Below are 72,089 nucleotides of genomic sequence, written 5' to 3'. Positions count from 1 at the left end.
GATTCCATTTTCAATGGTTCAATAAATTCGAAAGCAAAAGAGAAAAGTACAAATGAATGGGGTAGAATAAAAACTACTTCTCGAAAAATGTTTAAACACGAAACCTAAAAAAAACTTTCAATGAAAAGTGAATCAATTTTTTTTTGTCCAATTGAAGTGAACCAAAAAAAAATTGTTCAATAAAAGTGAACCCAAAAAAAAAATTCATTTTAGTGTATTTTACACTGAAAAAACCGAGTGAAATTTTTTTTTTGGTTCACTTTTATTGAACAAAATTTTCTTGATTCACTTCAATTGGACAAAAAAAAATTGATTCACTTTTTATTGAAATTTTTTTTAGGTTTCGTTTTAAAATAGCAATTTTTCGAGAAGTAGTTTTTATTCTACCCCATTCAAATAAGTGTAATCTACAGATAGTTTATGTTTTGCGGTTCACAGCGAATGATTTAATGGTCACCGATCATTTTGAGTTCAAAGTAAAAAGTCTTTTGATGTTCAATTCGAATTCAACTGAGTGAAAGAGCAAAAAGACGGAGAGAGGGGGAAGAGAAAAAACATTCGGAAATTGAGTTCAGTCAAATCGGTTTTTCGCGTGGGTTCAATGTGTTTGGTTCGTCGCCCTTTTTACATGTTTTCCAATTAATTCGAGTCCTTTTGACGACAACCTCAGCTGAGCCCGCGCAAACAACCACTACCTTTCCACATACATAAATAGACGATGGCATTACTTTAAAGAAAGATCTAAGTTGGGTGTAACTTCTGAAAGTATTACTCTCAGTGGTTTGCACCTTGAATAAATTGGATAAATTAAAATGATACTTAATAGTTAATACCGAAGAAAATTTATGTGTGGTCTTTTTGAAATATATATACCCTGGAAAACTGCAACCAAAGAAGTTTGTAATTTCTTTGCAACTCATCCTTTCGTCACTAGAATTGACCAGGAGTAAACGATTGATTCGAACAAAGCTTTTGCATTTACAAGAACATCAGTTTGAATAGTTTGAATACGGCAGTAGCAAATTCTCTGGTCCGTGAATAGAATTCAAATTCATTTCGAAATTAGCTCTTTTGTTCTAAGCTTCAAACTGTGCATCAATGTAGAATGGCCTAAAAGTAAAAGTAATATATTTCGAGTGCATAGAATTGTTATTTATGATGATTCATTGTGAACTGGTTTGATTTACAAGCGTTGAATAAAGACCTCGGTTCCTAAAAAAGTAATAGTTTAGTCAGTTTTTTTTTGTCTTCTTCTTATTCGGCTGTTATTTTATTCCGTGTTTTATGTTCACATTCATCACGGACCACATATGTTTCATACGAATTGAATGAAGCCATTTTCCATTTCCACTGTTTCATGCATACACATTCATATTTCTGGGCTGACTGCTCAGCAACAGTCCAACTAATGACAACTCATAAAAAATAAGTCTCAACCATGTCGTTTCCGTGCAACGGATATTGTATAAAGCGAATAATAAAACTATTTGTATTTTGTTCTCCCGTTTCTCTCTGTATGTGTCTTTTTTTCTATTACTTTCTGTTGTTTGTGCCAAAATGACATGTGCTGTGTGCCTTTGTTGGTTTTGTTTAGATTGAATGAACCACAAAGAGATTACTCATTGGCTTGTAAGTTGGATGCGCTTCTGCAATAAATGTGGAAAACCTGATGTGAACACATAATAAAGGATGAGAAAAAAAAACGACAGCGTACCGATATAATAGATTTGACCAAATACAATACATCTTGTTTTGCAGCTGATACATACATGTGCAGGTGAAATGCCTAGATTCTATCTAAAAATAAACAACAACAAAATCCTTTAACGTATTTCAGGATTTATATTCTTTTGTGCAATTTATTACAAAAGGAAATGACAGCAAAGGGAAAAAAGGAGAATATAATAATAGGCCATCTGAAAGATTGAAATATTTTATTTCTAAAAATGAGTAGTGCACAAAATAAATCCAAATGAATTTTTAGGCAGTTTCCCCATTCATAGTTACTATGCCATTTGGAATGTTGGCATGGCACCGTACCGCTCATTGTTTTTGTTCGGTGCGGTTCGGTGCATATATATTGCAATATTCATCAAAATGTATATTCCATTCGGGCATTCCATATTTTTTAATCAAACATCATAAAAGTTTCTAGTACAAAATTAGTTTCAAATTGGATGTGTATGAATTCTCCAGCGAAAATTTCTCTCAACCTCTATATCCAACATTTATTACGTGATAGTTTCACAAAAGCGTGCTGAAAAAAAAAAGTTTGCTCGGCTCACAGGACGCAATGTCGTCACAAAATTACAGTTTGTGACAACGTTGTGCGAACAATGAGTTCCTCGTCATCAACATTGTACGGCGCGCACAAAATGGGCTTTCGACAAAAGCGTTGCTAATTTTACATTTCACAAGTCATTAAGCTCGAGTTCATATTTCTTCTAACCGTTTCGTTTTTTCATCGTCTTTCAGTATTCTTCATTCGAAGAGTCGTCATACTTACGTTTAACCTTTAAATGGCGACTTGCCATTCAGAAGTGCTCTTTTTTTGTGTGCGTAGCAAAGACACGGGATGTTAGGAAAAGGAAATGTCATTAGATTTTTCTCTGTTCGCTTCGGCGACAAAGAAAAAAAGAAGAAGAAAAAATGTACGAACAACAACCTCCTAATAGATTCGCCATGCATAAATTCAGCAAATGGCGTTCTTTAGCCGCTTTCCTGCTATATCCTTTTCACTCTCGTACATGGTCGTCGTGACCTTAATCGTAATCAGTTTGTCGCATATAATCTCTCATTTGGGTTTGGTGCGTGTAACCCTCTTATGATTTGTTCGGAACCGACACCCAAGTATTCAAATAAGAAAAAAAAAGAGAATATCAGAATGAAGAAAAAAGAATAAAGGATAGCGTTAGCGCATCGTATATAAGTTTTAAAATTCATTTTACGTATGTATAGTTTATCAAAGGCAATCATCATTAAAGCGGAACTTTTGTCGTTTTCATTGTTGCGAACAACACAGTGCAAAGAAATTGCTATTGAGTTGTCGCTCTCTAGCTCAATTCTTTTCACGTGACGCACAAAAGCCGAATACAATTACATTCATTTCAGCAGTCCCAAGCATGGGAAATGTGATTGCAACACACTTTTAAGCTATTTTACATGCTAATAGTATGCGAGATATGTGAGATGGGTGCGGGAGGTCAAATGAGAATAAGCGCATGCATGGGCAAATGGATGAGGCTGGTACAAACCATTGGAACGAGAGCAAAATGAAGAGAGACAGGGAAAGAGAAGAGAGAGCACATTAACGTTAAGCACCTTCACATATTGCGTGTACACGATCAATTTTAACTATTTTTCTCCATCTTTTGCGATGATTGCATTGGGACAAATGTGAAGAAACTTGCCTTTTTGCCTGATGTTCTGGCTCATGGGATGGTTGGGATTATATAGTACACTGTCGCATTAAAATGCGGCAGTCAATCTGTAGAACACACTATAATCTGTGGGAAATAGAAGAATAAAAGGAAACCCCTTTTTGCTGAAAAAATGTCTATATTCGAATTCGGCCGGCAATACAATGTGTTTATTTTAATGGATTTTTGGTGCATATCATTCTGGAATAGTAAAAGGCAAGACGAAACTATTACAATGAATATTTTTTCGCTGTTTATTTGGAAAGTTTCACGTCTTGCGACATTCCAAAATGGATCGAATCCAATTCTTATTCAATGAAAAAAAAATTAGTCGTGATGTTGATGCTGTAGCCAAACGGTAAATCACGAGACAGTTTTAGCCTGAAGTGAAGTAGAAGACGAAGTGACATTTAATTTTCGTAACATTTTCTTAGCAAACGAACAGAAAAAAAAGATTCCATCACCTCTGGCGCAACAGACAAAACACAAATTGTTTTTTGACTGCACAAATGCTTTACTTGAAACGATACAACGATTTAAAATAACATTAGATGAACTTCATGGCGAAAACATCTGTCATTTTTATATCTTTACATTAAAGCGTATTTTGCGTTATACTTTCTGTATCTTTCCGCATTTCTCTCTCTCTCTCTCTCCCTTTCTCAGTTTCAGTTAAATGTATACCTTGGGATTATGCTAAAATAGTCACATGTACTGACATGATGGGAAAAAAGGTGAAAGTTTATGTACAAAATGACATTGTATAAAATGGAGGAAGTGCTGTCGTAAATATTTACGGATTTGATATCAAAGCGGCTGCATGGTACAAAATAAAAATAAACTCGCCAAACAATAAGGAAAAATGCGATGAACCGTTCAAAAAAGTGGTCAATATAAAATACGTGTGTCAGGTGTATGGATGTGTGCGTATTTGAAAATTTCCAAAGCACAACGGTAAAAACGGACACATGATAAGGCTGATGTGGAAAAAAGAACCCGATATTTTTCATTCATTTTAACTCTCAAACGTATTTTATTTTCTTTAGCTTCCATTTTTTTTGTACGAATATCATCGTCTTCTTCCCATTTTATTGCTGCCATTCATTCTTATTTTTCTTTATTTGGTTGCACAAAATGAGAACGAAACTATATTTGGCTGGTGTGCACAGTGTGCATCAATAAAAGCCAAAGGATACTTTTCATGTATCAATACTAATGCATCGATTTACATAGACACGTTTATATTCTCGTAATAAAAATCGATTAGGAAACATTCATGTTCAATAAGTGTGTCTATCTTTTCTTCGTCTCTCACAATATTTTCCATTGCTTCAAAAGTGTTTTCATTTGGCCCATAAAAATGGCAACGCATTTAACATTCAAATGCGATGATATTACGCATAAAAATAAATTACGGTTGAATTCATTGATTTCATTTGGGTCTTAATCTTTTTCACATTGATGCGAATTTCCTGCCTCATCGAACCGAATGGCCATTTTATTCAAATGAATACGATATATCGTATAAATACATACACATACATATGATGATAACCCTAGGGGATAACCGTGAATTGCAGATCGAATAATTTATAATAATAAACGCTATTTCTCTCTATTTTTCACTAATTCTGCTAGTATTTCTACTAGTTTGTTCTAATACTGCTATTTTTTGCTAATTTCTCTAGTACGTCAAAAATATTGCATACGTCAGATTGACAGCATGATCGAATAACTGAAATGTGTTTACGTAAATGTTTCAAGTTGACACTTTCAACGTGTATATTTGAAGCAGGCACTAGCCTATACGTTTTCAGTAAGAAATCTGTCATCAAATCTACATTTCCGATTGCAATTCGTAAATTGTAGTTAATACAGATGAAACGTGCTTGGTTACGTGCCATTGAATATATTTTTATTTAAAAATGAGAAAAAGCGTATTAAACTACATATTTTGATACATTTTAGTTCAATACTATTCAATTCGTTTGTTTTGTGAATTTTATTTTAATTAATTATTTCAATATATTCAAGAATAAATGCTTACTAAAGTATATACGTGTACAGTGCTAATTCTGCTATTTATTGCTAATTTTGCTATTTTCTTCATGTAAATTTCCCTATTTTTTGCTAATGTGCTAATTCTAATTCGCATGGATATCCCCTAGTGATAACCGGCATTTTAAATGCGTTTTGTTTTATAACCATATTTCGATTCATTTGATTGTCTTGCAAACCAAAGAGTTGAACGAGCTTTTGTATTCGCATTGGTTTCGATCCGATCGAATCGCTCAATATTACCTGCCATTTATTATATGTAGCATCATCTTGGAATCGATTTAGTAATCTCATTTGAATAAAATACTCTATCTTCATTCAGAACAATGGCGATAAAACCTACTTTATATCAGTACATAGGAACTAAAGACGATCTAAAGCTATAACGTTACAAATAGTATTATATGAATGGTTAGAATTTCCTTTTTACATTGATTTAGACATATTTGCTATATGTGGCATACTTGCAATGAAGAAATACACATACTAAACATGATTCAATTAGAAACTAATCAATTAATTCAAAACGACGACAATCAATTTTTCAATCTTTCGAGTTGCATATTATAAATTTGGCCCAGTTTTCGACTTTGCCTACGCGCTTATGCATCTATCGCTTCAAATTATCTTGCAATATATTCCATGTTTATTGTGTCGAAACTAGTTTCGATACGAATAATTCTCACTGTGTTCCAAGTTCCAGTTGTTGTTTTGTTCTCACATTAGATTTTATGTATGCTATGCATCGTTGCCTTCACACATGCCAAAACTAATATTTCCCATACTCTAACTCTATACTCCATCTGTCTCTTTTCATACAGCATTATCATCTTAAGTACACATAAAACATATTGATATTGTCTATAGTTTCGCATAAATATTTAAGTTACATCATTTAAAATGCAAAGTATATTAATTTCCGTATGCAAATTTTCGATTGTATCGCTTGAGACTTTGGGCGTTGAATGATTTTACCGTATATTATGCTTAACACACTTTGGATCTGATTATGATGTATCAACAGTGGTGATGTTGCTTCTCATTTCTTCACAAATAGCACATAAACTCCCCAAGTCTCAACATGTCAAATCTCAAAATTATGATTTTCATTGAGAGTTCAGCATTTTGTGTGGGTTGTACGGTTTCTGTTGATCATACGATAGCGTAGCTCGGTTGTCAAAACTTTGAAAAACATGTTTTACGTGTCGAAGATATGTAGTATAGAAGCTGAATGTTTGTTTTCAACTAACAAAAAGCCATACTAGTATTTATAACGCCAACCCGAATAATCCACATCCTTTCGCTTTGTTATTGGATGCATTTTGATAAAATGACAATGAATTTATTTACATTGATGATCTCAATGTATCGAACTACTGCATTTTCGAAATTATGATCATATTAACGATGACATATTTGTATTACCTATCAATTTAAAGTTTTCTTGCTTCTTACTGGTTTTGATTCGATAAAAACTTTGTCTATACGAATTTAAATTCGATCATTATTAATTGTTCGCATCACTGCATCTCGTGCAGTGATTCACAAGTTTGTGTTCCAATAGACTAAGGATTTTAATTTAATGCGGAAAATAGTATATGCAAAATTGAAAGCCAATTCCATGCTGTGTTAAAGAGTTGTACCCGAATTAGGTATGCGATATGACCAGATTTTATCATTAACAATAGAAAGTTATTTCAAATAAAATTTCATTTGATCGTTTTCGAATTGCATTGCACTAATTTGTATTTTCTTGCATTTGTGGCCTGCATTCAATTCGAGGAAAATTCTTTGTAAAATGTGTCATCACAACTAGGGGCAGAGCAGTACTAGAATAATAATTTTTGTTTAAAGTAATTTTAGGTTGTGAGTAGTAATCCATATTAATCCGCAGTAATACACACTTCTGTAAATTCTAACAGCAGTGCAATGACGTTTCATGTATACGTTGTGTATTACATTTGTTAGGAATAAAGCGATCGTCGTATATTGCGGATTGAAACAATTTATTCGATATTTATTAAATTAAATTCGATATTTTCCATTTTTTAACAATAAAATGTTTCATCCGAAATATACGGCGATCGCTTTATGCCTAACAAATGTAATACACAACGTACACATGAAACGTCTTTGCTCTGCTGTTAGAATTTACGTAAGTGTGTATTACTATGGATTAATATGGATTACTACTCACAACATAGAATTACTTTAAACAAAAATTATTATTCTAGTACTGCTCTGCCCCTAGCATCACAATCAAGAGAGAATTTTAAAAATGATTCAATGTGTTCATGACTATGAAATGGACCTGCAGGCAAGAAAAAAATAATTTGAATTTTCGCAAAACTAGTCGATGGTCTTGCAATGCAGCCACAATGTGTGTAATACGTTGTGCAAATATGTGTGAATTGATATGCAGAATTGCCGTCATTTCATCAAAATTGTTATCACTAGCTTACTGAGAACAATGTATTCTTCAATTAATTCACTTTGACTTCTCGAAAATGCGAATTTGGTTCATGGATCCAAGCAATATCAAGAACAAATTGAATATTTCAAGCAATTATTATCATTTGAAAAGTGATTTTCATTGTTCGCCATACTGTATGATAGCCACAAATGAATACATACATTTTGAATTCTGTAAATCCATTGAAGTTGATTTTTTAATTTCCATCTGCCAAATGGATAAATCCGTTGTGGTAACATTACATAATGGAATCTACCTCAGGGGGATGGTTTTATACATATTACAATAGAAAACCTAGATTTCGAACTTATATTATCATTATATTATTCGAACAACCTTGAAAATCATTTGTGATATCATGCTATTGCTTTCAAAATGGTTTTTGTTATCTAAAATGAATATCTCAATTGAATTACGGTGTCATTGAACAAAATGGTATCATCATCAATGGGGTGACAAGCAAAATGAAAATATTTTTCTATTATTATCAAATTGAATCCAAAGCTTGCGTTTTGGCAAAAATCCATCCATAATGAACGGATTGAGAATGAGAGAGAGAGAGAGAGATAAAGAGAGCACGCATTGAATGATATTGTGAATGAAAGTGATTCCAAAATCTCATATAATCCAGCCAATGAATTCCATCTATTTTCCATACCAATCTCCATATCTCTTTATCTATCGCTCACCTAAGCCGCTTTAATTAGTCATTTATGCAAAGCACAAACACACCCGATTATCAAATTAATTTTGGCTATAGCATAGATTTTGACCGAACACCGAAATGTATATATATGTAGCTTCAAACTATTTTTGATTTTCAACTGGGACTTTCTGAACTTCGACATAATCCTGTTATTTTATAGAATATACCATGAGAACCTATAAGTTTGTCACAACAAACTGAATATAAATCTTGTTGCAATGATGTTGTAAATGACAGACAATTTTTGTTAGTTTGACTGCGGTAAGCAGGTGTTTTGAAAGTAACCATTCAAGTATTTTATCGATTATTTTACGAACGAAGTGGCTCGTTAAGCGATAAATATCGCTTAAACGACTATATTTAAAAACCGATGTGTTTAAACACACCATTCTAGTTTTCACAATTAAAAAACTTTGTGCCGAACATTTTATGGTAAATTGAAAAAGCCGTGGTTTCTTATTCGGTTCGAATCACGGTAGAAAATGTAGTAGCACTTAAATGAAAAGATAAATCGTTTTTAATTAATGCAAATGACATGTTGATGACTTTTTGTTTCACTTTGAATTCCATAATGAGCGAAAAACCCTCAAGCCCATTCTCTCTTTCATCAGATAATTATTGTAAAAGTCATAAATGGATAATGCGCTAACCAAAGTCGCTAAAAGACAATTTTAAATGAGGTTCTAACCATTTCATTGAACATTTTTGCATGTCAACTCATTTAACTGAGCACATGTTTTAGCCAATGTGACAAACAAGAGAGACAGAGACAGAGACAGAGATAGAATGTTCGGTTTTGGTATACTAAATAATTGGGTCATAAATTTGGATCTCTGTAATTCGCTGTAAATCTATCTCGGTGGAATCATTAACGCAACCGAAGCGAGTAATGAATTTTCGTTTTGTGAGTGCAGACTGCAGAATGCACTGTTAAATTCAATATTATTTAATTGAAGTAAAAAGGGGGGTGAATTGAGGGAAAAAAGCTAAAAATATTTCAATGTTGATGGAGATGAATACAATTCCAATCAGATCACATTATTATCGTTTATAATACTCTTACTCACTCTCGCTGTCGCTCTTTCACACACATATATATACCCATTGCACAAATTAATAAGATATTCAACCAAATGGATCTGTTGAAAATTGAACAATAGCTATGGATTCCAGATTGACCACAACATGGAACAGTTCACACATAAAATCGATTTTACGCTGGCGACTAAAATGCCACATTAGCAACAATTAAACGTTATTAGAGCAGACGTTGCACTTCATTGCTCGTTATTCTCCGGCCAAAAATGAATGTGCATGTGTGTTTGTTTACAATTACAATTGCTGCAGTCATTGAACGCCAGAATCCAAATTTATGGTTCGCTGCGAAATCGTTATCGTATAGAGAATTTATCGATAACAGAAACTCTATCTCCCCCTTTTTCGCTTTTTTGCTTCATCTCTCTCACACACAAACTATCGCTATCTATCTCCCTCTCGAATACCGCCTCTCTATCTTTGTATATGCTTCAGCACTCAATACATATTTAAATCTGTTCGATGCATATGCATCAACAATGTGGTTTCCATAATAATATGCTTTGTTCGATAAGCAGATAAATCATTCGAACCAGAAACTAACGTTCAACATACATTAGCTTGATTAACTTTTATTCCGGGAATTTTCAACTCGTTTTTAAAGCATATTTCATTTTATTCGTATATTTGACCCGGCAGCCTTGAAATATTGATTAGTTTTTCGCGGAAAATGAATGATTTTCATAGAACTATATCAAATGATTGTGTTGTTGAAACTGATTTCTGAAGAATACCACGATATTACCGATATGTAGGTCAAATTGATTGTCATTGTTTTCGATAGGTTTATTTTAAAGAAATGCTTTCAACGACAAAGAAATAATGTTTACGTGTGAGTGATGATTCGTAATTTTTGCGGTGAATCATAAATAATAACAGGTATAATAAGTATTCAGGAATCGTAACCAATTTTCTTTTATGGTCATAATCTTCATTTGCATGCCAAATAGATGCAGATATCTTTTGGGTAAATGGGTAAACGCAAAGGTTTATATTAACATTAAATGGGGGAGGTGGTGGATTGGATGCTGTACAGAATGATGTCCAGAATGCTGTGCGGCAATGGAAAACTTAACGGTCGGCATCGTTGGTGCAAAGACAAGAAAGAGAAAGTTATGGGCGCGGACGAGAGGTAGAAAGCAGAAGGCGAACGAGCCCATATATTTCAGCGGTGCCCGTATCTTACATATTTCAATGTGAATGGTATCATAAAGTATGATCGGCCCGTTTGGGTAAGTGTTTTTACTGACTCTCTTTCACTTACTCTATATATTTTAGTAGTGTATGTATCATGATGAGAGCACATTATTCAAGTAAACTTTGTATGGGAAATTGAAGCAATTTTTAATGAAGCAACTTTTATGTGTACACCGAGCTGCGTTTAATGTAAAGCTCGTTCAAATCCACACACTCTTACATGCACACAAACTCCCCTGATATGACATTGTGTCTGTTATTAAGCTAGAAAACTTTGCCATTTTACTGTTGCTTACGGCTTATGCAAACGGCCAAGACGAATATGATATTATGTGATATTGGTTTGTGCCATCGAGCACATCGGTTTTTCATTATGCTTTATTGTTGAAATTTTGTGAATACAAGGCATTATTCATTTCATGTACTGGACACTCTGACACTAGCAATACACGATTTTCCAAATTTTCAACCATTCATCTTTCTATACACAATTTATTTGCACAAACCTTTATGCATTGAAATTTGGATCATCTTGCTACATTTCCTGAATTATGTGTGAGTGCACCCTACGACACTACACTGTTATTATTACGAGGGTTGCTCCATAATTTTTTTTAAAAACATATATAACACAGTTGTTTTTTGTCGAAAATGGTTTTATTGTTTTTCAAAATATTCCCCGAGATGATCGATACACTTTTGCATTCGATGAAACCATTTGTCATAGCATTCGTGCCACTCCGAAACTGATATCTCCAAAACGTGTGTTTTGAACGCTTCAACTGCTTCTTCTGGTGTCGAAAATCGTTGACCACGTAGTTTTTTCTTCACGCTTGGGAACAAAAAAAAGTCATTGGGTGCCAGGTCAGGACTGTACGGTGGATGACCCATCAGTTCGATGTTTTGACCGGTCAAAAATCGAGTAGTTTGAAAAGATGTGTGAGAGCTCGCATTATCGTGATGAAGAATTATTTTGCGACGGTGGTTGTTTTTTCTTATTTCACCAAACACTTCGGGCAAACAAATGGTGGTATACCAATCAGAATTGACGGTCTTACGATCCTCTAGTGGAACGGTTGCCACATGACCACTTCTCCCGAAAAAACAGGCGACCATTCGCTTCGAAGTGCTTCTTGCTCGAACAACTTTCGTTGGGTTATCTTCATTTTGGAAGACCCATACAGTCGACTGCTGTTTCGTTTCGGGCTCATAGGCATATATCCACGATTCGTCACCAGTGACGATTTTATTAACGTCTTTTGAACAGTGACCGGTTCGCGCATATTTCTATGCCTGATAGCTATGCTAAGCATAGCGGAGACGTAAGCCGCAACGCACCCGTCGCCATTCGATTCGAGCTATATTGTATGCGCACGGTCGTCTGCATAAACGAACATGTGTATTGTTCATATAGAGTGAACGGCGATGCGTCGGTTGCGTTTGCGGCTATGCTTGGCATATCTATGCTACCTAGCGTATTTAGGCAAGCATAGAAATATGCGCGAACCGGTCACTGCTTTTGAAGCACCACGATTGAATTTCTTGAGCATTTCTTTACACCAACTCACACGAGCCATTTTTTGTTCATCGGTCAATTTATGTGAGATCCAACGAGAGCAAATCTTTTTTACGGCTAAATGTTCATGCAAAATTGTATGTATGCTGTGGGATGAAATGCCCAAAGATGCCTCAATCTCACGGTAGGTCACATGACGATCTTCCATAATCAGTTTTCTGACAGCATCGATGTTTTGTGGCACAACAGCCGATTTTGGACGACCTGTATGAAACTCGTCTTTGAGCGAACTACGACCGCAACGGAATTCTCGGTACCAGTTATAAATTGTCTGAAGGGTTGGTGCTTCATTGCCAAAGGCCAAATGAAGTCGATCGAAACACTGTTGTTGAGATAATTTACTTCGAAAATCGTAGTAAATCATTTTACGAAAATCTTCACGTGTAAAATTCATTTTTTTGTTGAGTCGCAGTTTACCAGTCACTGTAAACAATACAAATAGCGTTCGTACGACAAAAGGTTCAGGGCACGAATACATACCAAAACATCAAACTTTACGAATATGACAATGGTTTACATCGGGCAACACTATAAGTACCATTTTAAAAAAAAATATGGAGCAACCTACGTATTATTTTCATTTTAACTTTTCGGATTGAAGCTCAAAAATCTGCAATTCAATCAATAAAGTGGTCTTCGCATACAAAATAGCCATATTTTAACGTTGCACTCACTGAATGCTTATGCCAATCAGTTTAGTTGTTTGTGGCAAGTGCATAAACACAATGTAAAAGGTTTATTAGGCAATCTTTTTGATTATAAACACATACATGTTGCCGTTGCTCTCTCTCTCTAGCGCAGCCAGTTTGGACCGGTCTCAAAAATCATGTTCACATACAGGCGTACACACGATGTGAACGTGCGCTTATGTTTGAGTTCATAAAAACGGCTCATTATTGGATTACGACTCAATTTGCTCGAACAATCGCTTTATTAACACAAATTGTAAAGGTCCAGGCGATATATATACATTTAGTTTACAATTAGGTCGAACTAATCAGAGTGTTCAGTGCCATGCCAAAGCACTTCAACTAGCATTTCGGTCAGTAGGTATTGATTATTATGTGTTTGGCAAATGCTACATTCTCGTAATAATGATATGCTTTTGCTTAAGCGAGAACTATAGTGTAAACACTTGAAAAGGAACAATTACAATTAGGATGCCCATCACAAATGGCATTGTACAAACTATAAATGGAATGGACTTGAATGACATTTAACATGGATTTGGTTTGGTTATCTGGTTCGGATATTGATTACCAATTCTCATGTTGTCTCCACCGAGAACAAAAACAAAACCGAATGTGATGCCAATATCGTCTATTGAGAATTGTAAACTGAAGCGTTCAAGTTTATTTCTACTATTTAAATGAAACAGAGATAACACCATAAACATAGTTTAACACTTTCATTCATTCCTTTTTCCAATCTGGATGAAAATAAATAAACAATTACTCTACTCCATTTTACAATGTGACAATCATTTGTGAGAAACATTTTACTTATATCCTTTGCTGTCGCTGTTTGAAATGCGCATTAAAGAAACCGCTTGACAATAAAAATACGCGCACAAAAAAGGTGGCACACATTCGTGTATTGACACACAAGAAGAAAAAGATAAACAGAAATGAAACGGGAAAGAGCGAGGGGAAGAAGGGAGAGAGCAAGTGTATAGCACTGGCATATGAGCATATTCGTGTACTTAAATGGCTTTGGCAATGCGAAAATGAGCTTTTGTTGAATTACAGTGAAGAAGAATTTCGACATCATACTAGGTTGTGGAATGTGTGTTTGTGAGTGCGTGTGACTGACTCTCTCTCTCTCTGTGTGTGTGTGTGTGTGTGTCTCTCTCCCAATCCATATCTATCTCTTTCTGTGTTTATGTTTGTGATTCACATTAACACCATTGTCACTTTTCTAATTACAATGAGTGAGAGAAGCATTCTAAGTGTGTTGAGATACGTTTGTATAACGTCTTGAGCAATGAATAAATGGCAAACGATGCTCAAAATGCTTTACATATATCCAGTAGTTTTCATGTTAGATGCGTAAATGTGACATTAAAGCAGATTATCTCCATCTCTGTGTCTCTTACCCGGTGAAAATTACTTTGCTTGGTCGTGCGTTTTGAGATTCAGGTTTTTGTTGTCTGTAATATATCTCGAATGCTGTAATTAAATTTAACACTCAACGTATACTATAACAAATACGTATATCACAAAAACCCTCTCGTAAAACTACTTCAATCGTTCTCGCGTTTCTCATCCGCTTTTAGCGCTGTCATTTCATTTTAAAGCTTCCGTGAGACAATTTACACCAAAACGTCAACAATCAATTTCATTCACGCACTCATTGCACTTTTCACTTGCCTGAACCGTAATAAAACCTCCTCCACCCTAACGATACAGTCTTTTTTGCGCTTCCTAGAAGTTGCCATTGTATCGGTATGGAAAAGCAAATAAATGTTTATGTGTGTGTGTGCGGTATTTTACCGCCGTTGAAATTTCCATTCAATTTTTTTTGGCATTTATTATTATATCATTAAAATGAAGCGTCATTATCATTATTTGTGCCTGCATTTCACTGTCATTTTCACATTTTCACTGTATGCATGCAAAACATCTAAAGTTAAATTTATCAAATAAAGTACTAATTTTCTACTTAGCAATTTAAACATTGTACACAATATTTCGTTATGGGTCTCAGCAGAGTCGTGCACAGACACTTTCATGTGTTCTCAGATTCGTAATACACTTTACTTTATTTTGTCGTGCAGACGAAATGCCACATAATGGTTCTCCGAGAAAGAGAGAGAGAGAGAGAGAGAGAGAGAGAGAAAGAGAGAGAGAGAGAAACAAGCTGATGCAAGTAATGCCAGGAGAGATCGGAATGATGTAAGAAACAGAACGAGAGAGTGACTGAGAGTTGAAACAAGAGAGCGAATGAAATGAAAGAATGACAGCGACGGAGACTGCATTTTGCAAGAAACCACAACAGAAACACACTGAAAGGCAGTTAGAACATTGAAACAATTTGCTGTACATTTTGGGGGTGCTTTTTGTTAAAACACAACCGAATTTATAGAGAGAAAAGGGAGCTATATTTTGAAGTGAAAACATTTAAAATGTAGTTTTTGCTTGCATTGCTATTAATTTGATAATGTAATATGCTCTGTTGATATTTGAATTTTTTACAAAACGACAATGAAGACGAGTTGTTTTGCTCATGCCATGGTACTCTTGCTAATGTTAAACAAACACGAAATTTTTCATTCAACATTCCCTTTTTGTGTGCTTGTAATTTGTTTACCCAGTGTTTTGGCTTTAAAGTAATAAAATTAAATATTTGCTTTTTATAAATTTATCTTTTTTTGCAATTTCAATAAATTAGTCAATGATTTTACTGATAAAAACATATCCACTCAGTAATTCACAGAGGAACCTTTATTAGGGCAAACTGTTATCAAAATTACCACATCGTTTTTTTTTTTTGCATTTTAACGATTTTTTTTGTCTCGAAAATTCATTCTGATTACTTTTATCATATTTATTAATTAAATGAAATTTTTGAAATCTCTTTTAATGCAATCAATTGTATTGAAATACATAGCATTGTATTGTTTGTACTAATAGCGTGTTATTAATACGCAAAATATTAAATAAATTGCCAATATAGATGCAGGTCAATAATAATCTCCTTATTCAACAACAAATTTGTGATGAAAATATAAAATTAAGTCAATCGGTAGCTCGAAGCCTAAAAAAACGGTGCAAAATTGATTTATTATTGTGACGAATGCAATTGTCGCCCAAAACTCTATCACGTATGCTGTCATATTTATACAGCCAAAAATGCATTTTACTGTCATTGAATTAACCATATTTTGAGTTTAAACAGCTATCATTATTAATTAGCAGCAAAATATCACACAAACATTTGTACACAAACTATCGAATGAATAGACCTAGGGGGTAGACACGTGGAATAGGATTAGACTTTTTAGTGTAAAAATTCGAGAAATTAAAGTGGAATAGAGAATTCAGTAGCTGGATTTACATGGATTCACTAATCCCGTGTATGGAATAGCGAAAATGGGTCAATTCAAAGTTTTTGTAATCGATAGTACAGAATTTGATAAAAGCATTGAACTTGTTTTGAGATAGTAATTTGTTCTTTTTTGAAATATATTTTTTAGTTCAAAAGTCGATTACAAATTTACAAAACAATAAATACACTTTCTCAAAATTTTATTGATGAAATAAATAATTTTAATTATCAATAACAAAATGTCATACTCCAGTATCGATAAATAAGTTTTCAACAAAGTGAATAGCGGCGAAATGTGACATCACATTTGACAATGAAATGACGGATTGGTGGAATAGTAGGATTAGTGTTTTTATATTGGAATCATGGTTTAATCGTTTGTGTCTCCCCCCTAGGAATAGACACAAATTCGTGTGTTGATATATGTCAAAAAATGGTTGCCCACATAAAATATTACGTATTTTCGTATTTGCATTTCAAATGTACTAATGTATACTGTCTATTTTTATGCATGACATCTATACACATTTTCATATATTTATACCGATGCTGCTATTCGATGCGTCAAAAAAAATGTTTTGTTGCATTTAAATTGCAATGTGATCGCGCTGTGTGAATTGAAATGAGTTGAATGCAATTTGTGTCGAATGTAGTTTCAAATTCTCGAATGAGTTCTTTTGTTTTCATTGGCGCATTCAAAACAAATTCGTTGAATTATTCGCATTTGATTGCAACAGCAACGTGCCAACTCATGCGAACTTATTGCAACCCAACTGATGAGCCATCGGCGTTTTATTAACAAAATATGCCGCTTCATATATATATTATATGACACATTTCTAGTCTTTCGGTGTTTCAGTGATTGTGGGGTGCGCACCATGCGCACATCCGTTGCAAGAAACCACAAATCTATCGGTGTGACGAAAAAGAGAGTGTGTTCTCTGTCAACTCTGTCTTAACCGAAAATTTTGAGTGCGAAATTATGCACAACTCTTTTTAGTAGCTTCATCATTTTTATATTTTTTACAAGTCAAATGACTGCAAATTCAAAATTTTCGACTGAACAATAGACAAAATGAACATACTTTCCTTTACATTCTATCCATTGAAATAAATTATCCATTCAAAATTACGAAATATAAAAGTGACCAAACCAAACACTGGGATTTCATGTCCATTCGTTAAATTGAAGTGTATCATCATCACCATCTACATTTCGTATGCATTATACAATCAAATGCAGTCAACCAAATGAATGCGACGAATGTGTGTGTATGTGAGTATGCGGCTTCAACAAAACAAAACTCGGCAGCTAAACGTGATGAAAATCCAATTGCAAAATATTCCTCACACAAAATGACACACACAGTCACGCGTACACACAATTCAAATGAAAAATTAAAATGATGTGAAAACAGCAAAGATGCACTGTACATACAAACACTAGCATATACACATTCACATCGACAATGAAATTAAAGCGACAACAAACATGAAATCGTCGACATTGCGGAATTCGCGTGAGATTTTTATACGGCTGATATTGCTGATGCAGGCACGGCCAGAATTTGAACGAGTTGACGAGGTATCGAGAAAAAAAAGATTGGATCTACACAACTTCATAAAAATTGTTCTACACAGTGGGTATAATTGCATTTCCCCGATTCCCATTACAAAAATGCTGGATTATACACAGAATACAAAACTAGTTTTGATGGGAAGAGTGCAAAAAAATGCACAAAATGACATTCATATTTTTCGAATTACTTCTTTCCCAAGACGGTTAGGCTCATCTCCTGAGTTTGAAAAGTAAGCGAATTTGTGATTTGTTTGGAAAAACACATTTCCTGGTGATGACAACATATTATTATTACTTTAATTGAAATTAAATGTTAAACACACATATCAGACGAGTAATGTATTCAACGCAACACAATTTCCATCCGAATTTACAATTTCTGTGTTCGTCATTCCGTCAACTCATCATATGTGCACCCGTAAACAGCACCAGATTAAATGAAAATTCAGTAATGTATATAGTAAGAGTTCAAATGCAAAGCGTGAGAAACACCAAGATAGAAATATGCAAACTGACGCATTCTCTCTCACATGCTCTCATTCATTCACGCTCCTCTTCTGTCATATCACGAGTAAGTGAACTCGCTCAATGGAAAAGTTTACCGAATAATTTCGTAATCCAAATTATAAACACAAATATGATGGTTACTAAGTGTGTCGGTGCATAATTTATAAGCGTTGTTATTATTCACTTGTATTTCATGTATACTTTTTAAATGTATGGTGAAAAGCAGTGAAAAGTCAACAGGATTCTCATTATGCTCGGCCATTTTCTTTGTGACGCTGCAAATGATTGCTTAAGCATTGCACAAAGCTGAAAAAAGAGCTAGAAAAATCAGTCACTTGTGAAAATCAGCATACATTTGCTTAATTTGTGGAAAGAATTTTTGCTACCCGGAAGCTAGACAATTTTCCCTTTTCATCTCGCAAACAATGTGCGTCGAGGTTTCACACATCACCATGAACACAACAGCATATATACCATGTGCCAAAGTTTTGAGTTTATTGTTTTTAGCTTTTTTGTTGATTGCTTCTTCAAACAAGAAAACATCAGTTGACCATACTAATATCGTTTGGCCTCCCTCCATAATCATCTTCTACACGGATGTTGCGTAAAATGTATTTTTTTAAATAGTTGCCAAATCTGTTGGAAATTTAAAATAGCTTGAAACTTTCAAAGCTGATGAGCCAACAAATGTTCGCAAATCGTTTGGATGATAAGCGTGTAATGAAGTAATCTTGATAAGGCTGGCTATACCATTCAAAATTTTACATGAAAAATACCCTTTATTTATTATATAGATTTTCCTATCTTTATCGACAATTTTTTCGATGTTTTTTCAACCATCACAAGTTCGTTTTTTCCACTACATACATTACTATTTGGCGAATAGGCGGGTGTTCAAAAACCCCAGCGTGCCATAGATAGGTACAAATAGATTCGCATTTAGATTCACAATAGATTAAGAACGATTTTCGGCGCGCACAAATATTTCATTATATTACATATATATTTTTTTATTTATGGAAATTTTCAAAAGAATATCAAAATGTAGAAAAACACAATGTGCGCTCAGTAAATGGTCTTTTTCGTTGCGGCAAATCTCAGTCATCCAGCAAAACCACAATCCAAATTATTATGTGCACAATGCTTCTTCTTTTTCAACTTTTGCTTTTTTTTTCAGTAGAAATCGGGGCGTACAATAAAATAATGTGATATTCGGCATGGTATGTGGAATATGCTGCTGAAAAACCAACACGCTGCTCAACGATGACGACGGCAGTGGCGGCAACAGCACAAAAAAGCACAGAGCCACAGATAAATACATATTTTTATGGAAAAAGAAAATACGACTCGTATTTTTTTTGCTTGGTGTCTTGCTCCGACCCCGTCTCTAATCGTTTTATGCCAAGTTCAAAGGCAAAATCTTCATGCATGCATGCACACTTAGTTGGAGGTGGTTATCAAGGGAAACATGTTTAGAAGAAAAAGAAAGAAAAATGTTTGTGTAATTTTACATTTTTTCGTATGGTTTTTCCAAACAATGCAAGAAAGCTTCTTTGTAAGTCATGTTTGGAACTTAAAAAAATAATATTATGAATCAGTCGCCGTATATGCCCTTCGTTCTTTTTCAGTCGATTGTTATCCATACCATGACACACTCACACGACTTTTCGATGATATTGAGAATTTCCTTTTTCATTCTTGAAATTTACCGAGGTTTTTTTCGTCTTCAAATCCGTGACGCTTTTTATGCGTTGAACGTGCGTTCGACCTCCTCGAAAAAAAAAACAGCATTCATATTTTACATAAATTTTTGTACTTACGAAATTCGCCACAATACACAATGCTTGTTTTTGTAACGACGACATCTTTAACCAGCCGAACGAACGAAGGAACAAAAAAAAATTACACAAATAAATAAATGTACACGCCAAAATTCGACAGGAAAGTATACATGAAATTCGCTAAATGATGAATGCTTATGAAAATATCCATTTCGACGAACGAAACTCGTTCGCTAAGTTCAATTTTGTGATTGCAATGTGCACAATGTGTTGTACATACAGCAAGAGTTGATGCACGTTTCGCTTCTTTTCCGACACAAAAGCTCACCCAAAATGCAAATATTAATGTTTGTTTATCGTTTCATTCTATAACGACTTGGTTCAATGATTTTTTTTCTCTCTCTAGAAATTTCATTCTAAATAGATGACACACAAAAAATCTACGGATTCCTCTGTGCAATTATGCAATTATTTATTTCCAGGGAATTTGATATTTTTCTCTCTCTTTTAGAATGTGTTTCCTACTCAAATTTATTTTTTGACAGAAAAACTTACCTTTTCACATGAGAAAAGCTTATTAGGAAGCGAATTTTCATGTTAACATCGTGATTTTACTTACATTTTTATGAGTACACTGCCACATATTTTCTTTAAATACAAAATTGGATTACATTTATTTAACTCACAACTATTCCATCTTCCATATTAATATTACATCTCGCATGTCATTTTTCTAATATTCTTTTCACCGAAATCAACATGTCCTTTTGCTGTTTGACATCTTCTGAAATTGGCGAAAAAGCGTACCGCACGCTGCGTGCATTCATATGTGTTATCTCGAGTTTTTATTTCAATTTCACTAAGACATTCCTTAATCCTTATAGAAGTCAAATGTTTAAGGTTGCAAAAAAAAATAATATGCGTTCCGCATTTAGTTCAGAATATGATTTTTCTATTGGTAAATCCCATGAATCAAGTAAATTTACTACATATTATGAAGTAAATCAACTATCATTGATTTGATATGTATGGTGGAGTGTAATTAAAAGCTAGTTTGCTTGTAGAGTTGTTCAACTCTCCAATCGGTTAAAGCTCGTGACAACTGAACTCATTTATATACAATGGTTATGTGTATCAATGGGAATACTTGATTTATGCTTCAAGAAATCCCAATGGTGCCTTGATTGCATCCATCGTATGCATACAGAGTAAAGAGGATATAGTGTATCAAACCACGATGCAGCATAAAAGTGCACGAAACGTATTTTCAGTTTCTTCATCTAGTGCATGCATCGATATTCTGAATCGAACCATTGCTACTTGAAAACCCAACGAGTTAATACACTTCAACTCAAGTGCACATTAAGTTTTCAACATTTGATTTGTTGTAAATGTTTGTGATTGAATGGCAATAAAATGTGAAAGTGGACAGAGCAAAAAAGGTTTCTAACGTTTTTTTGTTGTTGTTGTTCAATTGTCCCTGGCAGGAATCAAAAACTCCAACCAATACATGTACACACTTATGTCCTCCCAGTCCAGTCAAATAAAATCAACATACAGACATATAATGAAACGTTGAATGGAAAGAGTAAAAAAAGGAATTGATAAGAGTGCATAAAATATATATCAATACATTGTCCATCATCGTTGTATGAGGCATCCACTCACCGTGTCCGGATTTCGTTCAAATAAAGTATATTTTGTTGTTTTTTGATTACATAATTGAAAAATGTGGGGAAAAAAGCGCAAACAAAAAAAAGTATCTTTTTAACAAAATGGAAATCTGCAGGATGGATAAAATCTTTTGAAAACACATCATGATGATGATAAATATTTTCGCCCCATTTACAGTCTCATTAAATAAAGAGGAAGTTTCGTCATTAAATTTATGAATATTGTTTGATTTTTTCTCTTCTCGTTTTTTCTTCTTCAACGGTATGTCACTGTATGTGAGGTAATTTGGATTCGCGGCACGAATTTTCGAAATGGAAAAAAAAACTCCATTCATTTATTATGACATTCATTTTGGCTTATTACATTCGTTTGTATGTGTATGTGGAAAATTCGTGCTTCCCAGAAGACGAAGAATGGCAATGTTTGACAAAAACTTTTTTCCCTTCGATTCCAAGTTTAGCGATAATTGTAGAAGAGGATCAGGTCAACTTTTCATATTAAGACTTATTTCGTATGCAACGTTTATTTCTTCGGTTTTTTTAAACTTTAATGAGCCAGATCAAAGTCACTCGTTCAACGGTTTGAGTGGCATATCTGTCACACAAAACTACGGAAATTAATTATTCCATTTTCTCATTATAAAACTGAAGTGTTTGCACAAAAATGTATTGTTTGATGAATGGGAGGACAAAATCAAAAGTCAAATTATCTCATTAAGAGTTTCGCGTGGCACATTTTTTCTCTCTTTCTCTCTGTGTGCCGAGTTGCTTTTATTTTAGACCCAATTTACCCCAGTTTTAATACCATTGCAATGTGCATTTCATTCCCATTCAGAGAAAAGAGCAAAAATAAATGATAAATCAAATCACAATTAATGCTTAATTAATTAATTAAATTATTCATGCCGACATGGGAACACCATTTTTGGATGCATATAATTATTAGTGGAAACAATTTTTTGAAATTAAGTCATATCCATGAATTTTGTTCGTCGTGAATCATTGTATGTACATTCATTATTAAAGTTATACAGCACATGTGTGAGAAATGTGTGTGAGTGTGGTTCACCGCTGAAATGAAAAAAGCAACAACTGCCGCACAAGCACAACATTTATATATTCAAACTGATGTAAAATTTTGAAATACGGAGCTATTTTGTGCCCAGTTTTGCGACGCTTTCGCGGTAGTTTAATGCTGTAACACACGGAGCAAGATGATTAATATTGGAGAAATTTCACAGCAAGCATGCCTGCAAACAGAGAGATAGAAACTTTTTAGATGGTGACACAGTTCATGGCCATACTTTGTGCTGTTGCACATCATCTAGTTTCATTTGATTATTAAAACGCGGTTCGGTGTTGCAAACGTCAAATGAAAATAAAACATTTTCACGTATTAATTCTGAAAAGGACCATTAATCTTCCAAATTCTAATAGAATCATTTATTTATTATCTAAGTGTAATGTATTCAAGTTTTTTTTCTCCTCTGAGTTTGTTGGGCGCTGTTGCTTTAATGTTTCTCGCTTTTTTGCCACACACCATTATTTTACATCCTTCATTCGTGTCGATTAAACCGTTATTTGCACATCGGCCGTTCGTCCGTGTGTTTTGAGGGCAACAGCAAAGATCCAGATAATCTTCAAATCAAGCCGAAATAAAATAAGACAAAAGAACTTAATTGTCTTTTCCTTAATAATTGACATTCATCACAGCCCACACAATGAATTCGCCTTCGTCCTCTTCACGCTCTTCTTCGTCCAAGTACAAAAAAACCGTTTCCATTCGAAATGCGTTTTTTTCCCACTCGATCGTTATTCATATCATTTGCTTTCGGAAGAGAGAATCTGGCTCCACTGACGCGTGCCGTTTTGCAGTACATTTGTACAGGGGATTGTTATATAACAAGCCAGAAAATCCATTGCCAATGTACACAATTGTAACTTTTTTCCATTCTTTTTCGTAGCGTATATAATTAGCGTGTGATGTGAATTTTTTATTTGTTGCAACTTTTTTTCTCTCGGCCCATTTGTTTCTCTTTTTTGCTGTGTATACATAGGTGTATGTGTTTGCAATCATGACGCATTTCATTGGATAACATTTATTTGAGTCATTATAAAGCATGCCAAATCCAATCACACGGAAAATACATTTAAAATTCATTTGAATTTTCAGTCGGTTTGTGTGTGTATGTGTGTTTGCAATGAAAATTACCTTATTATTGCCCCTCATACAAATACAAACTCGTTCAGTTTTTCTAAACAGTTTTTTCTTTCATTTTTAACTGTAAACATTTGAGTTTTTTCCTTATATTAATTTACTCAAATTGACATAATCAACTTGTTTTGCCTGTTATTGAATAAGCAACAATGTATTTTTTGCAGAAAGCATGGCAAAAAGAATGAAAATTGATGTTCATTCAACATGATGAAATGCCAACATCATACATTTTCTATGTTATTTTCACATAAATTGCACATTTCAGGCTTTCGTGCAAATAGAATGACGATTCAATTAGAGCACATACTTGCATCTAATTTATGACGATTTGAACATTTTAAACGTGTTTATTAAAAGACTGTTTAAACTGAAGAGCGAGAAAAATAACAATTTTTTTAAATTATCTTTAATTTAAAAGCGATAAAAAAAACATAATATTTCTGTGCCCTTTCTTGTTCGGTTGCATCTATATGTGAATTTATTATTTTTTCAAAATAGGCAATAATTTTATCGCTTCTTTGAGGTAATTTTACTGCAACTAGAGAAAGTCATTTTCGAAAGAATAAATCTTTGCAATGTCGAAACCTTTTAGTTTTTATTGGTACTTTTAAAGTTAAGCAAGTTTCAGTGCTTCATTTGGTACCTTTCGACTCAATTATAGTTCTCTAATATTATAAAAAATACTTTATGAAGAATACGTAGAAGACGAAGAAGTTTTAAGCAATTTCGAATTAATGCTTTACCAATGACATATTTCAAAGTTTTATAAAACTTCAACTCAAAATCCATTAAAATTCTATTTTTGACCGAGACATTCTGATGTTATTTCAATATTTGAGCATTAATTGTGTGCAATCTAAAACATCAGCCATTCGAAAACGTTCTATGTTAACAAATTTAAAATAATCAAAGTCGATGCAAATCGAATTCTAAATGTTGCAAAATGTTTTAGTTCGATAGAGTTCATTTTTCATTCCATATTCAATTAAATTCAATTTATATGCACATTTTAGGTCTTTCATTTGGAAGACAAACATAGTTTTGTATACATTTTACTATTTTGATATATGAATATTAAATGCCAATGGTAAAATTTTACGTATGACTGAATTATCATGCATTTCCTCTATTGACTTGACTTTCTCTCTTTTAAATCGAATTTATTTTATATACTATGCAAGCCTTGCAAGGGTATGACCACAAAACTAGTTTTTGTAGTGCGTGAAGTTGTTTCTATTGGTAGTTTTACGTACAATTTGTACCCAAATTAGTGTAAAGTTGGCTTTTATGTGCTAGTTTTTTCTACTGTTTTTCTAGTTTTCTATTTTGGTGGATAACCCCTTGATAAATAATAAATATACTTGGCCAAATGGAGATTGAATGCATACTTACGTTGTGAACATTTGTTTGAATGCAAATCGACCTGAAACATAGTAGTATAGATACTCTCCTGTCATTCAATTCAATTGTCAGTGTTGAAATAAAACACATTAAATTTCTACTACATTCGACTATTCTTGTAACTTCATCTTTTTTATTATTCGTTCAATTATATTAAATATCTATGTGTTACAACTTACGTTAAATATATATTTGTCATCATCATCAATAATATAATTAATTGGTTCAATGGAAAATAGTATAATATGTAAATAAACTAAAACCAAACAAAAACTATTAAAAAATAATCCAGCCAACATCTTTTTAAGTTAAAAACAAGAGACCCACTTGGTACATGGCCAACCCAAATCAAGTCAATTTAAAATTCAATTGGAATTGTGAATGGGTTTCAATACAGAAATTGAATTTATTGCCATGTCAATAAAAAACTGAATCAATTCATCATTCAGATTTGCGATCGAAACAAATTGTGCTTCTCCATTACTGGTTTTTATTCGAGAAAAAAAAGAGAAGAGGAAACCCGACCATCTTCTGTCGACTACAAAATTGACATAACACAAAATCCACATCGAATATAGTGTATATGTGCTTATCGAAGTATATGTGTTGAGCTTTTTATGGGTTTGTTTGCTGTACTATTCATGAACATACATTGATTTGAGAGATATGATTTATGTGAATGCGAAAGTGTGTGTGTTCGCTGTGTAACGAGTTATTTACATAGATGTTTGTTTTCGTATAAATGTCATTTGCCATATTTATTTTATTTTTCATATCATTCCTTTTCAATTACTCGCTTAAATTCCTAATAAAAACGTTTTCCCGTTTCTTTGTTTTTTTTTTTGCTGTCTTTTTATTATTTTTATTTTTTAAATCACAAAATCCGAGAAAAAGAGTAAATGTATGTGTGTTTGAGTGAATGAATGTGTGGGTGTGCTGAGGATTTATTTTATCTTAAATTCAATGCTGGGCTTTTTGCTGAATGCATCAGAGCATGAATATGGACGAAATCCAAGTGAATTTCGGATGTGTCGTCGTTGATGTTGGGGTTTCGATGCGGTGAAATCACATGTAACACTATAAATGTACTCAGTATCCGGTTCAAATATTGAATTAAAAGTGATAGTGATAAAATGTACAATAAAATAGATAAATTGATGTTGTTGTTTGCGCATCCTCGTTGCATAGCAGCCGGATGTTCACCTAAAAAAACGCACACCGTTGCGCGCGCACACACGCAGAACATGTGAAAAATAGAAAAACAACCATAAATAACGCAGAGAAAAAATTAAAAAAAGAAAAGTAGATAGAGAAAGAATGAGCCAGTGCTTGAAATCCGCAGTGACACAGTGATCTAGTAATTACTACAGTCTAAAAAAACCATGCATTTCAAAATCATTCGTATAGTGTGTGGAGTGGCATGAGTGAAAAAAGTGGCAGAGAAAACACAAACCGAATGGAACAAATCCGAATTGTGAACATTTTTTCTCGCTCGTTTCATTTTGGATGATACATTTCGAGAGCAAAAGATAACATGGTACAAATTAAAAATGAACGCATGTGGAAAGAAAAATGGATTTTATTGTAGCTGAAAATGTACGATGACAACGGGGACGAGAAATAGAGGGAGAGAAAGAGAGAGAGCAATAGGAGAAAAGTGAGAGAATTAGACAGCCATATCAAACCGCTGTGAAAACTACCAAACTACACTGTAAATGAAATTTATCTGGAAATAAAAAGACATTTTCGCACAAATCACAAAACTAAAATAAATTATGGGAGTCTTTTGCGCGGACAAGACACACTAGCTGCAATGCAGTGGATGCCTTTTTCTCCTATTGCCCTTATTCTCTTATTTCCACGCTCGTGTTCATCTCACACATAATTTTATGTGTCGTGCAACTTTTGTTCGGTGTGTATATATTTTGATTGTTTGCAGAAATGTTCTGTTTATGTATCGACTTGTTTTTTTTTCATTTTGTTTGTGTATCTTGGTCCTGTTCACTCACACCAGCCGTGATTTTGAGCGAGTAACTATGAAATTGCTTTAAAACATGATGTCCACACCCCATCCATTAGATAAACAAAATGGAAGAAAAAAAACCAACACTCAAAACTCGAAAAAAAAAATGCTGCGCAATTTTATGATTTTCAAAATAAAATTGAAACGAGTTACTAATGAAACATGTACACGCATCACCGCACCACTGAGTGCAAAAAAGTGCGCGCGGCATACAACACGAAAACTAAAAGCCAAAAGTCCAACGGAAAATTGTTCAGAGTGTATGAATGCTATTTTGGCCGTTTTGCCAGCATACGCGCAAAAATAACAACAACAAAATGAAACAAATGATAAAAGCAATAATAACACTGCATTTGAATGAAATCAAATGGACGGGAGAACAGGACAAAAGGTAAGAGAGAAAAATACAAAAAACGCATGTTCACTCACCATTTATAACGTGGACGATCGCACTGGTGCCTTCTGCATTGGTCGGCATACAAGAATAATTACTCGAATCAGTTAACCGGGCTTTAGATATTGTTAATCTTCACACGCCAGCCGATAACGAGAACAAGCGACGCAGTAGTAAACACATGTGGAAAAAATGCAACGATTCAGAGTCAGATTTTTGTAATAAAACAGAAAATGAAAAGAGAAAAAAACGCAAACGAGTAGTAAAAGCAGTATTGTGAAAATATTTAGTGGATCTAATGTTTGCAACCTAGTTTTTGTTCGACACTGTGATATTCCAACATACACATTCTATTTTTACAGCAAACAAACGTATTCCATCTGGCTTTGTAATGAAAACAAAAGGAAAAACATACTAACACACATAGACTGACCACAATGGCACACTACAGAATTAGAACTTCGCTCGATGTAGCAAATAAAATAGTGGAATGGAATGAGAGAGAGAGAAAGAGATTTTTGAGGGTTTCAAAGTTAAACGAAAAGTTTTTGAAAGTTTACATGTTTTCTGGTCGGATTGTTTCGAATACCATCAAAGTTGAGGAATAGAAAAGTAATGGTTTTCTTTGAAGGTATTTGTAATTCCATGTATTTTCTCTATAACATAAATCTTCCTTGGCTTTATTTTTTACTTTACTTTAATAAACATTTTGTTCACCGAAAATCGGGTTATGTGGTCAGTCTATTTTCAAACATTTAGTAGTTTGTTGTATATAAATCCTTTTATCTTATCTATATGCTTTGATAAATAACAAGCCCATATTTTTGTTGCATTAATATGTTTGCACGACAACGCATAAATCCTGAAAACTTAATGAAATAGTTATTACCTGGACTGAAGAACGTCAGCCGATTCCGTGGAAATGGTTATACGATCCGGATATTCGAAAACGTCATTTAAATGATAGCTGGTTTTTGTGTCGATCATGTGTTTGCCTGAAATCAAATACCAACCCACACATACAGTTAGTTAATGCGATTTATGCAAGAAATATCCGGAAATGCTATTTGACACGCGACTGATAAGGTTTGACCGAATTATTTAGTTGGTATGATAAAATCTCGTTTAAAATTTTGATTGCATTTTAAATATTTACAAAACGAAAGATAAACGCACACATCTACAGCGAATGAAAGAGGAAATATAAAAACATACGAAAAGGGAAGCGAAAAAAAAGAGAGGAAAAGTGAATATAAATGGATTATTTACCGCGTAACCAGTAAATTTGACCGAGTTCGTGTGGACCCTGGCTAACAATGCATGTCAGTACAACTTCGCTACCCTGTTTTACATATATATCAGTTGGTCCTGGTATCACTGCTTTCGCTTCTGTGAGAAAATTACAAAATATTTGTTATGAAATCATTAAATGGAATCATGAATCAGCCGCTGTTCGTTTTCCATGCATTGAAAATGCTCTTCATCCCAAAAAATTCTATGGTCTACAGCATTCTCGGTGAAAAAGGGCGAACAGAAAACAAAAAAAAAAAATTAAACCGGTGCTTTTGTCTAATTCGCTAGTTGGCTATTTTAACAAAATGTTTGGAGGCGATTCATGTTTTGTCTCTTGGGGTCAATAGTCTACATACAATACATATATACAATTTAGCGTTTTATTCCGACGAATTTCTGCGAGCCAACACATTTTCCATTGAAATTTGCATAGACTGTAGCGACGATGACGACGATAATAATAGAAAAAACGTCGGCGACAGAAAACAGACATTATGTCGCGATGGCATGCTCGAATTGTTATGTGTGTTCACACAGTTGAATGTCTCAAGAAAAACGGCTCATTAGTCACAGCGCACATAAATGCACAAAAATACGAGAAAAAAAATTAATTAAACTAATTGCCATTTCATCTTTTTCTGAGTGCCTCATTGTTGGTCGATGTTCCTTTTTCCTCTGTCGTTACTGATTCTTCTTCGTCGTGTAGTTTTTTTTCTCGCTGTTTTTGCTTTGGTCTTTCATCGTTACCCTTATCCCATATTCTAATTTCAGTACATGCAATTTGCCCCGATTTTAATCCATTTTTATTTTGATCATGAAATAAGTAAACGCAATAGCGAGACGGATAAAAATGTTTGCAATCATTTTCTTGTACATGTTTTTGAGGCATTTTTCCTCATCAAGCTCTCGCTTGCTTGCTTGCATTCGTTCACTTTTGCTCGTTGAATGTTTTACGCTTTTTCCTGTTAACAAGAATAGAATTTAATTTAATTTGCTCGATGATTATGAGCTGATGGCATTGTGTTGAGAAATTCAATTTGAGTATGTGTGGTGATGAGATGCGATGAGATGCGATGCGTGTAAATCTCTTATGCTTGCCCGCCTTTTTACTTCGAATAAGTTGAACTCTCGAGTATCGAAAAAAATTTGTTCTCTCTCTCTCATTTTTCACATTTTTTCACTTGTTTTGTTGTTGCATGCATGCGCGCACGCTAAACACTCCGCCAAACTATTTGCATCGAAGCGAACATTTGAATTTTTACATTGAATTTTTTATGCTTGTTCGAAAGAAAACGTGTATGCATTTTCGCCATACAGGGGCTGAAATATTTTGCCCGAGATTTTGTCATCATCCATTGCCAATGCTCTGGTCGTTGATGTGTACTAATATTTATTTTTTTTCTTCTCCTCTATCGAACGTCGCTTTCTTCTTATTTTTTTTTAGAATTAGATTGCTTTGTGTAACACCAATAGCAGTAATCCAATGACGATGATCCGGAATCTCCAAGAGTGAAAATGAAAATGTGGCAATGGCAACAACAAAAAAACGGAAATGTAAACCGATATATGTACAGATATTAAAGTTCTAGTTGATGGTTGTAACGAAGAAAGAGTACGGAAAAAATCGGAACGAAAAAAAGGAATTTAAATCAATTTGTGTTTTTCTCTACATCTCTTGCTTCGTATTCTTTTCCGTTTTCGCTTTGTTTATCCAATCTGTTCTCGTGAATTTCATTTCTCTATTTTTTTGCACCGGATTCTACATTTTTGATGCGAGCGATTTTCGCTAAAAATGAGATAAACAAATTGAAGCATATTTGAGCGCGCTGGTCACGGTATTTCGTTTGATGCGTCGATTTAACCACTTATCGTTTGCTCCACATTCGATTTTGATGTTTTACGTCATTGCGTTGCAAGCATTTTCAATTTTGCGTTCAATTCTTTTGTTGTTCACTGCTCAATATTGCGGCGAAAATTGTTGAGCGCTATAATGATTATGGGTTGTATGTTTTTCCGCAAACCTTGTTAAATTATATCATTTATTCCGTTGCGCGTACTTTTTTCTCTTCTTGTGTGCATTTCCATTATATACACACAGCTTGTTCGTACGTTCGTTTCTGGTTGTTCTCTTTACAGATTTTGCTGCCTCCCGATCCACGAAATAGCACTGTAAGCATGTAGGTTTGTTGCGCATTTCAAATGATAAACCATTTCCTCGAATGGATTTTGCCTCGTTCCGTTCGCTCCATTCTCAAGCTAACCGTTTCCAATGCCATGCGATTTTTTCCTCACTTTCGTGTGCTTTGTGGTAACAGAGAACAGACTCATATCAATTTCTATCATCGAGAGATCGCATGAAGCATTACAACCCATTCGCAATTTCAAGAATAGGGAGCATTGAAGCGGCGACGGTGGTGGTGTGCAATCATTATTTTCCGTTCGTTTGTTTTTATAACATTTTATTTATTCGAAATTGCTTTGGCTGGTTTTTATCGGCATTTCGGTTTGCTTTGTTCAGCCATCGTATTTACGCAACCGTTTTTTCTTTTATACCACGGACGCACAAATGATCAGAGTATATTCATGCAAGAGCTTTCGCTCTCATTCAATCTCTCTCTCTCTCTCTCATTACACACCAGTGCGAACCGAAATTTGTAATTGCGCGTCTCTCGACATTCTCTTCTTTGTCTTGTTTCGTGAGTTCCGTGCTGTGCACGCGGTTAATGTGAATGGATTTTTTCTCTGTTCCATACGAACATTTCGGGAACGTGGACTATATGTGATGTATGCTGAACATATGAACGGAAACTTTGCTCAGCAAATGCCAGATGATCCATATTGAATTGTTACCATTGCCACGCGTAATGTATTGTCAGCTCTTACACACCATTGAATTGGTTCCTAATAGCTGTTCCATACAATGTAACAATAACAAATGCGTTCTCTCGCCTTGTTTGCTTTCCACATTCTCGCACATACACACATTTTCTCTCTTTTCCGCCTTATTGTATGCTGTATTTTATTTCATCATCATTTAGCGAATATCGTGAAAGCATCACTAGCAGCAATAGTAGCAGCAACAACACCAACAACAACAAAAGTCTCCCATTCAGCTTTATTACTTCTTCCGAATAAATATAAAAAAAAATGTTGCGCGTTCCAACAATGCGGATATTGCGGGCTTGAATTGCATTGTTCCGACTTCCAAAGGAATGTTCTTGTATTGTGAGTATATGTGTGAGTGCGCGCGTGCTCTTTCTTTCACTCACAAACTTGAAACTTCAACAAAAGGCACGAAGAAAGCATTCGAGATCGAAATGCGAATCCGAAAAATGGAAACATTAAATAGTTGCGTGTAACCAAACCACTGGTTATTGTTATATGCATTGTTATTGACATTTGTCGCATAACAAATTACCGAACAATATACCAACTTCGATGTAAAAGTCTAAACCGAAAAAAAAGGAAATTCACCCATTCACTGCCACATCGAATTCGTGCGGTGAAATTTTTTTGGCGTTTCCTGATATTGAATTCGGCAATGTTTTTGACATAATTGCCTTCCATTTAATGTGTGATTATCGAAGCATTTAGTGAAAATCGTTTCACATCCATTAAAATTAAAGCACAAATCAAAAATAAAATATCTACAACATAGTGAACGGAAGCCGAAAAAAGAAATTTTATGGCTATACTCACCCACAACATTCAGTCGAAACGCCATCGACATTTTTGGTTCAGTATTCACTTGGCACTGAAAATGAAGAAATGTTGAATTTACCGTTTTATACACAACCAAAATGGATGTACAACATTTTTGATATGTGCGAATCACACAGTCTCATACCTCGTAAATGCCACTATCACGTGCCTGCGAAAATTTTATTTGCAATGTCCATCGATCAGAACGATCCGTCCGAATTACCTGTATTGAAAGAAAACAGAGCAAAAAAAACAATATACCGAACCGATTGGATAGAAGAACGAAAAAATAAAAAAAGGAAAATCAAGAGAACCAAAAGTTGTTGCTGTTGAAAAATGAACAAAACTACTGGACACATTTGATCGATTTATGTAATAAAAGTGCGCCAGAGGAAAGAAAATGTTTCACAATTTCACCATGAACAATCACTTGCCAGATGCTCAATGCATGCAAGAGAAATAGAGGTAAAGCGAGGTAGAGTGAGTCGAATTTCATGGGTGGATAAAAACAATGAATACGAATCAAAGATAACACACATATTCATATATTTTTGCATGTGCAGCACGCAGTATGCACTCTCTTTTCTCTGTGTAGTCACATTTCAATGACATAATACTCTCTGCACTTTTCGATTGCCAACGAAATTCAAATGGGATACCCTCCATTGTTTAAACGATATTGGCGTTCATGAATTGAAATTCATTTCATTTTATGTGACCAAAAAGACGACGGTGATGACGACAACAAAACGAATGGTGAATCCATTCATGAGCTTGTATATTTTACCGTATAACATGTCAGCCGCCTCCTCCCATTTTCTCTCTTTCTCGATTTTTTATTTTATTTCCTTTTTGCTCTTGATATTTGTCCAGATGCTTCTTTTTGCAGCGAGCATGAATATCGCTCTGCCATTCATTTGTGTTGTGTCTAAACTGCAGAAATCAAACTGTTAAGTTGTCGAATTAGAATCGATGTATTGAAAAGTGTACCATGTATTCAATTGTTGAAAAGAAGAGGAATCATTTGAAAAACGATGGGGGAGGGGGGTATGAGGGGACTACGACGACGACGAATACGAATGAGAAATGTGTATGTTTAGCCGTTGTTGTTTGTTGCCGATAGTGATTATGCAGTCAATTTCGACACGATACTCAATGAAATAAGCAAATACTTCAACGGATTATATATTTTTTTCTCTTTTCATATAACCTCCTTTCTGCAATCGCAATTGCAATACTTTATACATTGATCTCATTCGATTCTCTTTTTTCGCATTCATTTTGAAGTTTTGCTCGACGCTTCCACTTTTTCATTTTCTGTCTCTCTTTCTCACACATAAAACAGTATACAGACTCCAAAGATCTCATACGGTTTGTTTGCATTTTTTTGCACGCTCCAAATAAAATAGTACTTGAAACATTTATCAATGCGATTCAAGTGAATGAGAATAAATAAAAGTGGAGAGAATCGTTGAATAAAGAGCCGTAAGACTAGATCACTGAACATCAGTTTTCTATGTAAATGGTTGCGATACAATTTTTGAATTCGAAGTTGGTGCTGCAACCATTCGGACAATTCGAGCAACATTTTCACGTCGCACTTAGATAAATTGCATATCAACAAGCGTCATTGTTTTTACAACAAGTCTTCTTGTTCATTCTTTTAGTTTTCATTCAGCTTCAATTCTTTTTTTTGTTCTCTGTGTTGCCAATTTTTAAAGTTTTCGATAAACTTTTCGATTCTTCGTAGTTTGCTGGCCATTTCTACATAAAACTTGGTACATCATGGGCCAGTACACTCTGTTTAAAAATGAATTTTTAACGTTGCGATACGAAATATATGTTGTATATATTTTTCTCGTTTAAATTCGGCCCAATATGCCATACTGTGCAAGCCGGTCGAAACGGAATGGATTATTGCGGAGGTTGTTCACAAAACGAAAGAGATGAAGATTTAAAATAAAGAGCTTTTAATTTAAAGATGCGATGAATTCAGAAAAACCTATATATAAAGTTGAAAACGATTGCCCCGAAGCCGAAACACAGAGAGATAGCGAAATATTCTCTCGAGCGTTTGCTTGTACAGTATGCACTCAGCGTCCGTTTTTTGTGGTACTTACAATACAACACTTTGCACGAATGCATAACTATGAACCATAACCCCATTTTTCGATATGCACTTGAGCGTGTTCAAATGGAAAAATCCGTGTAACAAAAATGGACATGGTCATTGTTTGAACAAATTGTCGGTTCTCAACGCAAATTAATTGCGAGGCACGAAATGCAAGCCGAAAGGGGTAAAATGACAACAACAATAACAGAAAAACCACTAAGGAACAAAATAAAAATGTTGAGTTTGCAAACGTTGAACTTGGTCAACAAGGAATCGGTCTTTTTTGTCTACATTTTATTATTTCTTTCAACCGAAATAGAATTCATGAAAAACATTTCGAAAATTAAAACAACTGACAAATAAAGAGAAATCCATCTAGTTTCTTTGAGAAAAATGCTGTCATGAGAAGCAATGTTTGCAAATGGCACATGATAGACAGAGAAGAGAGAGAAAAAAATGTTAAGAAAAATGTCGTCAATTTTTTTTCGTTATTTCATGGAAAAACATCAGTTTATTTAAAAAAAATGAAACTTTTCCATCGTTTTGATTGAAAATTATTCATTGCTTATTGAATGAAAAGTATACGCACCACTGTTTTCTGCTATAAAGTAATGAGAAAGTATATGAAAAGCAATATCAAATTGTCTATGGTCGATAAAAATGAAGGTAATTCATTAAATTCCAAATCTTTATCTCCAGGTCAGCGCTGCAATTGAATATTACAACAGTGCGGACCATATTTTTTCGAATATAAATTGCTTTAAAAGCATTCTACCGTAGAAGGTCCTCTAGTTTTTTTTACTCGTATAATGAATTAACAAAGTTGTTCAGTATTGCGTTTTTCATTATCTTTGCATTTCAACCTGTGTTTCTTTTTCATCAACGCAATACCGTAGTTCCCTTTGTGCTAGCGAATACTTTGGCTCAATGAATTTTTTTTTATTCTTAAAAATATTTTATTTTGTGCAAATTGTAAATTGACAAATTTTGAATATAGAAAATTACCTGGAAACGTTCGTCCGACGTGTAAGTCAAAACTCCAGCTGTTAATATGTGCAAATCTCGCTTCCGGATAAAGGAAACCTGAAAACATCACAAAAAAAAAAATAGAAAACGTTCATTTTATTGCTGAAATTTCTTTGTAATGAATAGAAAATGGAATTTTGGCATTACTTTCAAATGGTGCTGTATGTGTATATACAAAGCGCTTTGTAAAAGAAATCGATGAAATCGAAAATTGCTATAAAACACGAAATGATTATTAATAATCTTGAGACAACCCTTTTTCCTACTGTTCTCAAACATGACGACAAAACACTACACGCCGTGCCATAGCAGCACTTTTATTACACGCTAAATGCCTGCGGCCCATAAAATCTAACTTCTTCCATGTCACATAATCGTTCGTTTTAATGTGCGTCGTCTTTTTCTCTTTCTATGTTCTTTTGCTGTACACTCATATAAATATCTCAATATTTCCGTGTTCATTTTGTCCTTTTGTTGTTAGTAAGTTAATTCAGTCGCCGTTCATTATGCCAAATGAATCCCAAATACGTTTTATAGGTATTCTAGTTGAATATGCCGTTTATTCAATTGTATTGTATACCTTGGCATTCACTCTGTGAATAATGACATTTGCATGATAAGTGTATATCGAGTAGATGCCGTGGATGTATCGTTATCGGAGATGTACAATAGGCATTTATAAAGTTTAGTTTGTCATGATGCTGTGTAAGAATCTACCGAAGCAATTTAACCAGCACAATGATTATCAAAGTTTAAAGCCCATAACAATTAGCCACATCATCATCACGTACTGAAAATCACCATAATTCACAATAAATTCCAAGAAATTTTTGAAAGAAGCAGTAAAAGTGGAAACCGGTGAAAATGTCATCATGTAAAGATAAAAGTGTCAATCGTGTTACCAATCGTACCATTGATGCATTCTTATCAATTCAGTGGTTTTTCGATTGTTGCCGACTCAGCGTATTGACCGGAGAAAAAGAGAAATGGAGTGAGACCGATATAAAATGTAAATGCAATCCAATCATACGGAATGGGCCAAGAACATGCCCATTCAATAAATCAATTAGGCTGTTCTGCATAAATAAGCTACAATGAACACTGCAAAATGTAATGGAGAGCAAGTGTATTATACTCGGTACATTAAAACCGATATTATGGTGAGAGCGCGAAAGATAGAAATAGAGAAAAAGAGAGAGAGAGAGAGAGAGAGAGCGGGGGAATGCCGTGTTTGGAATCGATACATTGCGACGGAAGTGAACCTATGTTGCACATCGATAAAACCTTTTGGGGATTACAGTGTTGTGGAACGGTGGATCGCTAATGGGTTTGGCTCTTGGTTACGGTCGATGGTGATGGCAGCAGCATACCGTAATGTAACTAGATGATGCTTTAGTAAGCAAAAGCGAATGAGCCGATTTATGCATACAATCTACCCGCACATTAAGCACAATCCCAATAGCTCTTTTGAACTTATACTTACTTTTCATATTGCCGCAGATCAATTCTGGGCGCCGAACGTGAATATACGATATTTGAAGCTTAAGTTAAGAAAGCATCGAAGCAAATCGTAAATATTTCAAAATCCTAGGTTTTTTTTTCTTCGGTCTCTTTTCTTTCTTTCGGTTTAAGTATGCAATCGAATTCGGCGGATTGCCGCCTTTTCCATGGCTACACATTATTTTGTTATTGTTTGTGTGTCGATTGGTAAAAACGATTCCACATCATATAACATGATATGTTTTTGTGTTGAATCTATATTTAAAAGACTCTAGGGTTTATGACACAAACAGATATATTTTTGCCACTTGAGAATCAGTAAAAGCGTCTTGATTTCGCAAAATCGAACGCAATCATTGGAAATGACAGACTGATTTTCTTTGGCAATACATATACAGATGCACGGCTGTTTTAAATCCAGCACTACCATTCTTTACGACTATTGAATGTCTCCAATTCTTTTGACAAACAACATAAGATTGGCCAAATACAAATAACAAATGACATCCGTTGAATACTTTATTATACAGTAAAAACTAGTTGTAATATTATTAATGCAAACATTAAATTCATTTGTATATGAATAGACAATTATGTCATTATGTTTTATGCGTACTGCTAGTAAACTCTACCTTGATGTTATGAAAAAATGTCCAAATTATATCAATTTATGGTCAATTTTGGGTTGTATATGATGATTCAAAATAAAAATGGTTCAAATTGATAACAATCAACAATCTTTCTTGAGTCCGTATGGAATGGTAGAAAAGAACTTATTAAAAAAGGTTCGTATTCGCTCAAGTATTTATTTTGGTAATTGATCTAATTGAATACTTCTATCGAAGAGTTTTTCGTTGCACTTCTGTGTCTCTGAATTTTGTTGATTTGTTTTTTGTGTGCATTCGTCAACAATGTGGTTTGTCGAATAAATTGGGGACGGTGCAAAAAATGTTCGCACTTATACAAAACCAAGCAATTGAGCGTAAGCTTCTTTCGTTTCTTACAACACAATTCATTGCCAAAAAGCAACAACGACAACAATAACAAACAGCTGTTCTCTGAAGTTGAACTAATTTGAGTATTATTTTCGTAAAATGTATTAAATGGAATTTATTCAATCTTTATTTAATTGCTTTTGTATTCTTTTGTAATTAAAGCTCACTCTGCAGTTTTGAGTGGCCGCAGACTTGACTTTTTTTGGAAAAATAATGCAAAATATTTAAGCTCAAACCGACAAAGTTTTGATAAATAAGTTATTATTTAATGCTAGTCTAGAAGCTATGTCAAGATAAAGAGAGAATTCTTAATACATTACAAAAAAGTAAATCATTTGAAGTGCAATGTCTGATTTTTGCGACACATGGTGACTTTCAGTGAAAAGATTCGAGCTTATGTTCTTCAACATTTGAATCGACAAATAAATGCACACACTTCTCATCCCAAATTGAAAAAACCCACTCAAATCATTCATTCGAAATTGGGAAAAATGACATTTCTCATTAACTTTCTGAATATTTGCACATTGCGAAATGAAAAATGAATTAGAACAACAAAAAAAAATCGCCGCAAAATAGATCAAAAATTTACATTTCATCGAATGAAAAACAGAGTATATTTGACAGTTTTCATTGGCTTCACAAAAAAGTGCTAATATTTTATTAAAGCCAATAACCAAATATTCTAAAAATATACAACGAAAGACAGCAAAAAAAGCGCGGTCTGGATACTGTGTGAAATGGTAAAAAACTAGATGAAATTTTAGGAGAAAGAAAACTTACCGATTTGTCGCCGAGCTGTTCTACTTTGCATTGCAAAAATGCCGTTTGACCGACCCTCGCTGTGACATTTCGTTGTACATCAAAGTTAAAATATGGATGCAGCGACATATTATGCTCGGGAATTACAGTAGCGTTAGCTGCTGCTTTTGACATATCTGCAAATACAAAATGAAGCGAAAAATCCATCAAAAGTGTAAATAAATATGAAAAGCAAGTGATGAAGCATTAACATAAAAGCACAAATTGTATTCGAAATCGAAATGCGTCAGCAATATAAAATATGAATGTACGCCTCTTTACATTGTTCGCACATCTATTACAGCGTTTGAGAAAATATGAAAACGATTGAAAGTTGCTAAATAGCCTGTGGTTTTTGGCCACTGTACGTGGTGATTTCGGTCCAATGTAAAGAGTAAAAAATTGGTGTTGATTTCATGAATTTTTCATAAGCTCCTTGCAACAAAATGAAACAAAACAAAGATAGTTGTGGCGATGGTGGTGTTGGTGCACCGTATTTTTTGACCAAGACAACCCTTTTGTCTGTTATTTGCCACACGGTGACTTGATTGTGTCTTATTTTCCATCATTTATGCTGATTCATAATCAAAACATTGAATAACCAACAGTCTAGACTCTTTCTATCTAAATTGGTGTAAAGTGTTGAAAGATGCTCTTTTCTTTCTCTCTGGCGCTCTCTATGTCTTGTCCTTTTGGTTTTTTCGGGTTTCACTCATCAAAATTTCAAGCGGTGTGCTGTTTTTTTTGCTTGTACGGGCGATATTAGTGATTACATTCAATAATTTCGCCAACAAACACAGAATTATAACGTCATGATTTCAAAGAGAAATTTTATTTTTCCACACCAAATTCCAGTCTGCTGAATAAATAAAATCGGCATTTACATTGGGCCGGCGTAAACTTTATAAAAAAGAAGAAACACTTTGCCATGTGTCAAATGTTAACAGTCTCGATCGAATTTAATGCTATGGGTCAAATTTTCCGGTTTATATTTCTTTTTCATTTTCACAAATGGATGATGCAATATAAAAGCTATAAATTTTTCACACACAATTTCCAAAAAGTGTTGTTCAATGCGAGTTGATTGAAAGTGGAAAGAATCCACAAGAACCACAAACGAAATGAAGAACCAACATCAACCGAAAATGGAAACCATATCAATAAAAACTTGGGTGCAAAATTCAGTGACAACCACTTGAAATAGCATGGAAAATAGAAATCCATTTGCCACAGCAATTGAATTAATGCACAGCCACTTTGAACAAAACGAAAACATTGGCAAAATGAACGAATGCGTTGGTCGCTTTCCGTTGTTTCGGACACACTTTTTTTGGAGTATTTCTGCTTCGTAAATTGAGTAGATTAAATTTTAATTGGAATTCATTTGGGTAAAATGGTGTTTTAATGAAATGAAGCAAACTAACCGTAGAAGTGTGTTGAATTCGGATGGGTTTATTTTGTTTGGTTTCATTTTTCTTCTCCGATTCTCGTCTTTTGGTTCATTCAGGCACAAACAAGCAACTGAAACAAAGAAACTCGAAGTATTCGGTGCAAAAGTTGGATGTTTGTTCTGCATCGTGTGTCGGTATCTTTTGTTGACTATGAAGTGACGTTATTATTTCGCAACGTTTTGTAATTATATTCATTTTATATTCAACTTCATTGAGACAAAGACGACTTCACCATCTGCTTCTTTATTCATTCTTATTAATTATGAAATGGTTTCAGTTGTTTTTTCATTAAACGCATTCGAAAGAAGAGAAGCGAAAAAAATGGAATGCTTTAAACAAGAAAACTACAAGTACTTCAACAACTCGTTTTGTTGCTGAATTTAATTGTGATGGTATTTTATTCGACATTAAATTCATTCCCGCTAGTTTTACAAAAGTTTGTGTCTTATGAATGCAAAAGTTTTACATTGCAACAAATTTCCATGATGAATTGTTTGTTGCATATGTCTTTTTCGTCGGTCGAACCGAAGATCTAAGAAAAAGTCATCACGTAATTTTTTAAGATTTCAAGATAAAACTCATTTTGACTTGAACTTGTTTTCAAGTTTTAACTCTTAACGGTATTATAATCCGAAATCAAACAAGCACAATTGACATTCATCAACAAATTGTAATGTTTAACGAAATCTTTATCTTATCGATACATCAAATATTTACTCATCGAATATTCGTTTGCCGTTTTTTCGCTTCATATCGATTCGTTGATATCAATATAAAGACACACCTTTTTCAAACAATTTACCGGATTCATCAAAAATCATAAATGCCATAATCCCAATGACAAAGACGCTTTGAACGCTCCACATAATATTATCCGTTAAAAACAGTCTATGCTTCCTGTTCTTTTATTTTTGCTGATTTTCATTTCGCTTCTCAATTTCGGCGGCTGCTTTAAACTCTCAACATGAATTGTTGTTCGGATTTTCCGAGAAACATAAATATTTATTTAGTCAGAACAAAAAAAGGAAGTCTGATCAAGTTTAGTGGTTGTGTACGCGTTGAAAGACGATAGAATGAGGACAAAAAAGTTGTTACTTTGTTATTTTTCAAGGAAGAACTGCTCGTAAATTTTATCACACAATGTAAATAAGCGCATTTAATGTCAGGAATGAGCAAAGCTTAAAATGGCCATATTCAGTTTTCTCAGTTTGGTTGGTCGTTTGAATTCCGAACAGCGCTTCGTAAGCGGAGTGAAAAAAATGTAAATGGCCTGCACTTTTTCATTGTTCGTTGTCATTTCGTAGATTTGTGTGTTCGAACAAATTGTTGGCCAGTTCTTGATGTAGTGCATATTAATTCCAACGAATATCAAAACGACCGAACGAATAAAAAAAACGAGACGAAATGTGAACAAGTTTTGTGTCTCCAGTGCATAAATTAAATTCAAATCACGTACGCGCACTGCTTTTTCGATCGGAAAAACTTGAAATTTTCAAAACAGCAAAGTTTTCCATTCGTAGAAGACATCCACTCTCTATCTTCAAATGTCTTTTTCTCTCTGTACCAACAACTTACTGTTCATATTGAGATTGTGAACGAATGAGAAAGAAAAAGAGATAAGGCGAGAAAGAGAAACATGAAAAAAAGAGCAAGAGATCTGATGTTGCTACAGATGGCCAAACACATGTTTCTAAACTATTTAACCGGAACAAACAAACAATAGCAACAATTTATCTGCATTATTTTCCGTTAAATATAAGAGGAAAAAAACGTAACCAAACTTGACATTCGCATCTACAGTGCCTATCTTGTTGTAGTTTCGATGAAATGACACAAACCGACTGGAAGCAATTGGTATGTTTTTGTGTGTGTATGCGCGTACAAAGATCAACAAAAACATTTTCTCCTCCTCCATTCGACCGAAAAGTAGGAAAACGTTTTGCTGAAAAGTAAACCAAATTTAAAACTTAACTATCCAGTACCCGAGTCAATGAACAATACGATAACGCACACGATATTTTATAGTTTGAGATTGATTGGACGGGAGAAAAGTCGTGTATAGCACTGGTAGAAACAAAAGTTTTGTGAGTTCACTTTTTAAAAGTTTTTCGCAAAGACGTCTGTTTGAACGAAATCTTTTTGGATAGATTCAGCTCTCGCCATCAGTGCATACATTTAGAAAACGGGTATGACGAAACTCAAAACATGAACAAATACAGCAAAAAAACAGGTTGAAAAAACTTTTCGACGTCAAAAAGTTCGGATGCAGACGACGAAATTGTAAGAGTGTGAGAGCGCATCGAAGTACAACGACACCGAGCAAACAATGCAGGTTAGTTTAAAACGCACGAGGGAAAAATTAAATTGAAAATCATGACTGTATTTCAAAGTTGTCAACAGTGCAGCACCAAAAGTACCAGTAGCAGCAACACTCTTAATAAGAATCGATTACCTCAGACAGTGTCTTAAGTTATAAGTTGAAAGTGGTACTGCAATCGAATCGCTTCAGGCAATATTGTAATAGTAGTAGCTTGCTGACAAAAACAATTTGACTCACTCAACTAATTGATTTTGAACGTTTATATGCTAGTACGCTCAAGCTCAATGCTCAAATTGACTGAACGTGTACGTATATATAAATGATGAAAATTAACAAAAAATTGAATTGCATGCGGTGAATCACCGCAATTTCGTCACTTACCTTGAATAAATTTTAGATGAAATACTAAAATAAATACGGCTATTCCATTCGAAATGTACATTAAGATTTGTTAGCGTGCGCTCTCTATCAAAATGTGTTAGATGAATCGGCTGCAAATGCCGATTAGCACGTATCGCTTTGACCCGATGGATATTTATCCAATTAGTCGATGTGGTGTATGATGCGTGACGACAAGCGTGTGCCCTCAACAACGCCTGATGCTTATCGATGTGGTAATGTTGATGACAACGATGATGATGCTGATGATGTTGGTAATTGGATGATGATAATTTTTTCCGCCAATTCAATTCGTTCACACCAAATGATTTAATGTTGTTGTTGTGATTTTGCACAAAATTTCTATGTCTCATATAATTATTATCGCTGCATTCGTTTGGTATTATTATTGTCGATGACGTTGCTATCGTCGTTTCACTACCACACATCATATTTTCACACTTATTTTCAGTTTTTCGTTATTTATTTTGTATTTCATATTTATATTTGCTTTCACTGTAATTAGATGTTCTTCGGATATAAAAGAAGAAGAAAAAACCAACCAAAAATAACCAACAAAATTTAATTGGACTTATTCCGATGTGTTTGTATAAATGCGTGACTATCGTCTGATTTCGTCGTTTACCCAGTGAACTTTGTTCCGGACAAGTCACAACTCGTTGCTTTAATTGGCTTGCAGCATTACTTTCTTCATATAAAACTTTGATATACGACGCACACACAACTTCTGAACATTCAACACAAATTATTATTGTTTTCTATCATTGGTTTTTCACACGTTGTCTGTGCACCCCGTGTGTGTTCACGTTAATTATTTTGTGGTGTCTTCAGTGGCAAATAAATTGTTGACCGTAACGAGTTACGAGAACGAGCAAACGGACAGAAAAACCAAGCGAATAAAAAACACCAGCACACACATCGACTTCAAATTCGTTTTTTTTTTGCTGCGTAAAGATTGGTATCACATCTAAATGGTCAGAAATACTGAGCTCGTGTATAAATACACAGACATATATGTGAGTACACGGCAAGTAATTGGCGCACTATGCCATGCAATGGAAATTTGTCCAGTACCGTCAACCAGTACATCCGAGTTCACAATTCAATTTGAGTTTTGGTTGATTCGCTTGTTAGTTGGGTGGTGTTTTTTTTTTTGCTCTTCTCTTCGCTGTATTTGCACGCGCCGAGAAGCTTTTGCTGTTTGTATATTTTATCGTTGCACGGAAACAATATTGTTTAATGATCGCAGCCACACGTTCAATGCAAACATTCGCCGAACAATCGTTGTAAAAGCAATTGGTCACCACGACATATGTCCAACACTCCCAAGTTCATATGCGTATTTTTTTCTCTCGCTCTCGTCGTTAACAATACACTCTTCTTTGTACACACACTGACGGTGTATGACGGTTATCAGGGGCGAATAGTGATTTTACACACACAACCAATGACGATGGCAACAACAACAACGACACAATTTACTCGACATTGTCATTGTTTTTATTGGCCCTGTGAGTGCTTTTTGTTCACTTAGTTTATTATTACTTATTACACTTTTTACGGGAATTTCTTTTTTCTCGGTTTTTATGGTGTTTTCCGCCGTTTTTGATTCGTTTTTCACAGTTCAATTAGACTTACTTTTTTATGATTGAAAATAATTTCCGGACGCACACGAAATCATTACGGGCTATTCGACTCTTACTCACAATAACAATGGAAAACAATCTGTATATAATGATGCAAATATTTTAATAATATGATTGAAAGCTATAAAATCTATTATACACGTAAAAAGAAACTCAATTGCATTCAATTAAAACTAAATATGCGTTCTTATTTCATATGAACCGTTTTGCGTAACATTGGCAGTCATTAATGGCTGTAAAGTGATTTTATGATGTGCGCTTTTCTTTGTCGCTATTTTTTGTTGGCGATTCAATGTCAGAATGACTTATTGCGAAAATCCATTGAGAAAAATGAAGCCAATATGTGCAGACAATGAAAATATTTCATTAAAATATTTTGCATTTTTCATTGTTGATGGCAAACGCAAAGCAATCACAACGACGGCACACTTGTCTTGTGTGCACACCGTACACAAGACGGTACGTGGTATGTATCATTAATCACGTAACGATGCAAAAACACAAACGCGAGTAAATGATGATTTGCATCGAAATGTGATCGCTTGTAATTGTATTCAGTCGGCGAGGTTTTTTTCTCTTTCGTTCTTATTTTTTTTCTTCGTCTTTTTCGTTTTTTTTTACAATGTCAGTCTGTCAAAAGTCGAGACGAAGTAGATAAGGCAAGTATACTGTATTACACGGACTCCAGGTGGTGTCACATCGACGAATGCAAAACGAACTTAGCTTAAAATGTCACGGACAAAAATAAATCATTTTCAGCGATGATTTGTTATCTTTGGCCATTTCCATTGCATTTTCCAAGGCTAATGGGTCATTGTGGATGTTTAAGTAAAAATTATTTCTTACGCTCAACAATATTATTCAATGAGTCACTTAAAATGACAGGTAATGAAAGATATTCAAACCTATCTCAAACAAATCGATAAAATTCTCCATGTGAACAGATTTTGTATTAAAACAAACACGAATCGATAACCGAAAATGCTTGAGAATAATTCGATATGAAATTTAAGTTGGAAAATATCAAAGCGAGAGTTCTTTATTGATTTTTTTTGAAGTTATTCTAATTATAGTTAGTCGGTTCAATTCATAAAAAAATGAAGATAAAACTACCATATAATTCCAAATAGGACAAATATTGTTGATGGAATTTTAATTGATTTTGATGAAAATATTATTTATTCGATTTATATAATTAATTGAAAATATTTTTTTTAAAAATGATGTTACAGGATAAAGTAACAAAGTGTCCTTTTAAACATAAAGAGCTGAATGACATTCAAAAGAGACACATATTGTATCGTGTAAGCATTAAATATTTATGTACATTGTCAGTGTACAAAAGGGAGACGATAGTCGTTGGCACAAGAACATAACATTTCTCGACAACTCTAATATTGTCAACACAATTTCTCGAACAAAAACTCGTTTATAACATTATAGCTGATGAGATCGAAATGCATTCAGCGTTTAATGTAAAACTATTTAAATAGAGATTCGTTAAGTGTAGATTTTTGATGAAAACCAATTCAAAGTCTACCACTTTGGCTTACAATGTGCGCAATATAAAGGCAACATTTGACGTGGTTACGGTACGTATTCCTTTTCGTGTCAATTGAAGTGAAAATAAAAGAAATTTCAATTGAATACTCGCTATAGTTAATATTCACCTTTAGTTCCTTTAGGCTTCCAATAACATAGATACGGATGTTTTTGAACATGAGTTGATTCCTTGTGCACCTGTCAATCACAGTGAACCTATGCAGCAATTAAGTAGCTTGCGGGTTCAATCAAAGCACTTGAACAAATTGAAATCAATCGACTATCTCTCTCTCTTTCTCTGTCTCCCTCTCGACATCATCGACATACGGATATCTTCAAATTCACCAGTTTGTGTACGATGATGATGATAATGTAAGAGAGCATCATAGGAAAACGTGTTCTGTTAAGATATCCGTAATCACATCACTTAATTGGCAAAGTGCTCAATGAATTCAGCTAATTCGTCTATAGTTGGTACGCATTTATCGATATTCAATCCACTATCTCATATAAAGTTTCGTTTTAATTTCCCGAATTGTGTGGCCCGATCAAGTCAATGTCGAAGTTGAAGCTTGTATCCAAACATTCAGGTAAATATAGAGGAAACAATCTACTGATTATTTCGGTATGTGTATGCTTGCATTTGTATTTGTATTCAAAGCAAAACTTCTTCACATCTTACGTTAAATGCCACTTTGTATCATCAATTTTGATTCGGTTCGCTGGCATAAAAGACAATCTCTCGCATTACGTGTGTTTATATGCTCGATGGAGCTAGTGTAATTTCATTTTTAGTTGTGGCAACAGGTACAACGCACTTGAACACACACACGCACACATGACAAAGCAATAAATCGAAGCATCTACTGAAAATCACATATGTCAATAGGCATAAGCCTGTTAGCCATCGAACATCAAACTATGCTATGCGTAATTCATCCCACAAATGTTGTCAAATTTATTTTGAATCGGCAAATATTTTGCATAAATTGTATGCCAGAAAGAAAAATATTGCCTTTTATATATAACGTTGAATAAAATATTATGACTTATTTATCTTTTTTTTTTTTTTTACTTTCTGACAAAAACAAAATATGAACGCAATTTTTCATTATTCCTAACCGCTATTTGGTTTCAAATAAATTGCAATTTTTATAAAAATATATGCGCCCGAGTTTACGGGTAACGAAATTTGTTTGAACAAAAAAGGAATGTTGTCGTTTTTTTTTCTCGTACAAATAAATTACACCACACACGATCGATTTTGAATAGATTCTCGGTTGTTTTTTGGTTACTTTCGACTTATACAAATATACACAGTAAAACACAGAATGTATGTTTCGTGGAGCGCAAACGGTAAATTGATGCGAATGGTACGCTGTCGCATTCACGACTGGCCGAAATGAAGCCATGTAGTCTAACTTTTCACATATATCACGAGCTCTTATGCTCTTTATTTTCCTGTTTTTTTTTTTGTGTGTGCTACAATTTTCCTTCGTCAGCTCACACATCCAATTTGTACGTTGTTTTCTATTCGAAAGTCTGAGCATTCTATATGAACAACAATACAGCGAATCAGTTTGTGTAGCGATGCTGTGACGCCGAAGGGGAAACACATTCGTTGAGCGCTTAAATTGGAGAACGCATCACCACTGGAAATGTGTTCCACACAGTTCGTTGGAAATATGAAATTCTCCTTTCGGTTTTTTATGCCCATTTTCTACCGAGTTGTGTGTGTATGTGTATGAAACAATTGATATTTTGGACACGTACACGTGAAGAAAGCATCAACTCCACCGGCGATTTGGTGCTTGAATATCGTATTTTTAGACTGAAACCTAGACCAAGTTTTATTTTATTGTGGCATCGTTAAGTGAACAACAATTGGTTGTATCTCGCGCACATTCAATCCTTTTCGAAAATCTTCAGAGATTTTTTAAGGTATGCTTTAAATTCATTCACAATGGAATTCGACGAGAGAGTGAGAGAGAGAGAGAGAGAGAGAGAGAGAGAGAAATCCAGTGCTATGCTTAAACTAATTGAAAAGTGGTTTGAATTTCATCACAAGAACATAAATGTATAGAACTTTCTGATTATTAAATTCCTTTGCTGTGACTACTGAAAATATATTATTATTCATACGGAATCTCAAATACGTCACCATATTTTCATCTAATACGATCAACTAACCATGAAGATGTATATACCATACTTTTCGATATAGATAAAGTCGGACAGATTTTTCGTCGATTTTTGCTGACATGAAAGTGCTTTGAATTTTCCGCCTGTAAAATGTAAACTGCAACAAAGTTTATTTGCTTACAATTTAAGTGCATTTTTCACATTGAAACCTACTACATTGATTTGTATTTTATTAGTTTTTCCCCGACATTCCAATGTCAGCTCAATTGTGGTGAAACAGAAACTGCACATTTCATGATGTATATTTTCTCGTAATATTATTTCAATCCCAGCATCGAATCGAAACTAATGCAACTCAATTAAAATGTTGATATTAATATCAATAAATTTATTCAGACGATCGATGTAAAACAAATGAAAAGCATCTGTAACTGTTTCATCAATGGAGCAAGGACAAAATGTGGTTGTGCATCGAAACTAATTTTCAAATTTAATTTGAAATTCAAAGCGATTTTTTCGCAATGAACTTCAATTGGCTTTTATTCTACCCAAATTAAAGTCGTAGGTTGTGCCAGATTGAAAACAACAACTATTTGTCACTTATGATAATCGAGCTCAATGAGAGTTTTTATTTTGATATTTGATATGTTTATAAATGAGAAATCCAACTAGCATTGAATTACGTGTAGATAGTCTGTCTGTCTGTATGTCTGTTTCGATTAATCAAAACCATGTTTGCATTGAATTGGCAAACATTTGCAAAATATAGCATGGATATTAATCGATAATCTGTTTAACGTATTCACGACGCATCAATTTTATCATTTCAATTCAGTCATCTGTCTAATTACTGTTTCTCCGAATGTGAATTGAAGTAACAAATAATCATCGGTTTTGATGTGCACATCGCATCTCTACCACTCTGTGCCACACACTCTAATCAAGGAGTCGACTTTTATTTCGGAGAGACAAAACAGCCACAAAACTAATTGATGGATGTATACTTGTCACGCACAGAATGTGACACATAAACGATGTGCACACGGTGTGTTGTGTATGTATTACGTACAAAGAGGGAGATAGTGACGTGCGATTAAGGATAATAACGGTGAATGACTGCGGTGAGACATCATATTATCAAGTTTAGTGGTTCGTAAATATAGGCATATTCGATTGAACGTTTGATTTTCCACCCAAAATACACACAACACATTTGACTGATGAATAATTGCGACAAACGCGAGACTTAAGACGACATCATTTTTTTCTCTTTCAATCTATCATTCTCTGTATATCCCGACTCTCTTCACTTTAACGCCGAAACGATGTTGTGTATTTATGAGAATTTATTGTTGTATGCCATTAGCGATGATTTTCGAGGTGCAAATGTGGCGATAGAAATGATGCTTTATGCCATTGATAACTTACAGTTAAGCAAATGAGCGCATTTATTTATGTAGATTGTAATATTAAATATTCATTTAGTTCGAGCTTAAATATACGATATATATTGGAACCAATATATTTTTTTTTCGCGTTAGGCAAGCAGCATTTACTCGTATGGCATGATTATATTAGATAGTACATCGAATGCGGTTCAAATTTTGCTACAAATTTCGTTTCAAATTGACGAATATATCATGTTCTCTAAAATGTTTTAACCGTGTTTTTGCCCTCGATTTTGCAACGCTGTACACACTGTAAAATGCAAATGTTTTGTTTATCGCTGTACACAATATTGTACTAGTTGTAGCTCCATTTTTCAGCTTTTTCGATAGAAACTTCATTTACATTACAAATTGTTTTAAGAATCGCTTTTTTTTTCTTTGTTTCCCGTTTCTCATTTTCGAATTGAATAAAACACAAAAATACGGCAACAACCAACACCGCACAATGAATTCCGCAGGAATTGCAAACTTTCTCACACAGAATTACGAATATAGTGTGTTGCATGCATAAAATAAGTGGAAAAAATAACGGTGTGTACACATATTGCTGAATTGGCAAATACAAAAGTTGTTAAATTTTCATTTCTTTTCATAGAAGCTGCAATCTGTTCGGCACGCTTTTATGCATTACTATATCCCATAAAGTCTCATGTCTTTATAAAAAAAACTGGTTTGGATTTATAGTAGTTTTGTTTTTGTAGTCGGTTTTTCTTCGTATTTTTTGGTGCTTTACACACTCTTTGCAGCCTGGCAACGGGAGCGAGAGAAAGAGAGAGACGAAGAATGAAACTGAATTAACATTGCTCTAATTAAATAGTTTCTGGCATAAGAAATATGCGTTACATAACACCCAACTCGACGGAAATTATAAACAACGAACCAAACAAAGCCAAAAACGCAACAAAAATTAGCAGAATGAATGCATTCACACACATACATGCATACTTGTACACACTCACAGAAAATTATAATTCGTGCTCGATGATTCTTTTTTCTATCGCTTCTGAACTAATATATAGTACAGGCCGTAAGATGAAAACTACTTGCAAAGAAAAGAATTCTGCTATGCAAAGCCATAAAAGTTTTATGTTGACTACTTGTCAACGAGAACAGTAAGCTGATAAGCGTACTTTTCACCATTCAAAAGAAAAGTTTTGTTACAAAATTCCCGGTTTTATGTTTATCACGCGTTCTGTAGCCTATTAATTTATTTACATAAAGGTAGTGGAGCTTTTGTTTTGCGAAAAGTTTTCACAAGCAAACTCTTTAAAAGTACATATTTTTATATATGTTTACAGCGGAAATTTTCAAAATTCATTCAACGAAATAAAGTGTAAACTATATCTATAATGAAACATCCCACAGTTATTCCGATCGAATTAAATACTTTTTATATTTTGATGTCGATTTCTTCGGAAGAAATTTATGTTCCGAAAAAATGTTCTTTCATTTTATTCTCATCAATTTTTAAATGAGTGAAAATATTAGAGCACTTCCTATCAAGACTTGCGTCAAGCAAGTTTGGGCAATGTATTGATTAGAAAATCAGGGAAAACTTCATATAATTCATCGTTGCATCAATACTAATACTAATTTTCTATATTTGGAGCATTTATTTTTGGTTAAAATAAAGCAAAGTCGGGTAACTTACTGAAACTAATTTGAACTTTCTTATAATTCAAAATTTCGCTCCGATAGAAATTTTTTATTTTTTACCCCCAACATACCCCCCAAAGGGTTTTTCAAATTTTTTTGGCCTAATACAATACCTTTCCTTTCTGTTACATTAGGTGTGCGGAAAAGTAAAAGTGCCGAATTGAATGTTGAATTTCTTTCAGATGGCAAAGATGAATTTGAATTGCCAAAAATTGAATCCTTTTTATTTGTGTTTTGTATACATAGTTTTTTTTAGCAACTAGGTGGAAAAGGAATACATTTATTCTATTTCCTGTATAATCCAATTACGACACAGAAGGTATTATATATATAATAATCCAAAAAATGTAAAATAATGGTGTGTTATATAAAATAATTTTCTTGTCCCAAATGAACAATTTACAAAAATTATTCTGTGGTATATATGGCATTCTTGGTAAGTGGCGTATAGTGATATGGGTTTGTAATTTTATTGGTTGCATTTTTTCAATGAAAAAATTGATTGATGATTTCACGAATAATGAATCAAATTTTAAAAGAAAGAACAATTCGTATTTATAAATAACTCTTTTTGTGGTCTTTTATGGAAACATTCCTTTGCTATAATAAATGATTATCGAATTAAGCAGATGAAAAATGCATTTCGATGGTATAATCAGTTTAGTAGACAAGGTGTGTCATTCGGTTTTTTCCATATACAGTATACACATACATTATTTTAATTAAGGAGAAATTAAAATATGTATGTCAGCTAATTAATCATGGAAAAGTCTGTTGAAATGATATTTTTAATCAGAGCATAATGAATGATATGTCAACTTTTTCTCTGTATGTCATAACACACGTGTTTGCATGCGTGATGTATGATAAAGTGGTAAATATTTCAAACAAAAAATTGTATAATCGATATTGAAGTAATTTCAAATAAATTGGTCAATGTCCGAATAATTTTTTGACGTCTCAACAAATGTATAGGGCTAAGAGTTTTTGTAAATGATTGTGGCAGCATGAAAAGTATTGGGCATTTGTGGTGACAATTCAGTTTTATTGTGATATATAAGAAGTCATCAACCATTTGATTGAAGCATTACAAAAAAAAATCCACAAAAAAAGTCACCATTGATGCCGTTGTATTTTACGCGTAAGTGAAACAGCAGTGGCAATAGCGTCAACGGCAGCACATACGAAGCGAAAGGGGAATATGTATCATGCATCCGTTTCGTATACGTTTGCCGTACGAGTTCAGCATTATTCATCTCTCAGTTCTCTGAGCAGCAGCAAATAATGATACTCTGATACCTTCCATACAAAATTTTCGTTTTTGAGCAAAAAAATCCAAATTTTTGTTCGAGATTTACCCCTATCATGGGGCGAATCACGCAAGTGAATACTAGAAAAACTAGTAAATCTAGTGCGAAGAATGACGTCACAAACGAAGCCAACTTCACACCAAAGGCTATATAATTTATATCAAAAACTACTGAGAGCCAACTTCACGCACTAGAATTTTCTAGTTTTCTAGTGAAATTTTATCAAAATCTAGATGCACTTGAATTTTGTGATTGACCTCATGACCCCTATTATGCATTGAAAATTCTTCAAACCCTCGGAATGTTATTTTTGTGTGAAAAAATAGCCTGTGTAAGTAACGATATCATACAGGCATGGCTTTCATACAAAAATCCAAAATTTTTGAATTTTTTGTATGAAAAGTGTGTCGAAAATTATTTGTTTTGCAAAACTAACGTCATGATCGGTTTTCTCATACCCAAAAACCCCCCAATACACCCTTTTGAGTGTTTAAGAATACATTTAATATGAATGTGTCAGAATAAAAACTCAACTTCGCATTTCAACTCTTGCTCCCCCTGAAGGACTTTCCAAAAGTGCGAGCAGGAGGTGAGATGTGAAGTTGAGTTTTTATTCTGACACATCCATATCACTTTTGGAAGAAAAATTGAATTCTTCTCAAACAAATTACGGTTGAAAACCCCAGTTACATTTTTTGGAAAAGACAGTTCTTCTCGAATCAAAATCTCTCGAAATGAGAACATTTTTCCATTGACATTGTAAATAATGTCTCCAGCATAACTTTCGTGAATAAGTTTCTTTTTTTCCTCAATTAAACAGAAGACACCCATTACATGTTTATTCAATAAAACTTCTTCGAAAATGTGCGCAAAAGAATGGCCAGGTTTGAATTGAGCGATGGCATGAATGAAAAGTTTTATTTGACCAACTTTCATATCAATCAAGTCCTTGTTTTTTATCTCGCGGATTACCAACCCTTGATGGAAGTTTATCACGCCATCATGATCAAGAAAATGGAGTAGAACTTTATCTGCCGTTGCGATCTTTATTATCGCGCGATACCATTTGTTCCATTTAAAAATCGCATATATTTTGTTCGTCGATAGTTGTTTCGCGTTCCTTTCAAATCAGACATCATCTGCAATGTCTGCCGAGATTGAATCCAAATTGTTTCGAATCGACAGTCGTTCACAAATTAAGATGTTTTCGTTTGTGTAACGTATTGGAACAATTGTTTCCACGTGAACCTAACAATAATTATATTATTTGGAGTTTATTTAGATCTACTGAAATTGTTTGAATTTAATTTTCGTTGTATATACTTGTTGATGAATTTTTTGCACATTCTTCTGAGCTGCCTCTTGTGGAATGAGCGTTCCCGTACTTGAGTTCATCGCTTTTTTATTAATAATATTACTATATATACTATAGTTCGACGTTCACTTGATTTATTGTTTCTGTGCTATGTTAGGTTCACATTTTATGTCAACAGTTTTTACATGATTTGATAATGACATTTGTAAGTCTACATAAAATGTCAAAATTAACGCGCCGAATCAAATATTAAAAAAATGTTGTCCTAGGAATTATTTCCACAAAAATTAGGTAGAAATTAATTGTAATAAATAATAATAGAAAACATTAATAATTTCTAGAAATTATTTTTTATTCGTCCGAAATTATTTCCACAGAAATAATAGGGCCCCGCCAACAGAAGCTAGTTATCAACACAAAACGAAACTTACATATTTTGTGTAATAAAAAGTCAATGTTCTTTATTCCTTTGTTAACAAAATATTGTCGTTTTGAGTCGCGTTTCGATATGCGACCAAACAATAAGTTGTTTTTATTCTAGAGCGTTCAAATGTTACTAAAAATATGTAGTGATGCGACAGTATTTATTCAATTTTTACAAAAAGTCCACGTGTATCATATCTAGCGTTACTTCTTTGACGTCAATTTTAAAATATCGTAATATAATGAATCCGTTATGTACGCATGACAATTTTTTTTAACGCAAATTTAATAATATAAAGTTATTATATAAAAGAAGTGCTGAAATTCAAGCCTCATTTTTCACGATTTCTCTTTGGATAATTCACGATTTCTCTCAGACATTAGGCTCGAGCTATGCATATAGCGGCTCCTATTTTATAGGTGCTATTCATAGGCGCTATTTAATTCGTGTGCTTTGTGTAACCCCGAGTAGGAATATCATAGCCTACTATTCTCTTGTACATTTGAATGTGAGTACGAGAGAGATGTAGAAAATAACGCACAATATTCATAAATGCATTAAAACGAGATAAATAGCGCCTATGAATAGCAGCTATATCCATAGCTCAAACCTAATGTCTGATTTCTCTCGATTTCTGGCAGGTAATACGAATTCATAAAAATTGTAATTATCGTTATCAGTTGTGTGGCAGACTATTTGGGATAGCAAATTTAAAGAAAATAAAATAATTTACTTCTTTTGGACTATAAGACATAAACGAATAAGAAAACGTTAATTGTACAATGTAAGATTGTAATTGGTTAGAACAGAAAAGAGAATGATATGCATGCTTCAGAGAATTTTAAAGAGAAAAAATAGAATTATTTCATTTTGAAGCATTGAAATTTGAACTATTATCAGAAAAAAGGAGTTTTTTTTCAGTATTTACTTACACAAATTACGTAAATAATACTACGAATTTACAGAAACCAAAAAAAATGTCTCTTCTATCATAATAATCTCCACTGTTCAATCTAACCAGCTGGTAAGCTGTTCAAATAAATACCACGACACTTCAGAAATAAAAAAAAACGCTGTTAAAAATTACAATTTCATGCAATTATTTATTGTGGTTTGAGTTGGAAGTACATTTTTTTTAATAAAAAATATAATTTATAAATCGCTTTCTTTATTCTTTTTTAACTTTTTAGAGACTGTACCTCAGATGTTTAATATATTTGGACTTTTCCCTAAGATTATGAAAAGTATTATATATTATCTGTAAATTACAGTATATTATATTACTGTAATGCCGATTCATAGCCCATTAAAAAATTTACCCACATTTCACGGCGTTTGATGAAGTCATCCAAGGCTTTGTTGGCTGCCCTAAGATTTTTCCTAATATTTTGGTATTTTTGTGAATAATTCGGCACCTCTAATTGCACTTTATTCAAAGCTCTCAAATAAGCAGTTTCACATTTCTTTTGAAAATTGGTCAATATGTAGAACTGAGAACTAAGAATACTTTCAGTTGCTGCTCTTACACTGTGTCCTTCTTGTTTCCAATTATTGAATGCGTTTTCGGCATTATTCGAAAGGTAATCTGTAAGTTCTGGTACATTCTTCACAGCATCGCGCAGCGCGAGTACCTCTTGATCCATAGTGCAGTTAGTCAATGAATCTAAAATAGCATTATATATATATGCAAGGCCTGTATCGAGTGAGAACACAGGTTCCAGTCGGGATGGCCAATCAATTCCAGCGTGAGAGTTCAATTGAAAAGTATCAATTACTTGCTGATAAGTAGTTTGACCCATAGCCTCTTTGATGAAAACCTAATGGTAAAAAATGAGGTAAAATGAAACAAAATATAAATTTGATATCTTTTTGGACCATTAGCTTGTAATTTAATTTATATGAAATTTTTACATATTTAATCGTCAATACTTACACCATCAAAAGCCAAAAATGAGAAAAGTGTCAAAAATAAAAATTGCTTCATTTTTTCAGTTAACGAGGTATCAGAACAGAAGTTAAAATGGAAATATATAGCGATGCGACAGTACTTATACAATTTTTAGAAACAAAAAATGTAAAAGTCCACGTGTATCATATCAAACGTTACTTGTTCACGTCAAACTACTTCACTTATTATAGAAAAATAAACGTGTCGTTAGTTTTGATTGACGTCAATTTCTAAATATCGTAATTTTATGAATCCAGAAAATGTAAATATTTGTCACGTTATGTACGCATGGAACAAATTTTAACACAAAGTCAATATTATGTACAGTTTTACGGTTGAACTTAGGGCTGTCATTTCCAACGTCACCAATTAAAGATAAAATAGATATAATCTATATATTATAATATATTGTAATGAAGGGTATCAAAAAGTACGACCCACTTACATTTAAATAAATTCTGATCTTAGTTGTAAAATGATGCTTAGTTACTTTGAGTCTTTTCAAGTGTATTTTTCCAGAATCTATATACCTTGCATCCCAATAATTGTAACATTCAATAATACCAGCAAATGAAATCATTTATTAAAATTTGAATAAATTTGTCATTTTACTACCACAATATTGATATAAATAGAAAGTAAGGAAGTAGAACTCGTCACTACTCTGAATAAAATGATAGAATATATTCATTATTCTACGAATACAAGAATGCCCAGAGGCACATGGATATCGTTGTCCAATCGATTACGTATTACTTTTGCGACTTTATTTTGACCGATAACCGTGGAATTTGTTGTTCATCCAGCAGACATACAGATAGATCGAACCGACAATCGGATGCGTTTCATCGTTAACATATCTGAGCCATGAATTTTTCGATTATTCTCTTTAATTTGTTACATCAAAATGCTTAAATCAACATTCAATGTAATCATAATAAATTGCGCATAACTTTATCTTGTAAAAAATATATTAACTGTACGTCCTCAATGTTCAACGGCACAATAGCTACCATCATTTACGATTGTTATTGATTCAAAATATGTTTTATGGTAAAATAACATAATAGCCGTTCAAGAAATGGGAGAGTGCGTTGAACTCACTTGAAACTTTGTTTGTTCAACACAAAGAATACACTCGAAAATATTTTCACATCCTCGTTGTTTATTTATTGCTTTTAAAAAGTGCTTGAAGCTACAATATTTTTTCGGTCAAAATAAACGGAAGTCGAAAGATAAATAAAAAGATGCTTGTAACATTCATTGCGGTACATAAAAGAAATGGACACTCACTATTTTTGTCCAGTTGCATTTGCGTCTAAGCGATCAAACCTTTTGAGCAGAAAGAAAAATATCTTTTGTACATTTTTTTTCTTCGTTCGTTTGAAGTTGGTTGAGCAAATATTTACGACTTATAATGAGATATTTACAACATTTTTGTCGGGTATTGTTTGTTGTTGTCGGCACTTTTTCAGTACGTTTTTTCTCAAATAATATAAAAAATATCCACAATTTTTATTTCGCAGAATAATAAGGGGTTTTGTTGGATACTGTGTAAAATATTATCGAAGTCCAGCCACTGTAAATATTACTTTCCCCAGTAACAACAGCAGCACAAGATAAGAAGTAAACAAAGTAAACATTTCACCAACTATTGAAAATTCTTTTGAAAGAAATAAAAAAAGAACAGATGAAAAATGTGTTTTTCTTTGGACAAAATAAAAACTTTTACTATATTCATTAGGAAATTCTTTTTCCTTTGCAAGTCTAATGTAGGAAGCTATTTTGAAACGTTTCATGCTGATTTAACAAAAATTACGTTGTGCTATACGTTTTTAGTGTAGAATCTTTTCATTAAATTAAGTTGAACTTTAATTAATTAGGTATTGCTTTTTTTAAAGTCTCCTGTCGGGTTTGGTTGGCGTCGCCAAACTTTTTTCTAGCAATTTCACTCAAATATGAATCCTTTCTTAAAACTCATCCAGCGATGATTACTTTTCGGAGAATTTTGCAAAAAGAGACATGTTATTTTATAAGAATCATCATATTTTCGAGCATGATATGAATGCATATATGTGATCCTAATTATTGCAGGTGTACCAAGTTAAAATGAACATTATAAATGAAGGATCAAATAGACGAACATTTCAGCAGAACTTCATCAATTTTACTGCTGTCAAAACAGCACGCATCAATTTATTATCGAATTAAGAAACACTTTAAGCATCACTCTTTCCCCCTTTCTTACCCCGCATCCTTATTTCCTCTCCATTTATCCCTTTTCCACACGGATGAAAACCACACGACAGTTTTTCAGCGATGAAAAAGACAAAAAATCATTTTTCGTCAAGACTTTTTAATTAATATTATCATAGAGCGTTCCATAAATTTCCATGGACTTCTTAATTAAATAACTTTTATGGTGTACGCGTGTGCATTATTTTATACACAAAATAATAGCGACGGCAGTAAAGACACCAGCACAAAAGCCAAAAGCAAACAGCAGCGAATCGAATCATTGAATGCAATATTTTATCGTGTGACATTGTCTTTGCGCTCCAAAAATAAATTATTGTAAAATGAATGTGAAGCAGCTTGTTGTACACCGGTTGAACTACTTCTCTTAACTGGAAACAATGATTTTGCGGCTTTCGATCGATGCAAACATTATTATAATACTGTATTGTGTGTATCAATGTATTCGGTGGATTGAACAAGCAAATAATTACTTATCAGTTAATGTGGTTAATTATCACAGACGAAAAACGCATTTGTTTTTGATTAATGATCGGACTCAATGCGACTCACCGCCACACTTGAAAAACTTTTACCATTCCATCGTATTTATGGAAAATCAGCTGTTGTTGTAACGGCGATTACTATTAGGCGTTCTCGATGAATTGAAGATTTATTAGACTGGTCGGCTGCCATTGACTTGCCCAGATGAAGGAATGTTTTTAGTTGCTTTCGTCTGGTCGCAATATTTTAAACTTTGGCATTTTTCACTAAAAACAACACAAATTTTATATTATTTTGTTTGAAAAGTCACGTAATTTGTGAACGCAATTTTCTACAAAAACATCATTTTTATGGTGGTCATGAAAAACGTAAATTTCATTGTTTCAATCAAAAAAAGTGATACAATGTTATTTAATTGGACGAGACCATAATGAAATTCAAAATTGTTGAATTCTGTTATACAGAACAATTCGTTTTGTTCATGCGAAAAGTAAAAAAAAAACTTAAATCAATGTGGACTGTTTATTAGGCAATTAAATTAATTTCTGATGTTAGAAGTCATAAAAACCATTTGAAATTGTCCATCCTATTATCATAATTTTAATCGAAGCAATCCAAAAATACGAATATGTATTATATATACTACGAAACATTAATGGGATTTATTATTGCTTTGGAACAAGACCTGAGTTGATATATATAATTGTTAGTTTTGTAATATATTAAACTGAGTTTGGATTGCGTGTTTTGTTATTGGTACCTTTTACACTAATGAATTGACTTTCCTAATAATAATTCTTTGAGTTTGTCTGAAATTTACAAAATTTCTTAATTTAGATATTACTTTAAAAGCTTATTGAGCGTCTAAAATAAAATCGATGACATGAAATAGTTCAAAACTGGAAAACTTCGAATGGCTTCAAAGGACTTGTTGTTTTCTGACTCATTTTAAATGTTATTAATAAATGCCAGGAATACCCTATTATTGGATTTTTCAATAATTTATCATTTGGAGCTTTTAAAATATGTAGATTATTTTTAAATAAACTTAAATTTATGACAGGAGTTCAACAACAATTAAAGAACCTTGTACAAACTTCTTTCGAACACTTTGAACTAGTATAACATACAACAAACGAATCGCTTACACCGGTAATAGATAACTATTAACAATGATGATTATTTGACTTTGTTTACTTTAGACATAAGGATTACGTATAAAGTGTAAAAGGACATAATTATGTATAAAGTGTCTTACACCTATCTATTTATGTCCAAATGTTTTTTAAGCTAAATATCCTTTAACGAATTTTTTCATATGAAAAAAAGTGTTTGCTTCTTAGTTTTCTTTTACAAAAAAAAAGTATCGAAGTGAAGTTTGTTGATTTTACTTTGTACAGTACAAATTGTACTTGTCAAACCGATTCAATCATTTGAATTGTGTCGTGCTAGCATTTTACTATTTTATTTTATTGTAAACATGAACAACTCACAGCAAGAACTGGTCGTAATTGTACTAAATAATTCATAAATATCGAAACAAATCTGTTATTTGTTGAGATCTTGTTTCTCTTTGATCTCCTTTTGATTTATGAACAGTATGTCTAGCAGTATATATATTTGATGTAAACAAACAAAAAATTGGATAATTAAAATAAATATACAGGGTGGCCCAGAATAACTGTCATTTTTGTCACATTTTGCACCTACGTAATTTCAACTACAATGCCAAACAAACCCTTTGGTTCACCGTTATGTTTATTCATGTTTTGGCAATCCACCGTGACGATGCACAGTATTGCGCAGTTCTTGTTTACTTTACAATAGCAATGGATGTGAAACGTCAACTAGTTTTGAATTTACATAATAAAGGTTTGCGACAAGTTGATATTTTTCGGCGGCTTCAGAACGACAATATCAATTTGAGATTTATTCATTTATTCATCGCACCATAAAACGATACAAGGAACGTGGAACAGTCGATGTGAAGCGAAAACCGGGTAGAAAAAAATCTGTACGTACAATAGATCTGGTCCAAAAGGTACGAAAGAAAATTCGTCGAAATAACAAAAGAAGCGCCAGAATCTTGGCTCGTGAGCACAATATCATTCGATCTTCAATGCGACGAGTGTTGAAAGAAGATTTGGGAGTGAAACCATTTAAAATAACCCAAAAACACGGTTTGACAATCAAAAATAAGCAAGATAGAAAGCAACTTCAAACATTGTGTTTTCAGACGAAAAGTTGTTCCTTTTGCAGGACATTCCTGAAGATGATTTAGTCAAGGAGAAATATTGCGCAAAATCTTGTTGCCACATGCTGACTCTGTGTTTGGTGATGAACCGTGGGTGTTTCAACAAGATGGGGCACCGGCACATCGAGCAAACAAAGTGCAATAGTGGTTAAGAGAAAATGTGCCTGATTTTTTTAACAAAGATGAGTGGCTGCCATCTTCTCCAGACTTGAATCCATTGGATTATTTTGTGTGCGGCTACATGCAATAAAAGCTTAATGATCTGAAGATTAAGAAAATCACAAAATTGGATGCATTTAAAAAGAAAATCGTCAAGATTTGGAATAAAGGTGGCAACGGACACGGACGTCCATAAAAAATGTCCGAAAAAGGCTGTCCGTCCGTCCAAAAAAAGTCCTGACGTCCGAACTTCAGATGTCCGGATTCCACACAAATTTTGGAATGATATTCCCATCGAAATGGACGTTTGCGTTTGGTGGTCCGTGCAAATGGAGGAAGAATCAAAACCAAAACATGAATCTAAAGTTTTGGACCCTATTCTAAATCCCAATAAAGTTTTTGTTCAATTTTAGTAAAAAAAATACGTTTTTTAAGCATATATAAAAGTGACAGTTATTCTGGGCCACCCTGTAAATATGAATAGAGAATCATACAAACCTCATTGACACCGATATGCTGACATAAAAAGCAGGACTTACCGCCAGATAACATTTTCACTAATGAATAATTCTAGTTATCAGATAAATCGAATGCGTTACGTAAACAGTTAAATAATAAAATTTACGTCTAGATTCACTATATTCTATATTTTGTATCGGTAGTTTTTTTTTAAATAAAAGTCACAAAATCGAAATGTACGCGTTACTTTCAACGCAACGTATTCTAATTTAACGAGAAATGAGTTAAGTTTCTTAACGATCACAAAAAATCGAATTTCGAAATTGAACAAAAATAGTTCATAGTAACAGACATATTGATTGTTGACAACGTTATACAACGTTTTGCCCGACAAAAAAGAGAATGATACGCTATTTTATTGAATTAAGTGTCGAAAAAGTAGATGTCGTATTTTATATAATCAAATAAAAAACAGGTGCTGTTGATGCCACTTGTTTAAATGAACCATATTGTTGGCATCATTATTATTTATAATATCAAATAATATTTAGTGGTGTTGATTTAATATGCAAAACTCAATTTTGGACATTGGGATTATGATAACATAAATTACAAATATTTTGAATGTGTAATTGGATTATTACAATATAATAAATGGTGCATGCATTTCATGAAATTTAATTGCGGTGTTGGCGGTGAAATAATATTTGAAATTCTTTGCAGCTTACGTTTTAAACAAAATAACATGTATCATATTATATCAGATCTATTCTACGATTTTATCTTCATAGTCTGGCTATAAGCTTCAATTTGAATACAACACTACTTCATGACGAAAGCTGATATTTATATGCAGGAGAAACCGACATACATTCAGATTATAAACTGTATCTCTTTTCCATGTTTCGCCAGGTTTAGTCCTAGAAATGAAAGATTGCGACGAATATAATTTGTTAATCTTGTATAAGCTGATTTTGAATAGAAAAAAACAAGCGAAGCGTTCTTATATGCAAATTTCCCGAATGACATGAAGGCTATTTTCAGCAGTCAGCGAGTGCGATAAGATTAAATCGCACGATGTGATTCACTGCCGCGTTGATAATAACATGTATTCGAGTATTACTTAATAAAATGTCTGTAATCTATGGACTATGTAGATTGTGTTTTTCATTGATTTATGGTCAAACTATCTCGGTATTCCTTTTTCCGTCAGTCAAATGAAATGAGTTTAGAGTTAAACTTAATTATAACGAAATAATGAGTAGATAAACTGTTCAAATGTATGCACATCACATAATTTAAATGATGAGTCTCGAATATCGATGACCTCTTGCATTTAGATCACGTATCACATAGAGATAGCCATTTTCAATCGCTTCTCCAGCAATTTGTCCTGTGTGTACATCGAGCACAGATGATCCAGCCAAAGCAAATAAAATATCACGATGTGGCCCACCGAAAACAATTGAGGCCAATGCCTTTGCATGTACATCGATAAAATCAATTACAGTATTTGTTCTGAAAATATTTTCAAATAAATATTCCACTGTAGAATGTTTAATTTGCGCTTTCACTAACTTCATACCTTGGATCAATTTTCGCAATCGAACCTTGTGAATAGTTTGCAACGTATAACATTCCCTTTGAATCTGCTTCCAAACCAAGCGGGACAAAGTATGGCAAATGTTGCTTGAAATCGAATACCACTCGACCATTGCCTGTAACAAACATTTAAATAATTTCTACATTCACATATTGAAGACTTTTATACTTACAAATATCGCCAGTCACTTTATCTTCATCAAATTCAACAATTTGAAGACGGCATGAGTCCAAATGATACAGTTTTCTTGCGGGCATATTGAATGCAATACCCGTTGTAGTCACAACATTTCCAAATACACGCTGAACATCTTCACCTTTTCTATACATATAAAACGATGCATTTGCCGAACCACCGCAAAAAAGATACGAAAATGTGCCCGCATACAAGCGTCCTTGTGAATCCACACGACCAACGACTGAACGCATACTGGGATCATTCAACTTTAGGGTAAATAATGTACTAGCAACCGTGGCAACGGCTGAATGTTTATTCCATTGAATTATTTTTGTTGCATTGGCCAAACCAACAACAAACCATTCTTTATATTGTTCACATTCTTTAATTGGGAAAATGTATATGGGCAACGATTCGCCATCAATATACGCTGAATATAGAGTAGCATCATTTAAATCATAACGATAAATTGATCGATTTCGCCCAATTGCTTGAAAATCCACAAAATACACACTTTGCGTACAATCATCCCAGTGAAGCGATACACCAGTTTTTACATTTGGCGTTGCAATTTGGAATATTTTTTGAGATGTCTAAAATTAAAACGAAAGTTTATCCAATTTAAATAAAAACCAATTACTTTACGTAAATTATTTGAATGTAACAAAAATTCTCACCACTGTAGCAATGGAACAGATACAAAGCATGATTTTCCACATTTTAAAGTAACTTACGAACATCATAAAATGAACAATTCAGAGAATGGCAAATTCGTGCTTTTATATAGAATTCTAAATACGATTGAATTGACTTGAACACATTTGAGATTGCATCACCTGTGTACAGTTATTTCAACCCAATTTCAATTGGTATATCGAAAATATTCAATCAAATATTTGATTAAAACTGACCAATCACTGTGTGTAAATTACCTCAAAGCGATTTTGCATTGCAATCAAAAACCTTTGATTTCGTAAGTGAGATTGAAATCTAAATTCAATGTGTATCAAATAAATGCCGATGATTTTTCTGTATGTTTGTTGATTTTTCTATTTAAATACACATGGAATTGAATATTTACAATTTCATTCAAGTGAAATAAACGTTACCATGCAGGCCAAAACAAAGTAATTTTTTGTTTAGATGCCAGTGTGTCTATGAGTGGAAATATGTATGAAATATTACGGCTTGGCTCAAAAGTAATGAAACAGAATCGAAATATAAAACGAGTGGAGTTTCATTCAAAAAAATTTGAGATAATTGCAGCCTGTTATTATATTTGTGAGTATATGCATAAAGTCTAGCAATATATTCGGTGTTCGTAAAACAATGTTTACACTTTTGCTTCATAGATTTTACTGTGTTGGCCATTACAGCCGTATCAGCGGCTCAATAAAAATAAATGCACTGCATATTCAGATTAATCCAGATATTTATCCGTCATGGACAATTAAAATCATTTTCATCTCATAAAATAAACGAAATTATTAATGAGCCTGAATACATTATGTGTGAAATAATTTTGCTTCAGTTGCAATGTTGTCAGTTTAATGCCACAATTTACTACAATGTTGTGTAATGCTTTTTTTCCTTGTGAAATCGAATGGCATATTACAAATTCCTGAAGTGAATTGCTATTTTGTTTTGGAGAGACGAGTTGAATACATTGCAAAAACTATGGATGACGCAGTTCTATCAATTGATTCTCGGAATATAATACAATAATTGCGTTTCTAATTTTATTCAATTAAAATCTATTAACTATACAGGGTGGCGCATATAATCGGGTTTTCCAGGGGGTGGGAATTTTGAAAAACCTTTTGGGGGGTATGTTGGGTGTAAAAAATAGAAAATTTCTATATGATCAAAATTTTCAAAAGTTCATCGGATCAAAAAATAATGTACTACAAAGTTGTTCAAAAAGACGAGAGAAATTTTTTGGGACCCCTGCCCTCCAAGTCCCCCACCCCTTGGGGGGTTGGGGGTCAAATACCCTCAAGGTGTGATTTTTTTACTTGAATCCCCGAAATTCGAAATCAGCCTGCAAAAATACCTTAGAATTGATATTTTTCTCATTCACCTTCTGTTTTCAGCTGTGGCAATTGGATGAAACATTGACGGAGATAGAATTGGTGTGAGAAAGTTGGAATTTCCATGTATAATACAGAATGGCCATTATTTTTGACAACATTTAATTGACGTACTCAAACAGCCCAGGTAGCTATCGTCAGGTGCTGAAATGGAGTGAAAACAATTGAAATGATTGTTACAGTTATAAAAACACTTCTATTGTTTTCACTTCATTTCAGCACCTGACAATAGTTGAAAAGGATATTATTGAAAATCAAAAATAATAGTTAATACATAGTTATGGAATGTTTACAGTTTTTATGGAACCTCCATAATTGCCAGCGTAAATTGATCTGTAGCTGAAAATATTTATATAAATACGAGTAACCAACCATGAAATACCGACTAAAAGGAAAAAAGATGTTGTGCGATGAAAAACAAGTCCGTAAACGCATAAATAATGGCCAAATTTGAGAAAGAGCTGGGATTAGAACTAGAAGAATGAGAAGAATGGACTATCCGTAAAACATAAAACACATATCAATTATTAGAATTATCTCTCATATATGGTAGCATTGACATACCAAATCGCTTTTCAATTCAATGGCTTCAGTCAGTCAAACACATAATTCGACGTTCACGTAGATATTCCCATAGATGTAAAACAACCAATTTTGACTTTGATTAGATGTAAAAAACGAGTTGCGGTGTTTTTTCGGCCGTCATTCATCTCAATTGCAACGCATAACAATCGTATCGATTAATTTTTGTGTGTGTATATTCTGACAATGTGTGTATACTCGTGAGTTTTTTTTCGATTTGTTAATTTATAGGAGTATTCGAACGAATTGATCGAATTTTTTGAAAATAGCATCGTTGGCAGTTACGAAATTGAACATGCATAAAATAACATAGTTGCATTCTATACAGACGTTCGTGCAAAAAGCTAGACAAGCAGAGTAAAAAAAGTCGAATCACTCAATGACATGGTTGATGGAACAATCGATATTTTCATTTTTACTTTACTATGTTAACTCGATTTCAACCGTGTATGTGGTTTTTTTCACTCATTTACTCATTTGTGTCTGGTACAAAGTCACATTTGATCGTCATCGCATAGTTTTTGTATTGAATTAATGACATTGTATGAAAAGTAGATTCAATTGAAGTTTTATTCAATAATTGGACGCAGAAACGTACACGTATCGATTACAGCGAAGCTGAATAGTTAATATCACCAATTGCATACGAGCAAAGCGAAATTATTTTCAAGTTAATACAAATTAAAATGGAATCAAATAAAAACCAAAGAACCATTTCAGTTTTTATCTTGTCAAAGACTGAGCTTATAAGACTCTCTAATATTAAATTATTGTCACATTCGAATGGCTCTATGAACAGTAACAAAGTAACGAACTTCATTTTCAAAACATTCTAATATTGTACACTTCTTTTTTTTCTGACGAAATCTAGTATCGAAATTTCCCCTACACAAGCTTGCGCTCGAGCTTTTGAAGCTTTCGTTCAGGGGTAGTAAAAATGTTCGCCAGTTCAGTGAAAACTTTTTTAAGCTTTTAGCCACGACTTGAACCATCATTCGAATTTGTTTGTGGTGGGATGAAATGATAAGGATCTGTGTGTATATTGGAGCCCAATTCAACAGCTGATTTTACACCAAACAAATATTTAAAAGAGAATTAAGCATAAACCTACCATTGAATGTCGCGTAACAAAATTGTCACATGGAAAAACATTGAAGAATAAAGAATACACAGGAAATTTCATATTTGCATTAATCTTAACTAAATTTTTATAGTACTTTATTTATAATTATGTTTAAATTTGGTATATTCATCATAAATGTATCAATTAATATTAAGCCATTTTTTTCCATTTGTATAATTTCATTCAGCGATAAATTATGTTTTTAGTATAATTGAAGCATTCAAAAATTATTTGTATTTTATCAATTGTAATTTATATTTTTGAATAATTTGTCACCCATTTTTTTCACAAAACATTGCACATATTTTCTCTACAATAAATCTCTCTTCACATCATTCCGTGTTCATTTCAGCATTCGTATTCTATATTAGTTAAAGATACATTGAAAGGTACATTTACTTATTTAGTTTGCTTGTCGTTTTTTTCTTTGTCTTCTTCGTTTTGAATTTGTAAACGAATTACAATAACTCATTTTAATATTTTTTTTTCTTCATTGGATGACAATAATCAATCTCTTACAATCTATTTTTAAAAGTTTTAATGAGCTCCGACTAACATTTCATCATCAATCACCGTTTCGTAACTTTCGTTGACTTTTTTTAAAGAATTTTCAATCCTAATTGTGATACAGTTGATTCAAACGAATTCAAATCGAAAGTGTAAGTTATACAATTTTGAGATGTAGAAAATGCAAATTCAAGAAATTCCAAGAGAGGAAAAATAGAAAAAAAAATTTAAGTATAGAAAGATGTTTCACATTCGTAAAAAAGGAATTTGATTTGAAAAAAGAAAAAGAAAAATTGGATTTATGTGGCGTTCATTTCATTTCCAATAAATAATATAATAATTCCGTTTAAGTGGGTCATCCCCATAAAAAAATTCAACCAACAAACGATAAAATCACAAATATTACTTCCATTTTCTAACACAATTTGATGTTGTATATAAATAACCAAGTTTACCACGAAATACAATCGGATTTGATACAATTAATACGTTCAATTTGAGCAACTCTGGACATATTTTCATCAAACCGATTTTATCGAGTCAAGGTATGCCGACGAGCGACGACTCAAAATTGAGCTGATTATTTGTAATTTATTTTTTTTTCATACCCATATCCACACTATCGTGTGTTTTGTGTGTAGAGTCAACACTTGAGATATATTTTGATATTTACTTGTTTCTTGGTACTAAATTGTTAAAATTAATGAATTAGATGCTGTGGCAGAAACCAATAAAATGCTTGTATGAAGAAAAAAAAAAAAAACAATAAAAGAGCTTAAATTGAGCTAGACTAATAAAACTAATGCCAGAGAAAATTGTAAGGATGCATCGTAACTAAAGTTAGAACGTATACAAATTATGTCTACAAATTAAATGTTCAAAGGGCAAAATATGAAATAAAGTGTCTGTGAAATAGTTGAAATTTCTTTGCATAATAAAAATCATAAATTTTCCGAAGTTTTTTTTTTCGGCTCAAACTTATTAGATTAAACCACATTAAATATTGAAGCGCTAGCACACAGATCAATTAAATTGTAGACTTTTATCCACGTCGTCGTCAATCGTAAATATAATCATCAGTTTTATTAAAAACTCATAGTTCCATTTAAATTAGTGTTATCACGTTTAGTATACCAGCAGCTCTTTTCTCTTAATAAAATCTAGTGTTTTTAAACTTAACGGTTTTATTGATAATAATTATGAACATAGCATTTATGCAACAATACAGAGCTCAAAGTTTGAAGTGCGGCTCAAAATTAACAGAACAAAACAATGAACTTTAAACTAGAATGTGTTTGTATGTGTTTGCATTGGGAATAAAACGTAAAATTGTGTGCATACAACACTTAATAAAAACTCGATTGGCATAATTCGACGCAATTTTGGTGTTTATCCTTTGTATGCATTTCGCAAAACTATTTCCTGTTCACCTTTATTCCGAAAACTCATTTTATACATACAACCAGAACAAAACATAGCAAATCGTCCAGATTCTTCTTTTTTTTTTCAAATGTGTGTGCTCATACCATCTCTCACTTTTTGCAGCATGGCAAAGCGCAAACCAACCTTGCACAATGCACATTCACACACTCGCTACTATCACGATACAAAACTCGAGAATTTCAACACACTCAAAGAATAATTAATAAATTTGTCGCTAATTGAATGAATGCCAACTGTAAGTTTTAATTAAACCGTCGATTGCGTTGGCAAATCAGATAACAAGCTGGAAGAAATTGATTTTTTTTCTCTCTGTCTCTCTACAACGGTGTAACTACATATCTTTTTTGCTAATTGAACGTTTAAAAGTGAATAGCCAACATTAACCTGTGAAATGGCAATTGTTTTATTTTATTTCCCGGCAGCTCAACACTCTCAATATAGTTTAACTCCGTCGCATTTATTTTTCGTTTGAAATCAAATAATCCATTATTTTCTCTGAAACGACGCGGTTATCGCTCTATTGTAGGCTCTATCCTCATTCATAAATGTGTAAAGTATTTGTTATATATCATTTAGTTGAAAGAAAATCCATTCATTGGTTCTTTTTGGTAACTTCATAAGCAGGACTATTTAGACAAATTCAAAGCTTTCCGTTGCCACTTGTGATAAACTGTATTCGCATACAACAACAAAAAAACGGAGAAAAAAAGAGACCGCAAAATAAGTTCATAAGAGCCGAACTCTGTTACTTTGCTTGAGATGTAATTACGTTTGTAATTCATAGTACGACAAAATGCATGAAAAAAATCGTACATATAAACACACATTCATCCCTAACATTAAGCTGGCAATGCCAGAGCAGCTAACTATTTTTTCTACACTCTACGGCTTTTTTCCCTTTTTACATCGTCTATGTCTGTTCATCGCACAATGTTCATACAATGACTTGGAACAATATCATATGAATAAATGGAGTCTTTTGCTCAACATGAATATTGAACATATTCCTAGACGTTAGTTCTATCTACGCTATTAGTTCGCTTAGTTTCAATGGAAATTTCATTATTATTTTTGCGACCGTCCACATCTCTCACTCTTTCTCTCCCACACGAAATGCTGTGCATATGAATGCTGAAAAAGGGGGAGGATGGGAGCGAAAAAAAGTGACTCTTGTTTACTTCTATTTATTTTTGTTATTCTTTCAACAGAAAATTAGTTCGTCTTCAGGAAAATTGAATCGATGGCAGACAAACAGCGTTGGATACACAGTGAATGTATCTAATATTGCGAACCGTTTCACATCCGTGTGTCATAACACTCCATTATTTCGTAGTGGCACAATGCATTTTTGTTTTGCTCTGCTATTCATTTTGTCGTTTGGTTAATGCATTCCAGAAACAAGAATCCAGCTATGGATTAAATGCCATTATCTTTTCTTTTGATGAGACAAAAATCAACGAAAATAGATTGTATGCGTGTGTTCTCAGAAGGATATTTGCCAGAATATCCATTGTGATGAGATGTCAGATGCAGAAATGCGATTTTGAATCTATTATTTAAAATATATCTACATTTTGATAAGACAGTGGGCGTAATTCAAATGATTAACTCGTTTCGCTTTCACCAAACTTCACGATCGAGAGACATAGACAATAATTGGACTTCAATTTACATAGCGCCATCTAATCACATTGGCATTGCACCGAAACGCAAAGATATTTGAATGTACAAGTGACAAAGTAGGTAGTCTAGTAGGTGGCGCATATTTAAACGTA

At 33.4% G+C, this 72,089-nt stretch overlaps 3 protein-coding genes across 5 annotated transcripts; all 3 read right to left on the bottom strand.

The window, feature by feature from the left end:
- Positions 1-25,930: 25,930 nt before the first annotated feature.
- Positions 25,931-48,316, bottom strand: LOC116340901 (zwei Ig domain protein zig-8-like). 3 transcript variants are annotated; one of them, XM_031767643.1, is made up of 10 exons: positions 48,172-48,316; positions 43,730-45,472; positions 39,560-39,714; positions 36,261-36,338; positions 33,288-33,365; positions 33,140-33,194; positions 29,417-29,536; positions 29,037-29,142; positions 28,183-28,280; positions 25,931-26,933 (listed from the first exon to the last, which is right to left on the bottom strand). In XM_031767643.1, exons 2-10 carry the CDS (start codon positions 43,788-43,790, stop codon positions 26,680-26,682), a joined length of 1,005 nt encoding a protein of 334 aa, XP_031623503.1. In that variant the 5' UTR covers positions 43,791-45,472; positions 48,172-48,316; the 3' UTR covers positions 25,931-26,679. The 3 variants fall into 3 exon arrangements, with proteins under 3 accessions (XP_031623503.1, XP_031623504.1, XP_031623505.1); XM_031767644.1 differs by having other exon boundaries at positions 48,192-48,316; XM_031767645.1 differs by lacking the exon at positions 48,172-48,316 and adding an exon at positions 47,064-47,814.
- Positions 48,317-56,313: 7,997 nt separating this feature from the next.
- On the bottom strand, positions 56,314-57,285 carry LOC116340902. The gene is made up of 2 exons (XM_031767646.1): positions 57,164-57,285; positions 56,314-57,047 (listed from the first exon to the last, which is right to left on the bottom strand). Exons 1-2 carry the CDS (start codon positions 57,212-57,214, stop codon positions 56,511-56,513), a joined length of 588 nt encoding a protein of 195 aa, XP_031623506.1. The 5' UTR covers positions 57,215-57,285; the 3' UTR covers positions 56,314-56,510.
- A 5,673-nt stretch (positions 57,286-62,958) lies between these two features.
- Positions 62,959-65,343, bottom strand: LOC116340900 (regucalcin-like). Its single transcript, XM_031767642.1, has 4 exons — positions 65,247-65,343; positions 64,565-65,162; positions 64,375-64,507; positions 62,959-64,307 (listed from the first exon to the last, which is right to left on the bottom strand). The coding sequence occupies exons 1-4, from the start codon at positions 65,310-65,312 to the stop codon at positions 64,088-64,090; spliced, it is 1,017 nt and encodes a 338-aa protein (XP_031623502.1). The 5' UTR covers positions 65,313-65,343; the 3' UTR covers positions 62,959-64,087.
- Between the last annotated feature and the right edge of the window lie 6,746 nt (positions 65,344-72,089).

This window comes from Contarinia nasturtii, unplaced genomic scaffold (assembly GCF_009176525.2).
Source record: "Contarinia nasturtii isolate CC-2019 unplaced genomic scaffold, AAFC_CNas_1.1 Cnas_scaffold_695, whole genome shotgun sequence".
Taxonomy (NCBI): domain Eukaryota; kingdom Metazoa; phylum Arthropoda; class Insecta; order Diptera; family Cecidomyiidae; genus Contarinia; species Contarinia nasturtii.
The sequence above is the reverse complement of the archived record's forward strand: the minus strand, read 5'-3'. Positions and strand labels throughout refer to the sequence as shown.

What these genes read in the sequence shown, in the direction of transcription:
- LOC116340901 (XM_031767643.1), bottom strand. Translation starts at nt 43,790, where the DNA reads ATGTACATTTCGAATGGAATAGCCGTATTTATTTTAGTATTTCATCTA. An exon ending in AACAGCTCGGCGACAAATCG is followed by an intron (nt 36,339 to 39,559) that starts GTAAGTTTTCTT and finishes TGATGTTTTCAG; the next exon opens with GTTTCCTTTATCCGGAAGCG. An exon ending in TCAAATTTACTGGTTACGCG is followed by an intron (nt 29,143 to 29,416) that starts GTAAATAATCCA and finishes ATTTGATTTCAG; the next exon opens with GCAAACACATGATCGACACA.
- LOC116340902 (XM_031767646.1), bottom strand. Translation starts at nt 57,214, where the DNA reads ATGAAGCAATTTTTATTTTTGACACTTTTCTCATTTTTGGCTTTTGAT. An exon ending in CATTTTTGGCTTTTGATGGT is followed by an intron (nt 57,048 to 57,163) that starts GTAAGTATTGAC and finishes TTTTACCATTAG; the next exon opens with GTTTTCATCAAAGAGGCTAT.
- LOC116340900 (XM_031767642.1), bottom strand. Translation starts at nt 65,312, where the DNA reads ATGATGTTCGTAAGTTACTTTAAAATGTGGAAAATCATGCTTTGTATC. An exon ending in TCTGTTCCATTGCTACAGTG is followed by an intron (nt 65,163 to 65,246) that starts GTGAGAATTTTT and finishes TTTTAATTTTAG; the next exon opens with ACATCTCAAAAAATATTCCA. An exon ending in ATTGCGAAAATTGATCCAAG is followed by an intron (nt 64,308 to 64,374) that starts GTATGAAGTTAG and finishes AAATATTTTCAG; the next exon opens with AACAAATACTGTAATTGATT.